This window comes from Leopardus geoffroyi, chromosome C1 (assembly GCF_018350155.1).
Source record: "Leopardus geoffroyi isolate Oge1 chromosome C1, O.geoffroyi_Oge1_pat1.0, whole genome shotgun sequence".
Lineage (NCBI taxonomy): Eukaryota > Metazoa > Chordata > Mammalia > Carnivora > Felidae > Leopardus > Leopardus geoffroyi.
The window spans coordinates 67721410-67793498 of record NC_059328.1 but is presented as its reverse complement, the minus strand read 5'-3'; the positions used below and the strand labels follow the sequence as shown (position 1 = coordinate 67793498).

The following is a 72089-nucleotide window of genomic DNA, read 5'->3' as shown; positions in this document are numbered from 1 at the left end:
TCCGAGACCAAAACCACACACATTAACCATCACACAGTTGCCTCTGCTACTGTCATCATCCAAGCAGAAAGGAAAAAGATGGTGAAGCTTTTTCATGACCTTTTTTCCCCTCCCCTTTCTCCTACTCCCACACTTCTCTTCAATTGATTCACACTCATAAAGTAGTTCTGCTTCTTGTTATCAATGTGATGATGTTAGAAACTAAATGCCAGAGTTTAACTTCAGTGTTAATCCCTTTGTATTGTGCTGTTTGCTTTCTTATGCCTTTATTCCACTAGAAGGAAAACGTTGGCCGATTCTAAAATTTAACAGGTTTACAATCTTCCAGAGTTCCTTTTGATGTGCTATAACCAACTAGTATTTTGAAAAGAAGAAAAAAAATTATCCCATGTATACATTTGGATATTCTTAGTTGTACAGTGTATTTTGCTGATCTTTTTCTGTGCAAAGCATTCCCGACTTTTTATAATCAAACCAAATTGACTCAATTAATTCTTCTGATTTTTTATTCTCCTGTCTAGAGCAACATATCTTTTTGAATTCTCTGCTTCCCAGATTTCAGCAAAAGCTCATTAATTTTTTGGTCTCTTGAATAAGAAATTAATAATAACTTGGAAATTAAATAGACTCAAATGATCTATATTTTAAAGTTAGGGCATGTGTCATGGGTGCAACTTGGTTCTCCTAAATCCACTGAGTTTTTCCTTATCTTCTCTTTTTTTCATCCACTTGCTTCTGTGAAAGAGAATAAGGACATCTTTTGAGAGAGTTTGCCCAAAGTAGCTCCTTCTGTAGCTAAGGAGAATTCAACTTCTGAGGAACAAACCAAGCCTAGACAGATAGAAGAGCTGAAACTCTACCTTGGGAATCTCAAGGCACACATCTGTTTTATGTTTGTCAATAGTCAGTCTTACTTTGGGGCACCTGGGGGGCTCAGTCGGTTAAGCAGCTAACTTTGGCTCAGGTCATGATCTCTCTGTTTGTGAGTTCAAGCCCCGCTTTGGGCTCTGTGTTGACAGCTCAGAGCCTGGAGCCTGCTTCAGACTCTGTGTCTCCCTCTCTTTCTCTCTGCCCCTCTGCTGCTCACACTCTGTCTCTCTCACTCTCTTTCTCTCTCAAAAATAAGCATTAAAAAAATAGACTTGCTCATTTTTTTTTTTTGTTTGGTTTTGTTTTTTGTAAGAAGAATCCTCTTTTCTTTTGGCATTGAGTTTTGCCAGCTCCCAAAGCAAAACAATGTGTATAAATTATTAGGACATTGTAATTAATGAAATTACTTTCACTTAAAAATTCATTTGGAAAAAAACAATTTTTGAATAATGAGCTCCTAATTGAAACTTTTGTATCTCCAGTGATTGATTCATATTCCAAACAATACCTTTTTTTATTCTTACTAATTTTGGGGTTGTTATTAATAGACTATGGGAAAATTCAAGAATGAAATGCTATGGGCAAAATTTTAATCAAACAACAGAAGTCAAGCATTAATATCTATTGCTGTCATAACATTAAATTTAATGATGAAATAAACCATGGTTTTCCTTATTTGCATTTAGATTCTTATTATTCTTGACTGCCTAAATTTTATTTACAGTGACTGCTTTCACTGCTATTTCATCAATATCTGAGTATTATTTCATTCAGTGCTCTTGGTATGATATATAAACATAGGATGTTATATGAATACTTTAAAAATATGAAGTTTTAATAGTAGCAGTACAATTATTAAGTCCTCACACTCAAGATATTTACTTCTGTATCAAGTTCCATTGGCTAGATATCTTAATAAAATTACCTTGTTTTGTGAGAAAGATTTATAGAAAATAAGTCTCAGAAGACTTTCATGTGTAAAGGATGCCAAAATTTGATTCACATTTATTAATTTTATATGGCATAATAATATCTAATGGTACAGGAAACCGAAAATATGCAATATTGCCATGGAGTTAAAGAATCTTCCAGTTGTGACAGCAACCGACTTAACGAGCCGATTCCAGCAATAATTGAGTTTCTGTGCTTTTCTTTTAATTTCACTACCTGATGATACCTGAGAGCAGTAGACTTTATTTCAGAATCCCATTAGGTACCATTATGAGATCCTATTTCCTGGGGTTTTAAAATCTAATTGTCAGTCAATGTGTTACAGTAAGCCTAGCTTCCTTTGATTCTCATGGCTCTACGCGGTGGGAAAAAAACAAAAGAAGTATGTTCCATCATCCTGTCAAGGAGGTTTCTTAACAAATTACCTTTCCCCTCAAAAGAAAACACAGAGAGACTTTTTTGTTGCCTTAACAATTCTCATAGTTCATATCTTCTTTTCTGAGCTATTAAAGGGAACAAAAACTGGAAACCCATAGAGCACAGACATCCTGACAACTGATGTCCTTAAGATTTATGGAGAAATTTAAGTATTTAATAACTGTATAAGAGTAAGTTGTACTTCTTAAGGATATTTCAGATCTGATCATAAAGCTCTGCCTTGTATAAGGAAAAAAAATACTATCCAACATGTATTTCATTTGACCTACAAGAACATTTGACTTAATTTGAAAATTATTTCCTTTCCTTTAGCTGTTTTGTAATGAAAGATGTCCTCTACATCGAATTTCCTTTTTTACCGTAAGACTTCGTAACAAGTTTTTAGTTTTAACCTATTGCTGGATTTTCTTTTATATTTTTAAACCTCGCTTTTTCAGCACACTCAAATTAATACTGGATGTCCTTGAATCTCACCATTGCTACCACTCCAGAGTGAACCACCCAAAGCCAGAGAAAGATTAAGTTACATATTGAATTAGCTAGATATTTTGGAAACTCTAGATAGATGTACTTAGGCTGGAATGACTTCACATCAAAATCATTTTGACAAAAATTTATCTGTGGGCTGGTTCAATTCCTAGATTTCTTACTATTTTTTCATTACTTTTAGGAACACTTACCCATTTTTTTTTTTTAACACTTAACAAGGATCACAGAAAAAACATACTCCTGCTTAAACATTATGACAAGATTGCTTATATGTCATATTTCCTGTTGGACTAAGGAAGAAGAAACAAAGGCATGGCCATCTGTTTTTCAAAATTGTAAAGATCTTGGTCATTTGCTTTCATTTTGAATTAGGAGAGTAAATGTACAACTGACCTCTATTTCATTTGTCAAAACACCCTAAAGAAGCGCTGTTCCTGGTCTAGGACAGGGGGGCATGTCTATTTCTGCCTGCCATGTATGCAGCAGGCTTGCTGGGATTTTTCTAGGTTTCACTAAATGCATTAGGTTATATAACTATGAGCTCAGCACTCAATTCCCCTCAGACAGTCTGTCATAGACTATCCTGATCTACAGTTACATCCTTCCCCTCTAGCAACAATATAGCAAGAGCAGCACATAAAATCAAGATATGATGTGCATTCTGGTCAAGAGCTAGCCATAACAGAGGATCTTTGCTCCCTCCCTTTTTGTGCTTCCCATTTATCCATACAGACTTCTAAAAACCATTGAACCGCTTAGATCAATGATTTTTGTTTTCCTAATGAAAATAAAAATGTGAATGCAAAGCTAAAAAAAAGGAAAAATAAATAAAAAGGTACATCATCAGTAGAACAGCCCGTTGGAAGGGGGAAGTCTGGTGTGAAATCTCCACCAGAGAAATCCTTAAATTAACTCTACATCCTTTCAATAATTCTTACAAATGGGGGATGAGATTTAGTCACTGAAAAACGTGTTGATTCATACCAATAATATATTTTTGAACAATCATTTCTGTCAAGCACTGTGTTTGGTATTGTGCATTTTTTTCATTAAGTACTCACAGTAGTCTAATAAAGAGGACACGACCTACTGCACTTTACAAATTAAAAAAACGACATTGCCAGAGATTTTCAAGGTCACCTAGTTAGTAAATAGCAAAAGTGGCTTTTTTTCCTCAAGTCTTTATGAGTCCAAAGTCGATTCTATAGTTCACTGAAACCATACTCTTATGTCAATGAAAAAGCATAAGTAAAATAAATTCTAGGAAAAGAAAATCACAAATTTTGGTTTTGTTATATGGTTTCTTTGGATTTTAAGACATCATTGCTTAAAGTATCTTTCATTGACTTGTTTGACTCCAAAGGCATTGATAAGTGCCTAACCACAAGCATTTTATTTTGTATACTTTGCCGAGCTGATTCCACTTTGGGCTGATGCCTTTGAAATATGAATAAAGTATAAATAGAATCAAAATATGCCATGAGTTCCTACTATACAAACAAAGATTTAGAACATCAGCATAGTATGTTACAGGGGAAAAACAGACACAAATATCAGATCAGACACTCTCCTTTGAAAGGCAGAAGGCAAATTGGTTTAGCCACACTTTAGTCATTAGCCCAAATATAAGAAGTCATGGTAAGATGGTACATTGTCATTAACTCTTGTTGGTTTATGTCTACAAATTTAATTTTATTTTGATGGTAGGGAGTATACACATAAAGCGGCAGTTTTGTCATTCAGCAATTATTTATTAATAGCTTGGTCAGAAAATTCATTGTTTGAGCTGGGTGGGATACCTTGGTTTGCCTGGGTGGCTCAGTCAGTTAAGTGTCCGTGTCGGGTTCGGCTCAGATCATGATCTCACAGTTCATGGGTTATAGCCCCAAATTGGGCTCTGTGCTCACAGCACAGAGCCTGCTTGGGATTTTCTGTGTTTCTCTTTCTCTGCTCCTTCCCTACTTGTGCGCTCTCTCTCTCTCTGTCTCTCTCTCTCTCTCACACACACACGCACACAAAATAAATAATAAATTTTTAAAAAGTAATAGGTAAATTAATAGTATTCTGGAACAAGAAACATAAAAGGGAATGTGCTGGGAAAATTGTGGTATATATTTAACTCCAATTGTGAAATGTCTATTTTGTGCTTAGGATTGTTTTAGGTACTAGAAAAGACATAATGAAATTGGAAGATGACCTCAAAAGTTGACAATATAGTTAAAGGAATAATGTTTACCCATGGTGTCACTGGAAGATAAGAGGACATATGATTACTAAACATGAAGTACTTTCTAAATGTGCTATTGTAATTTTAATGAAGGAAATTTCCTTGTGGGAAGCCTTTGTGCAGAAGAAATAAATTTTGCTGAGTATAGGAATCTGGATTAATATTGAAGAGGAAAAGCTAAAATCTAAGTAACATTGGTTGGTGACTTTCAACCTCTTTTTTTACCCCACACTACCCGATTAATAATTCCTCTAATAAACACAAGGGTGATGAACAGATTAAAAAAAGGTGAAAGGTTTTTGGAGAAGTCTGGATTATTACCCATGGTTGAAAATACCTTGTACTTAAATTAGAGAACAGATTGATGTCTTTCAACATTGTATCATGATGACTCTGAGTAAATACGAAAAGAAACATGTTGATGAATTTATTTAATTTCCCCTAGCATAATCATATCAAAACCTATCGCCACACCATACTGCTACAAGTTGCCCCCAAAATCAGTTCTTGCAACAAGAATATATTCTCATATATATAGGCACAAGCCTATTGGGTGACAGTGTTTCAGCCGATCTCGATGAGGCTTGGCTGGGAATGCCTGCTTTGGGCTGTATATTGGCTATACTTGTATCTAGGCTGTGGTTCGGTTCAGTTTTCTTCCACTTTGCTTGTTCTGGAACAAGCTACCTCAGGCATACTATTTGCAAAGTCAAGTGTTGTAACAGAAGCATGAAGAGAACACATATGCATATTTAAAGCTTTTATATGTGTTATGTCCACTAAAATCACACTGGGAAAAACCAGTTATATAGTCGAATCCAGCATCACTAGGATAGAGAAATACATCCGACCTACATGGGAGTGTGGATATTGTTTTGAACAGTAATGTAAGCTGTCGAAGAAATTATCCACAAAGCAATCTTTTCCATTTAGGTTGCCTTTAAATGGATTTTCCACATTGCCGTTTCTGATTCCGCTGTTCTTTAGAATTATTCTACCTACCTCATGGTTATATGAAGGTAAGAAGGGTATCAGTTTGCTGTTAAATCTTTAAAGACGTTTTACATTTGGAGAAAAGAAAAGTAAAACAATAACACGCTATATTCATCATAGTACAGCTTCAAATTAAAATCTGCAGAAATAAATTTCCCTCCAGTTAAGTAAAAAATATTATTTATTCATTCAAAAGGTTTTCTTTGAGCATCTACTCTACTACTCTATGCTGGGCCCTGTTACTACAAGCTGTAAGAACAAAGACTCAAATCTTCCCCTGGAGAAGCCCACAGTTTATGTTAGGAGACCATGTGCAAACAAGTACATTGTGATGCAAGTTTAGCTTAGCTCTGGTGCTACTGATAACTTTAAGCATAACTGCAGATCTGCAGGCAGATGACTGGAGAACCTGATAATTCCTGGAACTGAAGGGAAGGAGTTGGGTACCAGTGACTTTGGCCACACATTGGTATTAGGCAGTCTCCTTAACAGTATCTCAAGACCCTCCTCTTTCCTGCTTGCTTTTCAGGCACAGTGTCCACTTGAAAGAACTGTAGAATTGTTTAATAATATAATTCAATCTGGAGAGCTACCTTCCAAATACATTTTTCTTCTTGTTTAAATGATTTGTTCAGCATCCAGTGGTTTTGGATAGAGGTGATCGCTTTCACATCAATATTTTTACATAAAGGGGTTGAATAATTTAGGACAGTGGTTGTCAATGTTGAGCGTGCTTACAAATCATTCAGGTAGCTCATGAAAGGAAATCTCCAGGTCTATGTGGCAAATGTTCTACATTCCAAGTATTATGGGATGAGGCCTGGGAGATAGCATTATTAACAATCAACCTCACTGTACTCAATCCCCGGGTAATTCTGAGGGGAAAAAATTTGTTTAGAATGTGAATACATTACTTTATTTCAAATTATCATTGTTAATACTGGCAATGGGCTTTGCAAAAGTCTGGCTTATGATTATCCCACTTAATGATTCAGAAGCAGATATTTGGTTTTGTTAATGGAGATTTGGTTTCATGGGGCCAGGAGTGCCCATTAAAGGTTGAATGAAAGGGGAAAAAAAAAAAAACTGTTTTCTCAAAGCAAGTAGTCTTCTCAACAGCATATGTCTAACCTCTGCTGTTGAAATATATTTGAAAGTAATTAAAAGAAACGAAAATATATAAACACAAGGTAAGGAAATTTGACATATTTTAAACATAAATGTTAAAAAAAAAAGTAAAGGCAAATAGTATAAATTTTAATAAAAGATAAAATAAGAAAGAGAGGATCTAAATCAACTAAAAATAAAACTAAACACCATAAGACTTAAACTGGTAAAATTTTTAGGAAGATAACTGACACAAGTTATGTGTGAATAGGGGGCACCTGGTGGCTCAGTCAGTTAAGCTTCTGACTCTGGATTTCGGTGCAGGGCATGATTTTGCAGTTTGTGAGATGGAGCTCCACACTGGGCTCTGTGCTCATGGTGCAGAGCCTGCTTGGGATTCTCTCTCTGCACCTCTTTCTCTTTCTCAAAATAAATAAACTTAAAGTTATGTATGAACCTAAGAATAAAGAAAGAAAAGACAACAGGAAGATATTACCGAGAAAAGACAAGCTAAGCAAAGAATTTTTTTGATACAGTGAAACAGATAAAACCATCAAATAAGTAAAAAGCAAAACAAAAACTACACAAAAAACCCCAAAGCAGAATTACTGAGGAACTAAAGGACATAAGAAGAAAAGGAACTAAAATAATAAAAGGGAATATAAAATACAATTGAATGCAAAAGAGAACAAAGCTTAAGGAGGAAGAAGTGAAAGCTAAGAAAATGCTGGTACTAAGTCTAACACCTAACATTTCTATGAAGCAGCAACAGGGCCTTGCTACCAGCTGAAGCTCCGTTTTTGATCCAGTATGTGGAATCTGTACAAATATGTCTTCAGGGTCATGGGGTACACAAGAAAAATTCCTGGCTCTTCATATTTTCCCTCACACCGCTCTCAACTAGTCAACTAGTTGACTAGGGATGAGGACAAAACTAAACATTGGCCACGGTTTTTTAACTCCCTAAAACAACACCACACGTGCCCTTCCCCAGCAAGCAGCGTGCTTACTTGACAAACTCATTTTGCTTTGTGTGCAAAATGGCCCCAATCCCTACCTACCTTTGTTGAGAAAAATGGGAGAATAGTACTTTACTCTGCTAAATGGGTAACATACTCTACTTAGTACTACATAGGGTTTGTTTGCCTCTGGAAAAAGAAGTGCCTTTTTGAATATCAGGAAATAGTCGTAAACTTTTGGGCAAAGATTCTAAATGATAATTGATAATGCAATATTTACTAAGAGCCCATGTGTATCTCAGATAATCTCTGATAAGAATTTAGGTATAGAGGGGGCCTGGGTGGCTTAGTCTGTTAAGCGTCCAACTTCAGCTCAGGTCATGATCTGTCAGTTTGTGAGTGCCAGCCCCACATCGGGTTTTACAATGTCAGTGCAAACCCCGTTTCGAATCCTCTGTCTTCCTCTCTTTTTGCCCCTCCCCCATACTCTCACCCTGTCTCAAAAATAAATAATAATAATAAGGAATATGAGTATAGAGATTTCCTTGTACTTTTGTCACCTGGAGTTATTTAGCTACTTAGACATTGCTACTAATAAATATTAGGGGTTTCATTTCTCCTTCTGTTCCCTTTTTGTGTTGATTGGCTTTACAAATACGTACTGAGCACCAGTAATATGTAAGGAGATATACTAGGTGCTGAGATCAGTGCTAACCAGGATGAACCGGGTGATTGTTTTGATGACACTTACGTCTTGACCGAAGATTCAAAGAAGAATAAAATATAGGCAGTCAAAATATCACATGATGATATGTGCTATTATGTTGGTATGCTAGTGTTTAGCTACTCTACTAGAAGTTTCAGGGTAGACTTGTCTGAAGATAAGATTTTGAAGCTAAACTATCAATCTTGCAAGTATGCAAGTATGCTATCCATTCATTTGTTTTGTTTTGTTTTGTTTTGTTTTGTTTTGTTTTGTTTTAAAGGCATTGTGGGAGAAGCCCTAAAAAGCAAATGGGCTTGGCACATTCTGGAAACCAGAGGATAGCCAATGTGTCAGGGGCAGAGTGGAAGAAGAGTAGTATGTGATGAAAGTGGTAAAGTATAAAGAGGCCAGATCCAAGAGGGATGCTTGAATGTGGTGAGAAGGTTGTGTTTTATTCTAGGTACAATAGGAAGTTATTGGAGGGTTTTAAAGAGGAGACTGACATGACCTGATTCACATCTTAAGAAGATCTCTCATGCTGCTATGTGGGAATGGGTCAGATAAGGCAAGAATAGAAGCAGATAAGTTCAGTTCAAAGACAGCAGTTCATCAATGAAGTATGAGGAGAGGTGGAAGGATCTAGATACGGTTTAGACAGCAAAGTCAGTAGAGTTTGCTGACGTAGAGAAAGAGTAACTTAAGTGTGTTTTCAAACAACCAGATGGAGGATTGATGTTCTTGACTGGGGAGAACTGGGGAAGAGAGGACTTGGTGGAGGGCACAGTGGAATATACAGGAAACCTCTCTTGGACAGATTACATCTAACATATCTATGTAGTAATTGGAGGCTCTAGGAATGGAGACATCAGACCTTGATTTAAAGATTTGGGACTCCTCATGTACTGATTCTGTAAAAGCTGTAGTTACTTGTCCAGCAACTTTGTGGTTATTGTTGTCATTAGTGTTCTCTAAGTCATTTCTTTGTGGTGGTCTTTACAAAGAGGCCAGACCTATATATCTACACTATAATGATCTAACTTCCTTAGTCATCATCAGGTCTGCTTCTCCCTCTGACCCTCCAGTATATATCCAACTGCTCTATGTGACTTGTGATCCCAGAAGACTGGTTCTTTTATTATTTAATGAATACTCTCTGCCTTGCCTATTCATCCCCACTGTTTGCTTCTTCCTTGTCTGGGAAGGCTTTTGGGTCCCTGAAAGCTTCAGTCCTTGGTGATGGGTCCCTTCTCTGGAATCTAAACCCAACGGTAAATTTTCTATCACTGTTTCTCCATTTCTAAAAACGCAATACAATTACTGTTGGTGTCTTAGGATTCCTAAGAAATTGATATTTTATTTTATTTATTTATTTTTTTCAACGTTTATTTATTTTTGGGACAGAGAGAGATAGAGCATGAACGGGGGAGGGGCAGAGAGAGAGGGAGACACAGAATCGGAAACAGGCTCCAGGCTCTGAGCCATCAGCCCAGAGCCCGGCTCGAACTCACGGACCGCGAGATCGTGACCTGGCTGAAGTCGGACGCTCAACCGACTGCGCCACCCAGGCGCCCAGAAATTGATATTTTAAATGAGCCATTGATATACGCAGATTACTATATTCAATATTGTTACTGCCAAAACAGATTTATCTGTCCATTTTTTTCAAAATAGGGCAAATAAAACGTGAATGATATTAAGAGCTTCACTTAGAAGGAAGTAATCATGTGTTTGTATTTACCTTGGTGGGAGATTATTTTGGTTAGCTCACCTTAGCAAGAAGTAATTTAATGACAGAATATTTAGGGCTTTTAAAGAATTGACAGCAGCTTGGGAGACTGGTCTCAGGGATAGAAAAACTCAAGGTGGCTTTTGTGGGAAGAAGACTTGGATAGGAAGCTCAGTAACTATCCTGAAGCAAAGTGAGCCTCTGTCTTAACCGCTGCTCTTGTGCCGAATGAGTACTTCAAGGGTATTTGCTTGTCCTATTTCAGTTAGGTCAACCTCTAAAATTCTGGAAGAGAGTACTTCTTGGCTGAGTTCCTCTGGGGTGTAGGACAGAGAGTTATGACTCCTTTGGTCGCTTTCAACAGTATAGGCAAAGGGTAAGTAATTGCTACTAGGAGAGTGTTATTGAAGAGGGAGGAATTAGATTACTAAAACTAAGTACTATTGCAGCTTTTTACGGGTAAGTGCCTTCTCCCCAAATAAATGATCAGTCCTTTGGAAATTTACATATATATAAATACATACATATGTAACTATATATTTAAATATATACAATATGTTATATATATAGCACACATATGACATTTATATATATTACATATAAATCCTGGACTTTGAATTTTGAAAGAGATGGGTTTGAGTCTTCTTCTTTTAGTTCTTACCAATAAACATTGTTGCATTATTGCAAGATTTTAGTGAAATCACACCAGTAAAATACTAGTACAGTGTTTGGAAGGTGTTCCATAAACATAGATAATGATTATCAATGTTATCATTAACATGAATATAAGACAAGCTGTTTAGCTCCTCAATCTAAGGAAAGTGAAATATATGTAATTTGTTTTAGATCATATAACCGCCTAGCCCCAATGTTAAAAAAAAAAAACAAAAAACAAAAACAGATCTCATGAGCATTGTGAATCTGCTATCCTTCCAATACACGTTTGTTCAAATATGTAGAATTCAGTTTTTAACAATCCATTTGTTTTTAAAGAGCCAAAGATCTGAAATATAATTTGAAACATTGGCTCAAAGTGCAATAGTTCATTTCACTATAGTAACTCCTTCTCCTAGTGATTGCATTTTTATTTTAATACATTGTCCGTATTATACTGTTCTCACAATCTCCCAAGCTAATCAATGTTCAGAAGGATGCACCCACCATTATTAATCAACAAAAGTTTCTGTCAATCTCAGCCCTCAAATGTTAAATTGTATTCTCTCCAGCAAGCCACAAAGCCCTTTTTGATATTAAAATATCTTTAATCTCATCAAGGTCTATTGCCCAGTCCATTCCTTTAAGCTATTAATCTCATTATATAACCTCCCTGGCCAAGTCACTCACTTTAAAAGGACTTCCCTTTTACCATCATTGTAAAGACCAAAGGAAAAGAAGATTGCTCTTTCCAAGCCTCAAAAGGGAAGGAAGTGATCTATTCTTTATTACACTTTATTATGTCCTTTTGAAAATCTTATCATGTATTAGCAGTAATATTCATGACACTGGAGTACACTTACAATAGTCAGCTCTCACGGTTATCAAAAAGCTTCACTTTAGCATTTAATCAACTCTAAAAGCCATTCATTGCCTTGGATATTCCCAGTGCAACGAATATTATCCATAAGCAATTTTTTTTTTCATAGAGAAGCAAGATGGCACAGAGGATGGAATATAGCTTTAGTAGGGATTTATCCGATTTTTAAAAGGGCATTTTAATTTCCATAATATCTTCTCCAAGGAGTCTGCTGAGTGGTCGTGTAATCTACCAAGTATAGAAAAAAACTTGAAAGCATTGTCTTGCTTTCTGATGAGGACTCCTTTCAGGAAATGAGTGGGTATCCTGTTGTAGCTTCAAGAAAAGCAGCCCATGAAGGAGGGAAGATGTAGTTGTAGTGGAAGCTTCTTCCTTGTGTGGTGGATACTGGGACATGAAAAGTTCTCTTTCTACCTCTTTCTGTGGTGATAGTGCCACTGTTCTTTCTAATGGGATGACTTCTTAGAAGTCTTAGAAGCATTCCCATTAAATACAGGCTAAGAGATGTGAATTTCTGAAAGTGAAGGAAGCCCTTGAACTCCTTCCATTACTCTTATCTTGAAAAATATTATCTCCGAGGACCTTGAGGAGCAGTTAAGCTATTACTATCATCTCATTATTATTACTATATTATTATGAGCCTGACATAAGTAGGGGCTCAATCAGCCTGGAGCTAACAATGCTGAAGGAAAAGGATTCTCTGATCTCTAAGTAACTCAACCAATATCCAAAGATTGGTATTTTTTATTTTATTTTATTTTTTTTTATATTTAGCCTGTATGATACCTAGGATGAATTTGACACTTGATCAAATCTATCCTTAACTCTTTTATTTCCTATGTTCTTCTACGTTTGCGACCACTCATTACCTACTTTACCAATTCCTTTTAGTCCTTCTGAGATTTGTTTTATGGGATGTTCACTACCCTCACAGCCTCAAAAACAACAAAAATGAGAAAAACTGTTCTTTCTCTCCATACTTCAAATACCGCTTTTATGCCTGAAAAAGAGGGGCTTCCCCAACATGTTGGCGTTGGACATGGTCCAAGTGCCTGCCTCCACTGGAGGATAGGCACATTAAAAGTGGCTAAGGCTGACAGGGTGCCTGGTGGCTCAGTCAATTAAGTGTCTGACTTTGGCTCAGGTCACGATCTCACAGTTTGTTGGTTTGAGCCCCACGTCGGGCTCTGTGTTGACAGCCTCTTCAGATGATTCCATCTGTGCTCTGTCTCTCAAAAGTAAACATTATTTTTTTTTTTTTTTTTTTACATCCCACAGTGCTGATTTCTCCAGCACTGTGGGATGTATGTTCAGAGTCAAAATTAATATTTACAGAAAATCAAGGCGTGCATTATTTTTACATATCTGGTTAAATTTGGCAGGATGAAGTTTCTATATTTTCCCCTTTACTGTAGTTTTAAATTATAAAAGTTAACTTTTACATGTCTCTAAATTTGCGGCAAATTATTGCAAAATGAATTTTCTTTTGTATTAAAATTTGCAAATTCAAAGCTTTAATTTAAAATAAAAGATTAGGGGTGCCTGGGTGGCTCAGTCGGTTGGGCATCCGACTTTGGCTCAGGTCATGATCTCCCAGTTTGTCGGTTTGATCCCTGCATCCGGCTCTTTGCTGACAGCTCAGAGCCTGGAAACTGCTTCGGATTCTGTGTCTCATTCTCTCTCTGCCCCTTCCCCACTTGTGCTCTGTTTCTCTCTGTCTCTCAAAAATAAATAAATGTAAAAAAATTTTTTTTAAATAAAAGATTAAAAATTTTCTTCTCCTTAACACTTTGTTTTTCTGGGATAGGGGCTGACAAGCAAAAATGAGAAGCTGTGTTCTCTAAAGAAGGTAGACATGCAAGCATTTAACTTCATTTAAATTTCTGAGTGATTTGATGCTTGAATTTCCCAACAGTAAAGTTGCACCTAAAATTGATCATCTTCAGTGTCACCAACAAATGTCCCTAAAACTTTTAGCAACTAATGGATTGTTTAAAGAACCTTAATAGCTCATTTGTCTACTCAAAACCCCATCAACTCAACCTCTGAAAACCATACTTGCCTGTCATTAGAAAATTGAGTCCATTGTCCTTTAATTTTGAAATGACACATATTTCAAATCAATTAAGGCACAAAGACCAATTATCTGGTGAATCTCTGACAACCAGAGTGTTTTTGAATGGCTGATGAGAAAGGTAGCGACAGTACAGCAGGCTGTGTACTGATGAATCAGGTAGAGGCCCCCCCCCCCAAAAAGATGTATGCAATCTTAATATAAGTATGTTAGTTCCCAAAGGCTATTAAGTAAGATGTGTGTCTTCTTCCAATGGCTCCCAGTGGTTTTTAATAATGAAAGCTTATATTTAAAGGCTTCTATCTTTTCTATACCTCTTTGAGGTGTTTGGAAATATTCATGGCTTAAAAGTTCTCAGTTGTATCTTATTAATAAACACTTTTATCTCTTTTTTCTCATCTTCTATAGCCATGGTTATAATCTACAATTTGTTCTATAATTGAAACATAACCAATTCCATTTGTAAAAATGGTTCTTAGAGAAAAAATGAGGTGTTTTCTCCTCATGTTTCTATATTATGTATAATGGTAGCATCTGATCCAAATTATGGTCAGATAAATGCACACAGCTATGCAAATGTTCAGTTTGCAATTTTTCAAAAGGCTATAGTCATGGGATGTTAATGCATTTTTAATTGTCCTAGCATTGCTGAAAACGTAGCCAAAATTAGCAAGTTACAAATAATAGCTTTGCTGTAACTCATGAAAACAGTTACATAAATAAAAAAAAAAAGTGGTGAGGAAGCATATCTGGACATGTACAAAATATTCCAATGATAATATAGTATTGATTTTTACTCTATAATAAACATTCCTTTATTTTTGCTCATATTGACTTCATTGAACGTATTCAATGAGGGCAAAAAAAACCCACGAACTTGGAACTTGGAACTTTTTTTTTTTTTTTAATATATGAAATTTATTGTCAAATTGGTTTCCATACAACACCCAGTGCTCATCCCAAAAGGTGCCCTCCTCAATACCCATCACCCACCCTCCCCTCCCTCCCACCCCCCATCAATCCTCAGTTCTCAGTTTTTAAGAGTCTCTTATGCTTTGGCTCTCTCCCACTCTAACCTCTTTTTTTTTTTTTTTCCTTCCCCTCCCCCATGGGTTTCTGTTAAGTTTCTCAGGATCCACATAAGAGTGAAAGCATATGGTATCTGTCTTTTTCTGTATGGCTTATTTCACTTAGCATCACACTCTCCAGTTCCATCCACGTTGCTACAAAAGGCCATATTTCATTTTTTCTCATTGCCACGTAGTATTCCATTGTGTATATAAACCACAATTTCTTTATCCATTCATCACTTGATGGACATTTAGGCTCTTTCCATAATTTGGCTATTGTTGAGAGTGCTGCTATAAGCATTGGGATACAAGTGCCCCTATGCATCAGTACTCCTGTATCCCTTGGATACATTCCTAGCAGTGCTATTGCTGGGTCATAGGGTAGGTCTATTTTTAATTTTCTGAGGAACCTCCACACTGCTTTCCAGAGCGGCTGCACCAGTTTGCATTCCCACCAACAGTGCAAGAGGGTTCCCGTTTCTCCACATCCTCTCCAGCATCTATAGTCTCCTGATTTGTTCATTTTGGCCACGCTGACTGGCGTGAGGTGATATGTGAGTGTGGTTTTGATTTGTATTTCCCTGATGAGGAGCGCCATTGAGCATCTTTTCATGTGCCTGTTGGCCACCTGGATGTCTTCTTTAGAGAAGTGTCTATTCATGTTTTCTGCCCATTTCTTCACTGGGTTATTTGTTTTTCGGGTGTGGAGTTTGGTGAGCTCTTTATAGATTTTGGATACTAGCCCTTTGTCCGATATGTCATTTGCAAATATCTTTTCCCATTCTGTTGGTTGCCTTTTAGTTTTGTTGGTTGTTTCCTTTGCTGTGCAGAAGCTTTTTATCTTCATAAGGTCCCAGTAATTCACTTTTGCTTTTAATTCCCTTGCCTTTGGGGATGTGTCGAGTAAGAGATTGCTACGGCTGAGGTCAGAGAGGTCTTTTCCTGCTTTCTCCTCTAGGGTTTTGATGGTTTCCTGTCTCACATTCAGGTCCTTTATCCATTTTGAGTTTATTTTTGTGAATGGTGTGAGAAAGTGGTCTAGTTTCAACCTTCTGCATGTTGCTGTCCAGTTCTCCCAGCACCATTTGTTAGAGACTGTCTTTTTTCCATTGAATATTCTTTCCTGCTTTGTCAAAGATGAGTTGGCCATACGTTTGTGGGTCTAGTTCTGGGGTTTCTATTCTATTCCATTGGTCTATGTGTCTGTTTTTGTGCCAATACCATGCTGTCTTGATGATTATAGCTTTGTAGTAGAGGCTAAAGTCTGGGATTGTGATGCCTCCTGTTTTTGTCTTCTTCTTCAAAATTACTTTGGCTATTCGGGGCCTTTTGTGGTTCCATATGAATTTTAGGATTGCTTGTTCTAGTTTCGAGAAGAATGCTGGTGCAATTTTGATTGGGATTGCATTGAATGTGTAGATAGCTTTGGGTAGTATTGACATTTTGACAATATTTATTCTTCCAATCCATGAGCAGGGAATGTCTTTCCATTTCTTTAAATCTTCTTCAATTACCTTCATAAGCTTTCTATAGTTTTCAGCATACAGATCTTTTACATCTTTGGTTAGATTTATTCCTAGGTATTTTATGCTTCTTGGTGCAATTGTGAATGGGATCAGTCTCTTTATTTGTCTTTCTGTTGCTTCATTGTTAGGGTATAAGAATGCAACTGATTTCTGTACATTGATTTTGTATCCTGCAACTTTGCTGAATTCATGTATCAGTTCTAGCAGACTTCTGGTGGAGTCTATCGGATTTTCCATGTATAATATCATGTCATCTGCAAAAAGTGAAAGCTTGACTTCATCTTTGCCAATTTTGATGCCTTTGATTTCCTTTTGTTGTCTGATTGCTGATGCTAGAACTTCCAGCACTATGTTAAACAACAGCGGTGAGAGTGGGCATCCCTGTCGGGTTCCTGATCTCAGGGAAAAAGCTCTCAGTTTTTCCCCGTTGAGGATGATGTTAGCTGTGGGCTTTTCATAAATGGCTTTTATGATGTTTAAGTATGTTCCTTCTATCCCGACTTTCTCAAGGGTTTTTATTAAGAAAGGGTGCTGGATTTTGTCAAAGGCCTTTTCTGCATCGATTGACAGGATCGTATAGTTCTTATCTTTTCTTTTATTAATGTGATGTATCACGTTGATTGATTTGTGAATGTTGAACCAGCCCTGCATCCCAGGAATGAATCCCACTTGATGATGGTGAATAATTCTTTTTATATGCTGTAGAATTCGATTTGCTAGTATCTTATTGAGAATTTTTGCATCCATATTCATCAGGGATATTGGCCTGTAGTTCTCTTTTTTTACTGGGTCTCTGTCTGGTTTAGGAGTCAAAGTAATACTGGCTTCATAGAATGAGTCTGGAAGTTTTCCTTCCCTTTCTATTTCTTGGAATAGCTTGAGAAGGATAGGTGTTATCTCTGCTTTAAACGTCTGGTAGAACTCCCCTGGAAAGCCATCTGGTCCTGGACTCTTATTTGTTGGGAGATTTTTGATAACCGATTCAATTTCTTCGCTGGTTATGGGTCTGTTCAAGCTTTCTATTTCCTCCTGATTGAGTTTTGGAAGAGTGTGGGTGTTTAGGAATTTCTCCATTTCTTCCAGGTTGCCCAATTTGTTGGCATATAATTTTTCATAGTATTCCCTGATAATTGTTTGTATCTCTGAGGGATTGGTTGTAATAATTCCATTTTCATTCATGATTTTAACTATTTGGGTCATCTCCCTTTTCTTTTTGAGAAGCCTGGCTAGAGGTTTGTCAATTTTGTTTATTTTTTCAAAAAACCTACTCTTGGTTTCATTGATCTGCTCTACAGTTTTTTTAGATTCTACATTGTTTATTTCTGCTCTGATCTTTATTATTTCTCTTCTTCTGCTGGGTTTAGGCTGCCTTTGCTGTTCTGCTTCTATTTCCTTTAGGTGTGCTGTTAGATTTTGTATTTGGGATTTTTCTTGTTTCTTGAGATAGGCCTGAATTGCAATGTATTTTCCTCTCAGGACTGCCTTCGCTGCGTCCCAAAGCGTTTGGATTGTTGTATTTTCATTTTCGTTTGTTTCCATATATTTTTTAATTTCTTCTCTAATTGCCTGGTTGACCCACTCATTCGTTAGTAGGGTGTTCTTTAACCTCCATGCTTTTGGAGGTTTTCCAGACTTTTTCCTGTGGTTGATTTCAAGCTTCATAGCATTGTGGTCTGAAAGTATGCATGGTATAATTTCAATTCTTGTAAACTTATGCAGGGCTGTTTTGTGACCCAATATATGATCTATCTTGGAGAATGTTCCATGTGCACTTGAGAAGAAAGTACATTCTGTTGCTTTGGGATGCAGAGTTCTAAATATATCTGTCAAGTCCATCTGATCCAATGTATCATTCAGGGCCCTTGTTTCTTTATTGACCGTGTGTCTAGATGATCTATCCATTTCTGTAAGTGGGGTGTTAAAGTCCCCTGCAATTACCACATTCTTATCAATAAGGTTGCTTATGTTTGTGAGTAATTGTTTTATATATTTGGGGGCTCCGGTATTCGGCGCATAGACATTTATAATTGTTAGCTCTTCTTGATGGATAAACCCTGTAATTATTATATAATGACCTTCTTCATCTCTTGTTACAGCCTTTAATTTAGAGTCTAGTTTGTCTGATATAAGTATGGCTACTCCAGCTTTCTTTTGGCTTCCAGTAGCATGATAAATAGTTCTCCATCCCCTCACTCTCAATCTAAAGGTGTCCTCAGGTCTAAAATGAGTCTCTTATAGACAGCAAATAGATGGGTCTTGTTTTTTTTATCCATTCTGATACCCTATGTCTTTTGGTTGACGCATTTAATCCATTTACATTCAGTGTTATTATAGAAAGATACGGGTTTAGAGTCATTGTGATATCTGTATGTTTTATGCTTGTAGTGATGTCTCTGGTACTTTGTCTCACAGGATCCCCCTTGGGATCTCTTGTAGGGCTGGTTTAGTGGTGACAAATTCCTTCAGTTTTTTTTTTGTTTGGGAAGACCTTTATCTCTCCTTCTATTCTAAATGACAGACTTGCTGGATAAAGGATTCTCGGCTGCATATTTTTCCTGTTTAGCACACTGAAAATATCGTGCCAATTCTTTCTGGCCTGCCAAGTTTCAAAAGAGAGATCAGTCATGAGTCTTATAGGTCTCCCTTTATATGTGAGGGCACATTTATCCCTTGCTGCTTTCAGAATTTTCTCTTTATCCTTGTATTTTGCCAGTTTCACTATGATATGTCGTGCAGAAGATCGATTCAAGTTACATCTGAAGGGAGTTCTCTGTGCCTCTTGGATTTCAATGCCTTTTTCCTTCCCCAGTTCAGGGAAGTTCTCAGCTATAATTTCTTCAAGTACCCCTTCAGCACCTTTCCCTCTCTCTTCCTCCTCTGGGATACCAATTATGCATATATTATTTCCTTTTAGTGTATCACTTAGTTCTCTAATTTTCCCCTCATACTCCTGGATTTTTTTTATCTCTCTTTCTCTCAGCTTCCTCTTTTTCCATAACTTTATCTTCTAGTTCACCTATTCTCTCCTCTGCCTCTTCAATCCGAGCCATGGTGGTTTCCATTTTGTTTTGCATTTCGTTTAAAGCGCTTTTCAGCTCCTCGTGACTGTTCCTTAGTCCCTTGATCTCTGTAGCAAGAGATTCTCTGCTGTCCTCTATACTGTTTTCAAGCCCAGCGATTAATTTTATGACTATTATTCTAAATTCACTTTCTGTTATATTATTTAAATCCTTTTTGATCAGTTCATTAGCTGTTGTTGTTTCCTGGAGATTCTTCTGAGGGGAATTCTTCCGTTTGGTCATTTTGGATAGTCCCTGGAGTGGTGAGGACCTGCAGGGCACTTCCCCTGTGCTGTGGTGTATAACTGGAGTTGGTGGGCGGGGCCGCAGTCAGTCCTGATGTTTGCCCCCTGCCCACCGCTGGGGCCACAGCCAGACTGGTGTGTGCCTTCTCTTCCCCTCTCCTAGGGGCGGGATTCACTGTGCGGTGGCGTGGCCAGTCTGGGCTACTTGCACACTGCCAGGCTTGTGGTGCTGGGGATCTGGCGTATTAGCTGGGGTGGGTAGGCAAGGTGCACGGGGGCAGGAGGGGCAGGCTTAGCTCGCTTCTCCTTAGGTGATCCACTTCAGGAGGGGCCCTGTGGCAGCGGGAGGGAGTCAGATCCGCTGCCGGAGGTTTGGCTCCGCAGAAGCATAGAGTTGGGTGTTTGCGCGGAGCGAGCAAGTTCCCTGGCAGGAACTGGTTCCCTTTGGGATTTTGGCTGGGGGATGGGCGGGGGAGATGGCGCTGGCGAGCGCCTTTGTTCCCCGCCAAGCTGAGCTCTGTCGTCTGGGGGCTCAGGAGCTCTCCCTCCCTTTGTCCTCCAGCCTTCCCGCTTTCTGAGCAGAGCTGTTAACTTATGACCTCCCAGACGCTAAGTCGCGCTTGCTGTCGGATCACAGTCCATCAGGCCCCTCCGCTTTTGCCAGCCAGACTCGGGGGCTCTGCTTGGCCGGTGAGCCGCCCCTCCGCCCCGGCTCCCTCCCGCCAGTCGGTGGAGTGCGCACAGCCTCGCTGCCCTTCCTACCCTCTTCCGTGGGCCTCTCGTCTGTGCTTGGCTCCGGCGACTCCGTTCTGCTAATCCTCTGGCGGTTTTCTGGGTTATTTAGGCAGGTGTAGGTGGAATCTAAGTGATCAGCAGGACGCGGGGTGAGCCCAGCGTCCTCCTACGCCGCCATCTTCCCCAGGCATCCGGAACTTGGAACTTTTTACCTGGAAATTAATTGCCTTGCACTATCATAGAGATAAGTGAAGAATGTTCTAGATTTGATTCAATACAGCCAAGTTATTAAACTTTTAATGTAATTGGGCTGTTATTTAGAAGGGACTAATTTAAATGTCAGTCTCTAAGGGAAGGCCTTACCAAATACAAGGGTTTTCCCCCATTTTTAAAAATTAATTTTTAATTTTTTTAAAAGTTAAAGTATGATTTATGTAAGTGGTAGTGGTAAACTTTTTATTGTACAGTTATGCAAGTTTCAGCAAATGCGTATGGGTGTGTAACATCGTTAAGATGACAGATCTGGAACACTTTCATCACACCACAAATTTTCTTCAAGTCACTTTGTAGTTACCCACTACTCTTACTCTCAGCCCCAAGAGACACTAATTTGGGATCTGTCAGTTTAGTTTTTCTAGCTGGCATTATAAATGGAATTATTGGGGCGTCTGGGTGGCCCACTCGGTAAAGCGTCCGACTTCGGCTCAGGTCATGATCTCACAGTTCATGAGTTGGAGCCCCGCCTCAGGCTCTGTGCTGACAGCTCGGAGACTGGAGCCTGCTTCAGATTGTGTGTCTCCCTCTCTCTCTCTCTCTCTGTCTGCCCTTTCCCTGCTCACAGTTTGCCTCTCCTCTCAAAAATAAAAATGAACATTTAAAAAAAATAGAAAAATAAATGGATTTACTATGGTATTATATAGCATTTGGAGTCTTACTTCTTTCATAATGCATCATGCATTTTTTATTATCATCGCTGTTGTGTGTACCAGTAGTTCATTCCTCTTTATTGCTGAGTAGCATTCCATTTGATGGATGTTTGTTCAACCATTCCCCAGTGGAGGGACTGTTAGGTTGTTTCCCAGTAGGGACAGTTATGAATAAAGCTGCTCTAAATATTCAAATAGAGGTCTTTGTGGGAACATAGGTTTGAATTTTTCTATTTATATACGTAGGAGAAAGGTTGTAGGGTCATATGGTAAGTGTATGTTTAATTTAAGAGACAGCCAAGCTGTTTGCAAAGTGGCTGTGCAGTCTGTCATTTTATACAAGTGATGTGTGGAAATTCCAGTTGCTCTGCCTCTTTGCCAGTTCTTGGTATTGTCAGAGAGGTCTGTTGTGGTGTCTGGCTGTAGTTTTAATTTATAATTCCCTAATGGCTAATGGTGTTGGACATCTTTTCATATGATGATTTGTCATGCCTTTGTGGAATGTGCTTACATCTTTTATCTTTTTTCCTTCTTCCTTTTTCTGTTTTGGTTGTTAGTTTTCTTATTGAATTTTAGACTTTATATATATATACACACATATGTATGTGTATGTATATATATATATGTATATGTATGTATATATACTCTGGATATACATGCTTTATGTTATGTATTTTGAATATATTTTCTCCCAGTCTGTCACTTTTAATTTTCTTAACCGTGTATTTCAAAGAGCAAATATGTCCTTAATATTCATGAAGTCCAAGTTATTACTTTTCTTTTTCTTTTACAATTCATCCTTTGGTGTAGTGCCCAATAAATTTCACCCAACCCAGGCTCACAATGATTTTCTCTTGTGTTTTCTTCCAGATGTTTTATATTTTACGTATTGCATTTAGGTCTGTGATGGATTCTGAATTAATTCTTTTGCGTGGTGAGATAAGAATAACAATTCACTCTTGTACCTGTGGACATATACTTGTTCTATCATCATTTATTGAAAATACCGTTCCTTCCTCATTGAATTGCCATTGTACCTTTGTAAAACATCAGTTGACCATTTTTGTGTGGGTTTATTTATAGATTCCCAGTTTTGTTCCATGATTTGTGTGTCCATCATTGGTTCAAAAACATACGGTCTTGTTTCCCACAGTTTTATAATAAGGCCTGAATTTAGGCAGTGTGAGTCCTTCAACTTTGCTCTTCACTTTTGGTTATTCTAGATCCTTTGCATGTTCATATACATTTTAGAATCAGCGTATTAATTTCTACACACAAAAACCTGTTTGAATTTGGATCAGAATTTTGTTGAGTCTATAGAACGGTTTAGAAAGAATTGACAATAATATGGAGTCTTCTAATCCATGAGCATAGTAAATTTTTCCATTAGTTGAGGTCTTTTTTATTTGTTTAATCCATATTGTATAGTTTCCAGCAGGTAGGTCTTACATATATTTTATGAGATTTATGCACAAGTATGTCTTGTATTTTGTTTCTATTATAAATCCTTTAAAATTTTGAATTCATAATTTTCTTTTATATAGATATATAATTTATTTTTTTATATTGACCTTGTATGATGTGACCCTGCTACACTTACTATTCTACTATATTCCTTTTGTTTTTTTTTTTTTGTAGATTCCTTAGGATTTTCTACATAGACAGTCTTGCTTTCCAATCTGTATACATCCTATTTCTTGTTGCTTTCTTGAACTAAATGCAGCCTCTGATAAAATGTTGAAAAAGAATGGTAAAGTGAAACTCCTTGCTTTATTTCTGATCTTATATCATTCAGCAGTAAGTATGAAGCCAGCTGTAGGTGTTTTGTAGATCAGTTTCATTGACTTGGAATGTTTCCTTCTCTTCCTAGTTTACTACTAAGACTTTTTATCATGACTGGATGCTGAGATTTGTGAAGTGCTTTTTTTATTATTGCATATATTGAAATGAATGTATAATTTACTTTCTTCTTTTGTCAATATGGTGAATTATACTGATTGCTTTACTATATTAAATGAATCTTGCGTTCCTAAACTGTATTTTGTAAGGATATATTATCCTTTTTATGTATTGTTGAATTCATTTTGCTAGTATTTTGTTGACAATATACCTTCCTAAGTTTATGAGGGATATAGGACCTTAGGGTTTTGTTTGTTTGTTTGTTTTTAATGTATTTAATCCTTAATGTCCTTGGTTTTTGTATCAATAGTGCTGACCCATGCAATGACTTAGAAAGTATTACGTTTTCTTTAATAATCTGGAAGAATTGGTATGAAATCAAATTATTTCATCCTGAAATGTCTGATAGAATTCACCTGCAAAGTTACATGCCCCTGGGTTTTAATTTTTTTGTAATATTTTTAATTGTAAATACAATTTCTTTAATACATATAGAAATATTCAGATTTTATATTTCTTCTAAAGTGAGCTTTACCAGCTTCTGTCTTGCAAGGAATTTGCCTATTCATCTATCAACTTTATGAGTATACAACTAGTGTGGAATTTTACCGCTATCTTTTTTATGTTTGTAGGGTCTGTACTAGAGTGATATCTGCTCTTTCTAAAATTGGTAGCCTCTCTTTCTCTCTTTCCTTTCTCTCTTTCCTTTCTCTCGCTGTTTCTCCTCTCTCACACACCCAAACACACATGCACACTTTTTATCTTTTTGATAAGTCTGGCCAGAAGCTTATCAACTGTATTAATCTTCACCAAAAGCCAGCTTTTCATTTTTTTAATTTTACTGATTATTTTTCTGTTAATCTTAATTTTACTAATTTTTGGTTGTTTTTTCTTTCTGCTTTCTTTGGGTTTAACTTACTCTCTTTTTCCTAATTCTATAAGCTTAGATAATTCACTTTCAATCTATCTTCTTTTTTAATATAAGCATATAATCCTATAAATTTCCTTCTTAATACTGCTTTAGCAGCAGCCCCCAATTTTTCATATATATTTATTCAGTTAAACATATTCTCTGATTTCACTTTTAATTTTCTCTCCAACCATGGGTTGTTCAGAAATGTGTTGTTTAATTTCCAAGAATGTGGAGACTCTGCAGATACCTTTTTCATATTGATATCTAGTTTATTTTGTCATGGGCTAAGAACACATAGGGTATAATTCTTTCAAATTTATTAAAGTTTGTTTTATGTTCCAAATATGCCCTATTTTGGTAAAAGTTACATGCATGATTGAAAAAATGTTTTGTAGTTTGGTGGAATGTTTCATAAATCACAATTAGGTCAAATTATATTATTTTCAGGTCCACAGTGATTTCTATCCACAGTTTTATCATTTACTGAAATAAGCATGAAAAATTCTCCAACTGTAATTATAGATTTGCCTGTTTCCTCTTTTAGCTCTACCAATGTTCATTCATCTAATTGGAAGTTCTGTTGGTAGGTACATACTTCTTTAGGATTGTTATCAAGTCCTTGTGAACTGATGCCTTTGTCATTATTCAGTTTCCCTATGTATCATTTGCAATATTCCTGATTCTGAAGTCTACATTTTCTTCTGTCTTTTTTAATGTGTATTTATTGAGGGGAGGGGAGAGAGAGAGAAAGAGAGAGAGAGAGAGAGAGAAGGGGGGTTGGCGGCGGGGGAGGGGGCAGAGTGAAAGAGAATCCCTAGCAGTCTCCATACTTAGCAAGGAGCCCAAAGCGGGGCTCAATCTCACAACCCTGAGATCATGACTTGAGCTGAAATCAAGAGTCAGATGGTTAACCCATGAGCCACCCAGGTACCCCTGAAGTCTACATTATAGCCACTTGAGCTTAATTTTAGAAATAATACCTTTTTCCTCTTCTTTCCTCTAAACTATCAATGTTTTTTTCTTTTGCATGTTTTGCATTGTTTTGGCTTTTAGGACAGCTTATGGGTGGGCCTTGCTTTGTTTTGCACTTGGACCATCTGTCTTTTAAAATGTGTATTTAGACCACTTACATTTATTAATGCTGATATGATTAAAGTCTATATCTTGGTTATTTCTAATTGTTCCATATATTTTTGCTTCTTTTTAAATCTTTTCTTGCCATTAAGTGAATAATTTTGGATTATGTATTTTTTACAAATCCATTTTATTTCCACTCTTGGCTCATTATGTATACCCGATATTTAAAAAAAAAAAAAAAATTGATTATTGTCCCAGACTTCACCATTTGTGTCTTTTTGTTTGTTTGTTTGTTTGTTTTTCCCTTAGTAATCTCTACACCCAATTTGGGCTCAAACTCTCGACCTTGAGATCAAGACTAACATGTTCTTCTGACAGAGCCAGGCAGGCACCCCCGCCATATGCCTCTTTAATCACAATTTGCCCTAAGATAATATCGTACCACTTCCTGTATATTCAACATATCATATGACAGTTTCTCTCTGCCATCCATTGTGCTACTTTGTCACACATTTTACTTTTATGTATGCTGTAAACATGTAGTACATTACAACTATTTTTGTTTTAAGTAGTCAATTATCTGCTAAGCAATTACATGACAAATTATATATTTATCTTTATTTTCAACATTCTTGAACTTGTGTAGATACCAGTTTTTGCCTGGTATTTTTTATAGATGAAAAGCTTTCTTTACAATTTGTTGTATTTAGGTCTTTAAGTAAAGTACTCTCTGCTTTTCTGTGTCTGAAAAAAAAGTATTTCTCCTTTATTTTTGAAAGTATCTTCACTGAGTATAGAATTATGGGTTAAGTTTTTTTTAAAGCATTATCCAGATGTCATTTTATTGTCTTGTCAGTGACAAGAATTCTGATGCAAATTTTACTTTTGTTTCCTCTGTATAATTTGTTATGTTTTCTGGTTGCCTTCAAGATTTTCTCTTTATCTTAGATTTTTAACTGTTTGAATAATATATGTGATTTTTAAAAATCATCCTGCTTGTTGTTCTCTGAGCTTCTAGAGACAGTGTTTTTATTTTAAACCTCTTCTACATTATCATCTTTGAATATTTTTTCTGCCCCATTGTTTCACTCTCCTTTTTATATGGATTTATTTGTGTGTATGTTAGATTTATATTTTCCCACTGTCCTTAGCTGCTGTCTACTCTGTTCTTATTATTACTATTATTATTCATTGGCGTATCAGTTTAGGTAACTTCACTCGATGTATCTTCAGTTCACTGATTCTTCCCTCACCTATATCACCTACAATGAGACCATTGGAAACATTCTTCACCTCTGTACTGTGAATTTCGTCTCTAGCATTTTTATTTTTATTTTTTTTTATAGAATGCCATATGATCATGCATGTTGTCCACTGTTTCCACTGTAACCTTCAACTTATTAACTATATTTAAAATTCCATGTCTGAATCTGGTTTTATTGAGTGCTTTGTCTCTTGACCACGTATTATTTGTCTTCCTTCCTATAGTATCTTGTAATTTGAGGATGAAATCCAGTATCTTCTGTAGCATGGTAAAAATTTAGGTAAATAATAGTGATGCTTGTGAAAGCACACATCCTCTTTTTTCTGAATTGTTCGTGTCAGAGGCTGAATCAGTCTAGTCAGGAGTTGGGCTAGGTTTGATTTGTTGTTGCTGTGGCTTCCCTCAGTGCACCACAGGCTACAAATGCCTCTTAGTTATCTTGTGTTTAGGCTGGAGACTGATCTCCCAGAGAGTTTTCCCATTTTGTTTTTCCTACCCTTATCTTTAGGTGTGAACATTGCACCTAACTTCAGGGAAGGTTTCTCTTTCTGGATGACTTTAAGCAGGATTAGACTGCCATTACCTCTTATATAACACTTACTAGGCTGGTAGAGGTGAGTAGTGGAGGGAATCTCTACCATTCTGGTCCAAACCCAATCTTAAAGAAGTGCAATGTCCCTGCTTTTTAGGAAGGAAGACTTTTCCATGATCCTACTCGTCTTCCAGGTAGGGAGATTCATGGTCTGGGTTCATGGTGTATTTCTGTCCCTACTTCAGGAGTAGAGGTTGTTACATTTTTTTTTAATTTTTAAATTTTATTTTTTATTCCTCTTTCCTCAGCTGTACTGGATTTTCACATATATCCTGAGGGTGATGGTGTTTTCTTATGGCTCCCTTAGAAGCTTTAGGCTTTTGGTCTATGGGAGATATAAGAGAGAAGGGTCCCAGTGGGAATTTGCAATAGCTATTTTTCCCCTCCTCCAGGCTTGCATTGGAAATGAGGTTTTCTCTCTATTCTTGTCCACTAACCAGTTTTTCTTGTGAGCATATAGTGAAGTCTGTGGAAAAGAACCTTCAAGTGGGTGTGAATTCCTCTTGTATCTGTTGCATCCCAAGTTTCTACACGTTCTTGTAAATTATCACACCCAGCCTTTAGCTGAGTCTTAAAGTTTCAGCTGAATTCTTATTATTGGCACCTATGGCAGTATGGTGTTTGACATCTGCCACAGGTAAGCAGGCGCTCCCATCCAGTTTCTCCTTAGGGATTCCTGTCCTTCAAGTTTTAGGCTGAGTGTCATGTAGCCTCACGTATCTGGTGAATCCAATAAAAGACATAGTCTTTAAAACTTAACTAGCATTTCTGGGTTAATATTGCGGGAGAAGTGATGCCTTTTCCAGCTTTCTACAACCAAGCCAAAGCCAGTAGTGACAATTGAATGAATTTTGTAACTATGAGTAATACCTAAGTTAGAAATATGAGTGAAGTAACATAAATATGTCAAGACAATTGAAAGAATTGGGTGAATGTAATTAGTTATTTTATTTTGGGTTGTTATGTGTGTGTTATGTGTTTCTGTGTGTACATGTGAATAAGTACATGAGTATCCATGTTTAAATGTAGGAAGTATTTGGAGTTAGGAAATCAGAAAATAATGATATCTTTTTATTATAAAAGAGAGGCAACCAAATTACCTTTCATCTGGCCCACAACGCTCCAGTTTACATACCAGGACAACAATTTCCTTAAAATACAAAAACAGGGGATTTCAGCGTATTAAACAGTAAACATTTGTAGTTGATGGGAACATGAGCTTTTGGGAAATTTTAAGTGAAAATCACTATGGAAATCCTAATCTTGATAACCATAACGCATCATATACTGATAAGTTGAGATGGTTTCTGTGTGTGGACTATTATGTTTTTCCCCATAATTTTTACAAAAGAAGGTCCACTTGGTGGTTCTGAGAAATTCAGTATAAAATTTCCATTAGAGAATATGCATAACATTTTCCAAGATGGGTCTTTGCTTTAAATATTTAACAATATTTTTAAAGGCTGCGAGACTGGAAAAATTAATGCATTTCTATCATAATAATGAAAGATTATATGTTCTGATTATGTTGAAAAGACCGATGACAGGAATGATTTGAGGCACACGTGTTGGGCCTGCTTTCTTGACATGGGTGGTTCTAATAAAAAATATTTAAATCTGAACCTTCTGGTTTTTATACCAGAAATGGAAATATCAGAATTAAATAGCTTGTACTCCCTCCCTCTGTTATATAATACAAGATGTATATAATGGGACACAGCTTGGATTGGAATTTTTGTCTATTAATAAAAACACAACCTCATTATTCAAAGAGAAAATATATGCAATAGCATAAAAGAGAGCTATATTATACAATGAATATATGGACGCTGTGATAAAAAAATAAAACCTTTTTTTCTCCACTCTTTTAAAAAACTTACTATTGAAGTGCAATCAACAGTTAGAAAGGATCATCTATCATGAATGTACAGCTTGATGAATTTTCACAGCTAAATGGCCTAGTCTAAACAGCTCTGAGATAAAATCCAAAGACAAAGTAAACAAACATATACCCCAGATCATTACCAACACTACAGATGCTTCTTTCCCTTCCTTGCAGCCTCTATCTCTGTGAGAGTAACTGTTACCCTGTGTTCTGCATAAATTAGCTTTGTATGCTTTTGTACTTCACATGAATGGAATCTTGGTGTATGTATTCCTTCTGAATTCTTTTGCTCAACGTTACGTATCAGATGTATCCAGAGTCTTCTGTGTAGTTGAAAATCGTCCATTCTCCTTGTAGTATGGCATTTCATTTTGGGAATATAGCATACTTTAATCAACAATAAGAATTTGGGTCATCACAAGTTTGGGGAGATTATGAATGTGGCTATGAGTATTATAATACATATATTTGGCAAACGTACAATGTATTAGGTAGAAATCTAGGAGTATAATTATTGAGTTATCAGGCAGGCATGTTTTTGCTCTGATATCAAGCTCTGATTTCAATTTACATTTTCCTGATACACAGTGAAGATAAATATTTTGACATATATTTATTGGTAATTTAGATATCCTCTCATTAAATGTCCTCTTAAATCTTTTGTCCATCTATTGGATAAGCTGTAAATTTTGTTACTGATTTATTAGAGAACTTGATATATTCCAGAAACTAGTCCTTTTTCAGTTGTGTATAACAAATATCCTCTCTCATACTGTGAATTTCTTTCCATACTAGAAGGGGTGAATTCTGATAAACAGAAGTTCTTAAGTTTAAGATCATCTAATATTTTTTTCTTTTATAATTAGCACTTTTTGTGCCCCTTTTGAGACTATTTGCCTACCTCATATATTTGTTTCTATTTATTTTCCTAATGGTTTTATTGATTTACTTTCACATTTAGATGTGCTATTGATCTGTAGCTGATTTTTGGTTAATTGTAGGGTAGAAATCCAGGTACTTTTTTTCATATAAAGGAACTAGCACCATTTATTGAAATGACCCTTCCTATCTTCAAGCACTGGGGTTACCTTTGTCATAGCTAGTTGAGTATTTATGCGCGGGTCTATTTTTTAACTCTCTGTTCTATTCAAATGGTAGACATGTCTAATGTTGCATCAGTATTGCATTGGACTTTACAGTGTCACCATGGAGATGGCATCCTTCAAAAGAATTCCTTTTTTTTAGCTTGTGGAGCTTTAGATTGATAATTCTGCCATTTTCATTTCATTTCCCGAAAGTCAGGATCGGCTTGTGAAAAGTTATTAAACAACATACTAAATGTGAAATGTCAACCCTCACTCTAAACTTTCCCTGTTCAGAGCATCAAATGAAGACTTCATTGGGTTTTATAGTGGCTTTCTGATCTTGGTAGTCCATTGAAGAAGGGAGTTTGAAAGTTGTTGTATACTGTTAATGATTGTCTCCCCATGTCCTGCCTGAAATACCATGATTGTTTATGAAAAGTATCTTTAATAAAGCTGGAGACAGTTTGGCTTGGGGAAAAAAAAACAAGACAACTTTGTCTTAGCTATTGATAAATGGAGTAAGTTTGTTAGTTATGTCTGACTTCTTCAAGATTGCCTTGTCTTATGCTTAGCAATTTTTATTTCTATCTGGCTCTTGGAATCTAGTTGTCCATTTGCACACATGTATATACACACATCCTTGCTGGTATTTTAATTGTAAATGCATGAAATCTATAGATTAATTTGGGCAGGGTAGACATGTTTATAAATTTGAATTCCCAACCCATAGACCTATATACCTATTCACGTATATTTTCTTTAATTTCTTTTATGCTCTTTGGAGTTTCTAGTGTAGAGCTATTTCATTTACAGTTTTTGTTAGGTTAACTTAAACACTGGATACATTTTGTTGCTAAGGTTATTAACATTTTAAATTTCAATTTTATCTATGTTGATAACCTTTAGAAATACAGTTTATTTTTGTGCTCTCTACACAGCCTTCTTGCTAAAATCATTTATTCTAAAAATGTGTCGATTCTTCTGAATTTTCAATATAAACAATTGTCTTCAGATGATGCCAGTATCATTTCTTTTATCTAAAAATGCCATTTCTTTGTCCACTTTTCTCCTTGCCATATTGTTCTGGTTGGTTACAGAATAAATAAAACGTTGAATAGAAGCGAGGATACTTGCATCTTTGTCTCATACCCAAGTCTAGGGAGTTTACAGGAATTGAGTGTGATAATTGCAGTTATACTTTCTGTAACCTCCCTTTCTTTTGCTACATATTTTTATTTAATCAGGAGACATTTAAATGTTGAGTGCATCCATTAGTTCAAAGGTGAAAAGAAGAAAGTGGATCAGGAGAAAATGGACAAAGGGATGATAAGGGTTTATGTCACTAGTTTTTATCCTGCCTGTCTAGAGAATAGGAATGTTTAAAGAAAACTGGAAAGCAGAAAAAGTATTCAAAGAGGAGCAGAATTCTGAGTAGTCATTGACATCCTCTCAGAACTGCAGCATTGAGTGTGAAAGCAGGTAACAAAGAAGACTTGATTCTGTGACTCCCCCATATCCAAAACACTTCACTTTTGAAGCAGCATCTATAATTGTTGTTAAAAATTACAATCAAGAAGTTCAATATGCTATACAGAGATGCCATACTTTAAATGGTCTGTGTCTATTATGATGTGAGATCATTCTCTAAATCCCATAATTATATTTATAACCTTACTTTGTTTGATACATATCACCATTGAAACTGTTAAGGCATGTATTACTATCTTGAGATTTTTGTTTCTCAAGGTTTAATTAATCCAAAATTGGGATTCCATACATTCATTAGAAAAAGTGCAATAGTTTTTGGTTGTTGTGGTATGATCCATGGATTAGATTATGGTGTAACCAAAAGATGAGTATTGATTCTTTAATAGAAATTATTTACTGATGTATGTTAGGTCCATAAAAACTGTGACGGTAGATACAAACACAAAGATAAAGCACCTCAGGGAATTATTTATCTGGAGGTTACTTTGTGGCATAGGCATCATAAGGTAATTTCATCATGTTATCAAGGAGTTGTCACAAAGGAGTCAAGCAATGTTGTACTAGTCAATATTTAACAATTGGTTTCCTGGAGACAAAAACCCAAATATGTAGCATCTACTAATTACCATAGTGTAAATACTCGTTTCATAGTCAGCTAAAAGATGCCAATGGTTTAACAGCTTGCTCACAAAATTCCTAAAAATTTAAAAGTTGGCTCCTTCAAGTCATATGAATTGGCTTCAGTACATTACTTGATTTAAGGAATAACAAAACGCCACAAAAGAAGAAGCACTAACTTAGGGTAAGGCCCAAGAATGGTACACAGGCTTTTGTCCCTGGATCTTGTTGTACATTGTATTTTAGAAATACTATGTGATGTAGTAGGAAGTGCTATGGCAGATCTTACAGAAAGAAGCTACATTAGATTTTAAGTAGTTAATATATCCTTACCCAAACTAGGTCTTTTCTTCATGGATTAGATTATATTGAAGATATTTGGGGTATAAAGTTTTAGACTGGAGCTCTTTCCATTATGTCAACTTTATTCATTTTTTAATAAAAGTCCTTTGGGCACGATTTACATACTAATTCTAGGCTTCTGAGCTGTAAAAACTATAAAGTATAACCTGTCCACAGACTTTGCTGAAACAGGTGTATAGTGAGAAATATTTGCTGGCCTAATGGAGAAGTGTTGAAACAAACAAAAACTTTCATTTAATAACTACCTGCTCTGGGTGTGTTATATACAGAATGGCAGGCAAAATGACAAGATTTTCCACTCACATAGGAAATCAGATATGTTGTTTTTTTCATGTCATATATATATATATATATATATATATATATATATATATAGTGTGTATATATAGGCAATTGCCATAAAGTACAATGCCAATTAATAGGAAAATAGAGTAATAAGGGAAATCATAACCCAGAAGCCTAACACAGGAGGTGGGGTTTAGGAATCTAGTTAATAAACTTTATTCATTCTTTTTTCTAATCTACATTATGGGTTTAGCATATGCTGGGCAAAATGAAAACAGTAATAAAAAAAAAACAAATATAGTTCTTGTGGTCATAAATTTAGAGTCCAGTCTTTTGAGGGAGGGAAAACTGAGGCAAAAAATTAAACAAATAAATGTATACATTCAAAATGTATAAAATATTGTAAAAGAAATATGAAATATGCTTTAGTTGAATGTAAGTAATAGAGTACCTTATCTAATCTGTGGGTCAGAAAAGACTTTTCTAAGAAAGGGTCTTTTGAGTTAATATCAGAAGAATGTGTATGAATTAACTAACTAAAGAATGGTGGTGGGAGCATCCCCAGCATAGATACAAGCACTTGAAGGCTGTGAAGGCAAAAACAAAAACAAAAACATGTTATTTTAGATGGTCATTTTGGCAGAAACAAAAGAAACAAGGGAGAAGGAAGGATGAGATGAGACTTGGAAAGGTGGACAAGGGTTTCTGAGACATATCAACAAACCTAAACTTTACCCCAACAGCTATGAGTAGTTCTTGAAGGATTTGGGAAGGGAAATGATGGGGAAAAATATTAATCTATGTTCCAGATTTCTAACACAACCTACTGATACCTTTAGGAAAAGAAAGTTTTTTACGTTAGTCAATGGTTGAGTCTGCTCCACTGGAATTTGCTATTTAATGCAGATTTTTGTAGGTTGAGTTTTAAGAGAATCACTGTACCTTACTCTATCATTTCTAAATGGTTCACACTGGGGTGCCTGGGTGGTCAGTCAGTTAAGCATCCGACTTCTGCGCAGGTCATGATCTCACGGCTCCTGAGTGTGAGCCCCGCGTCGTGTTCTGTGCTGACAGTTCAGATCCTTGAATCTGCTTCAGATTCTGTGTCTCCTTCTCTCTCTGCCCCTCCCCGGCTCGTGCTCTGTCTCTCTCCTTCAAATATACATAAATATTAAATTAAAAAACTAAAACTAAAAATGTTTCACACTAATATACGTGGTCAAAAAACAGATAAAAAAAATGATCTGTTCACCTGAAGTTTGGTTTTACCTTCAAGGCCAGTTTGTAAACACATCTACCACTCTGTTTTTTTGTCTCGTTTGTTGGTTTTCCTCTCTAAGAGCTCATGGCTAAGTCAAACAAGAATTACGGCTGCAGATTGAATCACAGCATCTTTGAGTCAAATAAGAGGTTTAAGAGGATTTTGAATGGAGAGAACGTTCTTTGGCCTTATTAGGTGCTTCCTTTAAGCAGATGCAGTCTGCCAGACAGATGGGAAGAGGTGGGAGAAAAGAATCTGTGTCTAGTGCTGATATCTACTGATATTCAAACTGGTATTTTCTGTATTCTTGAGTTCTACATCTTATAAAGTAGTCATTTGTTCTTTCAGTACTTAGTGCTTACTATATGCTAGATGCTTTATCAGTGAACATATCAGACAAACACCTCAGTCCTCACTGACTTCAATGATCAAGAGAGGGAAACGTATGATAAACAAGAGGCATTATAAGGAAATAGAGACATATTAAAAAATGATAACTTAGTGTGATGAAAGATAGTAATGGAATACAAAGAAAAAAGAACAGAGTAAGGTGACTTGAAAGTGTTAGGAGGGAAGGGTGTGAGGAAGGATAGGAGTGTTAAGTAAGTGGTTAGGATATACCTTTTTGAAAAGATGAGATATGATCCAGGACTTGAGTGAGGTAAGGGAATGAGCAAAAACAGTGTCTGGAGAAAGAATATTCCGGGAAGAGGGAGCAACTAAAGCAAATGTCCTAAAGCAGAAGCATACTTGGTATTTTCTAGGGCCTTTTAGGTTATTGTAAGGAATCTTGCCTTTACTTTCAGTGTAAGGTGGATCCATTGAAGGGAGGTTTTTTTTGTTTGGTTTGGTTTGGTTTTTTCTTTTTTGTTTTTGTTTGTTGGTTGGTTTTTTCAGTGTTTGTTTCTTAAATGCAATATTCTGGCTATCCTGTTCAGAAGACGTTAGAAAAGTAAGGATAAAGTCAAGGAGAACACTGCAGTAACCCAGTTAAGAGAGGAGAAGAGATGGTAGCCTAGGACAAATGGTTATGATAACTGCTGAAGAAAGAGAGTCTGGATACATTTTGAAAGGAGACCCGGAAGTATTTGTGTTATGGATGTGGCACAAAAACAGGGGTCAAGGATGACTTTTTGCTGCCCCCCCCCACACCCAAGCAACTGGAAAGTTGCCATTAACTCAGATGAGGATGGCTACTAGTAGAGCAGATTTTGAGAAAAGATTATCAAGACATTAAACATATCAGCAGAGGTATCTCGAAGGGCAGTTGAATATATAAGTTTGGAATTTAGAAGGGTCTAATTGGTGGTATTATTTTGGAAGTAATTAACATAAATATTATTTAAAGCCATTAAGCTAAATAATACAGTCACTAAGGGAGGGAGCATAGACAGAAGAGGACAAAATACTGAACTTGGGTCAGTTCAATATTAAGAAGCTGGGGAGAAAATGAGAAAGCAGTAAAGGATGTTGAGAAAGAGTGACCTTAGAGGAAGTTGGAAATCAACAACGTACAGTATCCTGGTATTAAAGTAAATTATTTAAGAAGGTGAGTAATGGGGGCACCTGAGTGACTCAGTTGGTTAAGCAACTGACTCTTGATTTCAGCTCAGGTCATAATCTCACAGTCGTGGGATCAATCCCCGCATTGGTCTCGACGCTGACAGTGCCGAGCTGCTTGGGATTCTGTCTGTCTGTCTGTCTGTCTGTCTCTCTCTCTCTGCCCCTCTCCTGCTTGCGTGCGCTCACACTCTCTCTCTCTCTCAAAATAAATAACATAAAAAGAAGTGAGCAACAAACTATGTCAACTATTGCTGATGGGCCAATTAAATGACTAAAATGTAACCCCTGGATTTAACAATGCGGGTCATTATTGGCCATAACAAGAGGAGCTTCAGGGTAAAAGCCACTTCAGTGGGTTTCAGGGTTAATAGTAGGAGAGTTTCTGGAAAGAGTATTAGAATCACATGGTGTTTTTATATAACAAGAAAAAAAATGAGGTGCCTGGGTGGCTCAGTGGGTTTAGTGTCTGGGTCTTGATTTTGGTTCAGGGTATGATCTCAGACTTTGTGAGTTTCAAGCCCCGCATTGGGCTCTGCACTGACAGTGTAAAGTCTGTTTGGGATTCTCTCTCTCCGCCTCTCTTCCCTTCCCTGCTGTCTGTCTCTGTCTCTCTCTGTCTCTCTCTCTCTCTCTCTCTCTCTAAATAAATAAATAAATAAATAAATAAATAAATAAACAAACACTAAAAAAATAACTGTGGTAGTAGCTAGAAGGGGAAGGGAGAGCAAAAAAAAAAAAAAAAAAAACATTTTATGACAGGGAAAATAATAGTATATTGATGTGTTGAGAGCAGCAGTACAATAAAAAAGGAAACATTGATGATTTGGAAGAAATGGTAGAGAAGAGCTAGAGAGAAATGCTTGAGCAGGTGAATTGCATAAATGCAGGATTTGGGGAAAGACTGGTTTATATGGAAAAATGGAAATTGATATATGGGTAACAGAAATGGGGGCATATGCTATAGGTACAAGTGCTGCAAATAGTGTTGGCAATCTGTGAACATTCTCTTATGATTGCCATGGTTTTCTTGGTAAGATCAAAGGCAATCAGCTGAAAGGAAAAGGGAGAGAATGTGTGTGGAGTACGAGGAGAGAAGGTTACAAGATAATCCTCAAGAACAGTGAGAAAAGATATAGACTGTGTTCTTTTTTTTTTTAATTTTTTTATGTTTATTCATTTTTGAGAGACTGAGAGAGACACAGCATGAGAGGGGAAGGGGCAGAGAGAGAGGGAAACACAGCATCCAAAGCAGGCTCCAGGCTCTGAGCTGTCAGCACAGAGCCCAACACGGGCTCACGAACTGTGAGATCATGACCTGAGCTGAAGTTGGATGCCCAACCAACTGAACCACCCAGGCGCCCCTGATAGACTGTGTTCTTATAATGTGCTTGGTCTCAGCCAATGAGAGTCACTGGTAGAAGATCAATGGAAGGATAGAGAGGTCAGAAATTTTAGTCTCCCAGCTTCCTGCTGCTGGGCTGAAGGTTGACAGATATCATGCTCCCATTGGGAAGCCTTTCCTATAGATACAGGTCTCCCCAGAATTCAGTAATTGCTTCTTTATCTTACCACTTCCAGCCTAAAGATGGTGGTGACTTACTACTGCCTGCTAGCTCTGGAGTGCTTCATAATTCCCTGTTGATTTACTTAAAGCAAAAAAAAAAAAAAAAAAAAAAGTCTCTACATTTTTTCTTTTTTTTTTTTAAATATGAAATTTATTGTCAAATTGGTTTCCATACAACACCTAGTGCTCAACCCAACAGGTGCCCTCCTCAATGCCCATCACCCACTTTCCCCTCCCTCCCACCCCCCACAAACCTTCAATTTGTTCTTAGTATTTAAGAGTCTCTTATGGTTTGCCTCCTTCCCTCTCTGTAACTTTTTTTTTCCCTCTTCCCCTCCCCCATGGTCTTCTGTTAAGTTTCTCAGGATCCACATAAGAGTAAAGACCTATGGTATCTGTCTTTCTCTGTATGACTTATTTCACTTAGCATAACACTCTCTAGTTCCATATACGTTGCTACAAAAGGCCATATTTCATTCTTTCATATTGACAAGTAGTATTCCATTGTATATATAAACCACAACTTCTTTATCCATTCATCAATTGATGGACATTTAGGCTCTTTCCATAATTTGGCTATTGTTGAAAGTGCTGCTATAAACATTGGGGTACAAGTGCCCCTATACATCAGCACTCCTGTATCCCTTGGGTAATTTCCTAGCAGTGCTATTGCTGGGTCATAGGGTAGATCTATTTTTAATTTTTTGAGGAACCTCCACACTGTTTTCCAGAGTGGCTGCACCAGTTTGCATTCCCACCAATAGTGCAAGAGGGTTCCCGTGTCTCCACATCCTCGCCAGCATCTATAGTCTCCTGATTTGTTCATTTTAGCCACGCTGACTGGCGTGAGGTGATATCTCAGTGTGGTTTTGATTTGTATTTCCCTGGTGAGGAGTGACGTTGAGCATCTTTTCATGTGTCTTTTGGCCATCTGGATGTCTTCTTTAGAGAAGTGTCTATTCGTGTCTTCTGCCCATTTCTTCACTGGATTCTTTGTTTTTTGGTGTGGAGTTTGGTGAGTTCTTTATAGATTTTGGATACTAGCCCTTCGTCTGATATGTCATTTGCAAATATCTTTTCCCATTCCGTTGGTTGCCTTTTAGTTTTGTTGATTGTTTCCTTTCAGTGCAAAGAGAAGAAGCTTCATGAGGTCCCAATAGTTCATTTTTGCTTTTAATTCCCTTGCCTTTGGAGATGTGTCAAGTAAGAAATTGCTGTGGCTGAGGTCAGAGAGGTTTTTCCCTGCTTTCTCCTCCAGGGTTTTGATGGTTTCCTGTCTCGCATTCAGGTCCTTTATCCATTTTGAGTTTATTTTTGTGAATGGTGTAAGAAAGTGGTCTAGTTTCATTCTTCTGCATGTTGCTGTCCAGTTCTCCCAGTACCATTTACCCCAGTAGGGGATGTCATCTGTTTTCTGACTAAAAAAATAACTGGTCCCAGGAGTAGCCCCAGGAAGGAATCCTTAAAGTTAAGATTCTGAGATTTGGTTGTTTACATATTTTTGAAGCACATGTATACTCTTCTTATAGAGTGGGGATGATAATGGGCAGGTATTGGCATCTCACTTCCAAAAAATGATCATGAGCAAAGAAATGGGAAGAAAGTACCAATGGACAGTGATGCTTGATGATCAAGTGTCTGTGCCACTTAGCTATGGTGAAAATAGGTGTTACAAAGATTATAACATAGGGTAACTCCTCTGAAGGTCCCAGAGACCCAACCAAGAGAAAATGAAAAGCTGATGGCCTCGGATGCTAATCACAGTGTTCAGATGGAAATTTTTTAAAAAGCTGAGAAGTTTGAATTCCCAAACATCCCTACAATGGTCTTGTTAATGGAAGCAGTACCTCTCTACATAAGCTGGAACAATTGCCTCTCAATGGAATGCTGGTTATGTCAGCTCTAATTCCCAGTCCTCTCGTGGCCTGCAGGTGTAGGAACTAGGTGCCAACATAATTGAAATGGAGAAGTACAAGTGCTAATCTGAAAGGAAGTAGCCAGTTCACTGAAAGAGTTGTAGGACCGTGCCAATTTATATCATAAGGAGTCCGATAAGCATGAGTGAAATACATTCTAGGTTGTGAGACCAAGTAGCATGAAATGCAAGACTAGTATGGGTTGAATATTTTGAAATGAATGTACTTAGCATTCATGATTTGTGTTGGTTTAAGAATGGAAGTAAACATTACTAGTAGGCTAGAATGATGAATTAGAGGCAGGCCTATAATCAGTGAACTTGAGATGCCAGCGTTAGCAGGGCACACTCAACAGAAAAGGTGCTCAAAGAGTGCATGTGTAATCCTCATAACCAATTTCTAGCTTCAACCTAGGAGGGCCTAGGGTTGAAAAGTGGGGACATGCTTTTCTCCACACCTTAGAAACTCTGGTGAGTGAAGATGGTGGTGAGAGGTGATGTAATGGTATCGGGCTCTCCAGTATCCAGGGGACTCAGGAAGTCCTGACATCCTGGAGTAACAGAGGCTTACCTCATAGCAGAAAGACAGGGACAGAGTGCTGTCCATGCAGAAATATGTAGCTAATTGATCACAGGATCTTTAGGAATAAAATAAGTGGGGAGACTATTAAGATGCTGTCATAAGTGGGAAAATCCTAGATTAGAAAAGTAGAAGCCAGTTTCAAACTGCTGTAGGGAATCTATGGTTTCCTAAGTTCTAGATCTAAGCCATCTCGCAGAATTCAAGCTACTTGTTTATGGAGGAAGCCAGGTCTGTGGGAGCAAACATTCTTCAGTTCAGCCACAAGTAAATGTTTCTCCACAGTTTCTCCCAGAGAGACACACAGCAATTTATGAAAGTATGTACAGGGAAAGAGTAAAACCCAATCCTTGGGTTTTGTGGATACTGGCTCTAGATCCATGTTAACCCTTGGTGACTTGAAATACAGTAGACAGCTTTGGAACCTATAGAGATTATAAAACAAGTAGAGTCTTAGTCCAAGTCTAACTTGTGCTGATTGTGTTCCTGGGCCCAAAATAAATAGTGAAAATAGGTATGTTTAATACATAACAAAATACCCATGTTCCTTCATTGGTGAAATGTGTACTATCATGATAGAAACTGCTTATCAGAAGCTACTGGAACATCCCACCTCCTCATAATATACTTAATGCAATACTGTGTTCCTAGGAAATTTTCGGAGATTAGTGCCACTATAAAAGTTGAAAAAAGCAGAAGTAACAGTTCCTATTACATTCTCATTTACCTCTTGTTTTTGACTGGTGCAAAAACCAGACAGATAGGTCTTAAAACATGACTGGATTTTGCAAATTTAAGAAGGAGTCTTGCCAAAAAGAGCTGCAGTTCAGATGTTGTATCCAGTAGCTGGCCCTAGCATGCAACCTTAGATAAAGCTTTTCTTCCCCCTCTGTCTAATTTCTACCAGTAAATGTAATCACAAGTCATTTGCCTTTACTTGAAAAGACACTTTCACTGTCTTATCTGAAGATTATTTCTGATCTCTTGCTCTCTATCATTAGAGACCAGAGATACTTTGATTTTCTCACTATCCTACGTGCCAACACCTTTGGCTATTAATGATATAATATGTGATAACTGAACATACCAGACAGGAAGTAGCAAGAACCTTAATTGTCTTACTACGATACATGAGGATGGAACACAACCCCCCCCAAACCACCTGCTGAATCCAGTGTCCATTATATCTCAATAAAACTGGGGAAAAAATAAAATGAAAAAATAAGGCACCAATTAATACTCAAAAAAAAGCCTCTGTGAGGAGGCAGATAAATTGCTGAGCCATTTAGAGCTCACAAGGAAAGCGATGCTTGATGAAACTGTGGATGTTGGAGACCACACACATCACATCCAGATGTGCAGCTCCAACTCGTTTGCTAAGTAATTCAGAAGGTAGGTTTAAATTGGGAGCAAAGAAACAAAGGTTCTGTACCACCTCAAGGCTGTAGTGTATGCAGTCCTATACATACACCTCATACCCAGAAAATCCAAGTATAAAAAAAGTGTCTGTGGCAGAGAGAAATACTTGGTAGAGCTCCTGGCAAGCTTCAATGGAAGATTCTATTGCAACTGTTCTCCATTAGAAAAGGAGATTTTAGATTTCTACTAGGCCCTGATAGTCTTTAAACACTTGAACATGGGGCACCAAATACTTATGTGACTTGAAAGTTTCATTATGAAAATTTAGTGAAAAGAATCCATAAAGCTGATCTGCACCACAGCATCCCATGTTGTTTCAAGCATGTCTGAAATATAATTGCATAACCAATGGCTCAGATTCCCATGATCTGTGCTTCTAGCAAGTGCGATAGCCTTACTCAGGGGTGACCTAAAAGTCAATGGTAAAAAAAATTCTTCCCCTTGAGAAGGGACAGAATATCTGGTTATCCAAAACAAACTGGAGGAGACAAGTCCAAAGTACACTGAGTTACGTGCAGGGGCCCATGGGTCGGCTAGAAAGAACAAGACTGGAAGCATAATGACAAGAAGGTCTCATGATGAACATGTGAATGAAACTTTCCAAAATGGGCAGAGTGTGAGGATATTCCCATGGAAATCTCCTCATTGAGTGTCAACTGTGGGGCAACTTCTCAATAATTTTGATAGACAGTATGACTCTTCCTCTAGATGCCAATCAGCTTTCTTTTCCCACTCCCCTTACTTGTTCACTAGGTCCATATTCAAAGTGACAAATATTGATATTATACACTATTTCAACAATATAAACAGTATAGACTTCTTCTTACAATGGCTGGTAACCAATTCTATTGCCCAGTCTGCCAACAGCACAGGCTGATGCTGAGCCTCTGATACAACATCTTTTCTCTGGCATGTCAGCCAGCTACCTGGTGGAAGTGTGGAGGCTTTGTATCATGGAGGAGACAGTAATTTCTCATCATAAAAACAGATATATTTTCACATGTGATATGCTGTCCCTTAACAGAATATTTGTCTATGCCACCTTATGTGACCCTAGAGAATGATTTTGCTATTGCCATGGTTTTTACACATCATTGTTTCTAACAAAACAAAACAAAAACACACCTCATTTTGTAACACACTAAGTACAGCAGTAGCTCGTGCCTGCAAATTTATAGATTCTACCACAGGTCCTAAGACAATTGGCATTTAGTGTATACAACACTGGAATGGTCTGCTGAAAGGTCAGTTAAGGTACCAGTTGAAAGAGTGTTCTGCAAAGCTATGGAGCTTTTCCATAGGATGTATCGTATGTATGAAACCAGAGGCCAGGAGATGGGGCTGCCTTCTTCACAGTCGGCAGTCACTCGTCTAGGAATCAATGGGTAGAGGTAAAATGGGACTTTTTGCTATTATACCTAGTAACTGGATCAAGGGGTGCTATGTACTGAATTGTGTCCCTTCCCCAAGTTAACACATTGAAACCCAACCCCTGAATGATTATATTTGGAGAGAGGACTTTTAGGAGATAATTAAAGTGAAATTAAATCATAATGGTGGGATTCTAATCTGATAGGATTGGTGGCCTTCTGAGAGGAGGAAGGGTCTCTTGTCCCTCCCTTTCATCTCGCTCACTTTCCCTCTCTTACTATGCACATGTTTCAAGGTCATGTGTGTCCTCAGCACGAAGGCAGCCATCTGCACAGCAGGATGAGAGTCCTCACTGGAAACTGATTATGCTAGCACCATGATCTCAGATTTCCAGCCTTCATAACTGAGAAAATAAATTTCTGTTAAGACACCCAGTCTGGTATTGTGTTGGCAGTAGCACAAGCAAATTAATACCGGGATATTTTGCTCCCATCCATAATCTTAGGCTATGTGCACTTAGAAGTATTAGTGCTTATGTTAGAACACAGTCCCTAGGGAAGCTGAAACTCCCCTTTTACCATTTTGAATGCCACAGTCTTCTGAACAACAGGCAGAGAAAAGGTTCATTCTAAGGATTGTTGAAAATGGGGTTGATTCTACAAGATGCGAGCCAGGAGAGTACTGAACCCAAAAGATACCCTGGGGTGGTTCTTAGTACATTTTCTATGATCAAGTCTGTGGGGAAAAGAAGAAAAATAGTTATGACCACATAAATACTTGGATTCTTCATGAATCAAAAGTTGGGTCATCTCACCAGGTAAAGAACCCTTGAAAGTGAGGTGTCGGCAGAGAGCAAAATGGATATAGAATTCGAGGGGGACAAAAGCATCAATGATACCTACTTGGGTTTGCTTAATGGCCAGCTACTAATGCCAGGACTAAATTAAATATGTTATTTAATTATTTCTTTTCATCTTTTTCCTTGCTGTCTTAAAGAAGAAAGAATAAAAATAATAGCTAATGTCTTAGGTTTCAGGTGTTAGTGTGACTAAATTGATAACCTGTCATGCCAACCAGATAAGACAGTGCATTCTTTATTTGTGGGACATGAGGAAGAAAGAGAAGGGTAGGGTCTGAGGGACAAAGAGGTAGATTTTGTTATTTGTCTTTAATTTTAACTTCTCTGTCCATTATGCACCCCCTCCTCACTTAGTGTTTAACCTGGAAGGCTCACCCATATGGACTGGGCTTCCATGACCTTTGGTTACTGATTGGGATTGATCAATCAGGAACCTTAGCAGAACATCAGAGGAGAGAGAAAAGTGATGTCAGGGATGCCTGGGTGGCTCAGTTGGTTAAGTATCCAACTTGGGCTCAGGTCATGATCTCATGGTTTGTGAGTTCGAGCCCTGTGTTGGGCTCTCTGCTGTCCATCAGGAGCCCACTTCAGACCCTCTGTCCATGCCCTCTCTCTACATGTCCCCTGTTCAAGCATGCGTGCATTCGTCCTTGCTCAAGTATGAGCATGCATATTCATTCTCTCTCTCTCTCTCTCTCTGTCTCTGTCTCTGTCTCTCTCTCTCTCAAAAATAAACATTTAGAACAAAAGGTATGGGGATCCTGGGTGGCTCCAGTGGTTACGCATCCAACTCTTGATTTTGGCTCAGGTCGTGATCTTATGGTTCGTGGGATCAGATCCCCACATCAGACTCTGCCAACAGCACAGAGCCTGCTTGGGATACTTCCTCCCTCTCTGCCCCTCTCTGGTTCATTCTGTCTCCCTCCCTCTCTCTGTCTCCCTCCCTCCCTCCCTCTCTCTCTCCCTCTCAATCAATGGATCAATTAATAAATCTAAAAAAATTATGTCAGAAACTTCAAGTTTTGGCTCCCCCCACCTCCTTTTTGCACTTTTGTAAGTGCCTGGCATGCTGAATGCCCTGCCATGTGATATCTGTGCCTATTCATGTAATATCCCCTGAACTTCCCTCCCCCACCTTTTTTTCCCTTGGGAAATGGTTATTATTCAGAATATATTCAAGTATAGCCCTTTCTATATAGCCCTCCCTGATTCTTCAGGTTAGTCTTGCTACTCCTCCTTGGCACTTCTGTTTTATGATCACTGTCCTAAACATGTAACATTATAACCGCCAGTCTATAAAGCTTTCTCTTCCCTGAGACTGCTGACTATTTTATTCATATTTGTATTCTAAGATATAAAAACAGTACCTGCCATTTAGTAGGTTCTCAATAATACTTGTTAAATTGAAGTGGCAATACTAGGCAGAAGAAAAAGGGGCGAAGCATGGTATTGGGAGTTACAGCTGCTGGAAGGCAGGGACAATTGAGATTCCTGGTCTCAGGGGTTCTCAGGGTCCTGGTATGATGGTGGTAGGAGCAAGGACAGCCATGCAATAAAAATGGTGAAAGCAGGTCTCACGAGTTCTGCTTTCTCTGTAAAGGAGTTCTAATGCAAAGCTTTGATGCAATGGTGGATTCAGTACATTCAGCAATAGAGGGTTAGCAGAATGGAGAGAATGAGACTATGTTTACAAGAAACAACATCCCAGAAACGCCAATATAGATTCAACACACGTTTCCCAGCTGTGCCTGTTCCTAGGTATTTCTAAGCCTAGAGCAAAACTGTTTTTCAAGGCCTACTCCCAGTTTTAACTGCCCCAGCTGAATGCTGAAGGCAGTTTAAAATTGAGCAATTAAGGACTCCAGAGAAATCCTCATAAACACTTTAAGACACTTACTGGCTGAACTGTCCCTGTTTCTGTTAAACTCCTAATCTGGTCTGTTCCTATGTGTAGCTATGAGTGTAACTCTTAGTCCACTACATCTTTTGGGGGAAGCAGGCACAACTAGTTATCCTGACTTGTCATTACGTAACAATTTAAATTCCGTTATATAAATTTGTCTCTGAAAAATTAAGAGACATTTGTAGGGAAGCCTTTTTTCCCCCTCAAAATGGTTTGACTGTGATCATCTAATTTTCAAAAAAAAATTTTTAATGTTCATTTCTGAGAGAGAGAGACAGAGTGTGATGGGGGGGGGTAGAGAGAGAGGGAGACCCAGAATCCGAAGCAGGCTTCAGGCTCTGAGCTCTCAGCACAGAGCTCCACTTGGGGCTGGAACTCCTGAATGGCGAGTTTATGACCTGAACTGAAGTCAAAAGCTTAACTGACGGAGCCACCCAAGAGCTCCTGTGGTAATGTAATTCAATAAAATCTCACAAAATAGTAGAATTCAGAGAAAAACATCTGAAATAGAACATATGCATTCTAAAAAAAAATGCATCAGAGAACAAACTCAGGGTTGCTGGAGGGGATGGGCTAAATGGGTGATGGGCATTAAGGAAGGCACTTGTTGGGGTGAGTACTGGGTGTTACACATAAGTGATGAACCACGAGATTCTACTATTGAAACCATTATTACACTATGTATTAACCAGCTTGGATTTAAATAAAATTAAAAAATAAGGGTGCCGGGGTGGCTCAGTTGGTTAAGCATCCACTTCAGCTCATGTCTTGATTTCATAGTTTGTGGGTTTGAGCCCTGCGATGGGCTCTGTGCTGATAGCTCAGAGCCTGGAACCTGCTTCAGATTCTGTGTCTCCTTCTCTCTCTGCCCCTCCCCCATTCCCTCCCTCCCTCCCTCCCTCTCTCCCTCCCTCTCTCTCTCTCTCTCTCTCTCAAAAATCAATTAAAAAAGTAAAAAAAAAATTAAATAATCATAGTATAAAAAATAAAAATAAATGCTTATCTTAACACCTAGCATATAGGAGACATTCGGTAAATATTGAGTGTATAAATCTTGGTTTAAATTCAGTGAAATTGGAAACTAACGGAACTGTCACTACTAACAGAAATCAGAGGCTTTGCTCGTTCCCTGCTTTCTTCAGGTGTCCACAGCAGTGCATGGTGACATTCATGCACTGCAGCTAAATATGCAGTTGGAGGCACTGCCTGCAATCAGCTGTGAATAGATCATTTGTGTGCACCCTTCAGGTGTTTTTAGACACTCCCTCTCTAGATTTGTGTACAGACCTGGCAGGCTTTTTAGCTAACGTGCTGAATTGGCTGTGCCCTTGGATTGGTATCTTCTCGAGAGTTTTTCTTCTGCTCTGCTTTAAAGTAAACATACCGTTATGAGAAATATGGTGAGAAATGTTTCTTGGGAAACATTATCCACTTATCTTATTCCAAAGGATAATGAGTCATTCATGGCCTTTAATTTTGACAACATCTATAACTGGGTAAGCAAAATTGTACCTGCAGACAAATTCAGTATGTACATAAATATATATATATATATATATATATATATATATATATACATACATATATATATTTTAAAACATAGGGTGGCTCAGTCGGTTAAGCATCCAACTCTTGGTTTCGGCTCAGGTCGTGATCTCATAGTTGATGAGTTCGATCCCTGTTTCGGGCTCTGTGCTGACAGCATGGAGCCTGCTTGAGATTCTCTGTCTCCCTCTCTGCCCCTCACCCACTATCTCTTTCTCTCAAAACTAATATATAAAAAAGATTAAAAAAGATATGTAATTGATATGTGGGTCAGCAAAAGATGTGCGTTTTTATTCACATTTTCAGTGACTTCTTGAAAATCATGATGTCAGGTAAAAATATGTTTTATTTCCATATAAAGAAGGTATATGGAAATACCTTTCTAACCTTTTCTCCATCAAAACCAGATTTTAAAATTGTCAGGCCATAGCAGGTGTGATGAGGAGATGGAATAAATAAGATGAAAAGCGAAGTGGAAGTTTAAATGTATCCATTTATCTCATTAACCTTTTCTTCTCTATAGTCTTGTTTATTCCCACAGAGACTGTGAAATTTTCAAAGTAGCTGTTTGAAATTGTTGAAATTTCAATTTCAAAAAGTGTTTATAAATTGCCTGGTAATATTTACTGTATACTAGGGAGCAAAAGGAATGCAGAAAAAAATAGAAGGAACAAGGGAAACAATATATTTGCTAGTTTTATATAAAATGTTCAGTTTTTGAATAGGAAAGTGGCCCTTTTGAAAACTTTTATAAATTAGGAAATATGTGCAGAGTCCCTTTTAAATGTTCAGGTCAAGGGGTGCATGGGTGGCTCAGTTGGTTAAACACCCAACTCTTGATTTCGGTTCAAGTCATGATCTCAGGGTCGTGAGATCCAGTCCCCTGTAAGGGTCAGGGTGTAGCCTGCTTAGGATTCTCTTTCTCTCTCTCTCTCTCTCTCTCTCCCTTTCTCCCTCTCCTCCTAGCCCCCCAAATAAATAAGCTTAAAAAAATAAATGTTCTGATCAACATGAAGTAAAAATGTTCTGACCAAAGTGATGAATTACTTACAGAAATAATTATTAACACTAACCGATACCTTCGGGTGTATACTTCTTCTGAGTTTATAGAGCACTCAGAGTTCACAAAGGCCCATCAAATCAACCTTCACTTTAACTCCTAGACATACATGGCAACTCATAGCCTTATTTTACAAATGGCAAAGCTGAAACTGGCAGAGGACAAATGACCTTACCACAGCCACCCCATTAAAAAGTGGCAAGGTGAGGTCATAACTCTGATTATGTTCAGTCTTGGTCTGGTTTTAGGACTATATCATGCACTTCTTAATTAGCACATGCTCTAGTTAAAGCGTTCAAATGATAGTTTGTACACTTATAAATCCATGTTTGTTTCTCTCCATCTCATTAAAAAATCATCTAAGTGAAATTTGATAATATTTAACACATTATTTTAGCAGAAAGGGAGAATTCTTTTCTTAGAACATTAAATCTGTGGACTCATTTATAGGTTTTCCAGGAAAAAAAAAAGATGTTAACCCCATATTACTAAAAACATAAGCCCCTTATGTGGTAAAGTTTCAAATAGTTTTAACATCACCATGATACTAATAAAAATTATAGTATTTTGGAGCAACTCTATTTCAGGAAAATTTCCTGAAGGGAATCCTGGTAGCATTGGACAAATACAAACCAAAGATTAGAGATACAAATGGGAGAAGATGGAAGGGTAATGAGAAGGCCTGGAAGAAGCTTCTTTGACTTATTAGTTCAAGGGAATGCAGGCTTCAAATTGGGTTCTTGGCAGGGAGGACAAGGCATAAGTACCCGTTAATTTCCATGATGCTATTGTGACACTGGCTAATGTATCTGTATTACAACGAAATGCAATATGTCAAAGGTACGTGGTACATTGTTTGAAGTCGATGGAAGAATTGTCTAATATGGAAAAGAAATCTGTTTAAAAATTCTTAACACAAAAAGAATTTTTTTTATCACTACTTTCTCCCTTCCCCCATCATATCTTCACACAGTGACAGGTGCTGAGTTACACAGTAGCTATAATTTCATCTGAGGTCAGATGATCATTCTGGGGCACTAGTTACAAGTAAGAGCCATGGTGGAGATGGCATGAAGCAAACACAGTCTGGCACTTTATCAATATCAGCCCAAATGGAAGTTTCCACTGTCTCCTTGATCAGGACCTGGTTGAAACAGTGGCACATGGTTAACACTGAACAAATGGTAGCAGTTATGGCTATTACACACTCTTCCTAAATGAGAGGTTTGTCAGTTTGGCACTTCACATGGTTTCTTTAACTCGTCTGTAGTCCCCTACTTTGTGACACCTTCAGTTTCATATACCCTGGAAAAGAATCCTTTCAGAACTGGACCAAGCACATGGCAAATAGAAAAATGCCATGCTAGCAGTTAAAGAGAAAGATTTGTGACATAGTTCACCTTATAAAGCTTAGGGACAATTGACAGAAGATTTGCTAGCTTAGAAAGGATTACTAGCCAAATCTTAAATCTCTAACATTATTTCTCTAAATACCTTAGAGATTTTATTATTTAACTTTAGTTACTATTTAGCACAGGCCTTTATATCACAACATTATAGAGTATTTAAAACTACACATTTTCTGCTAAAAACATAATATTCTTTAAAATAATTTCTCTAAAAATAAGCTCTCCCTAGTTCATATGGCATTCATGCAGGAAATGAGGGATCTAGGTTCTCAGTGCCTTATGTTCGATGGCTTGTTTGTTCAGCATTTCCCATATTTGCCTACTACAGTATTAAAAACGGTGATCCATTTTCAAATTATTTTGAGAATGGTTTCTTAAGCAAAACACATTTCCTTTTTTTAAAGTTTTTAAAAAAATTTTAATGTTTATATATATATGTGTGTATATATATATGTACATATACATATATATAATACATTCAAAAGAAATGAAATCTTTCTATGTCAGGTGCTACTTTAAAAATTTTTAGGGGTCTGCACAAGTGAGGGTGTTCATTAATCTTATAAACAATGCAACCAACCCAAGTTTTAAATGGTCAGTTTAACAGTGGAACATTTGGTGAAGCAGATAGGGGAAGAATTATGATAAAGAGGAACAACAATAGCAGTGATCACCTTTAATGTGTGTTTTGCAGTATAGGGCAATGAACACACAGTTTTAGCATCATACAGATTTGATTTCTAATCCTGCTTTATTCACTTATAGTCATTTTATTTTTATTTAATTTTCTTTTTTAGCTTTCTATTTAAATTCCAGTCAATTACCTTACAGTGTGATATTAATTTCAGGAGGAGAATTCAGTGATTCATCCCCTACATACAATACCCAGTGTTCTTCACAAATGCCCTTCTTAATATCCATCACCCATCTAGCCCATCTTCTACCTACCTCCTCAGTTTGCTCTCTATAGTTAAGAGTTTATGGTTTGTCTCTCTCTATTTCTTTCCCCATGTTCATCTGTTTAGTTTCTTAAATTCCACATATGAGTGAAGTCATATGGTATTTGTCTTTCTCTGACTGACTTGTTTTGCTTAGCACAATATACTCTGGCTCCATTCACATCATAGTAAATGGCAAGATTTCATTCTTTTTCTTGGCTGGGTAATATTCCATTGTGTGTGTGTGTGTATACACACACATAAACATACAGATAACACATTTTCTTTAAACATACAGATAACGCATTTCATCAGTTGATGGGCATATGAGCTCTTTCCATAATTTGCCTATTGTTGATAGCACTGCTATAACCATTGTGCATGTGTCCCTTCAAATCAGTATTTTTGTATCCTTTGGGTAAATACCTACTGGTATAATTGCTGGTACTGTTTTCCAGAGTGGCTATACCAGTTTGCATTCCCACCAACAGTGTTAAGGGGAGTCCCCTTTCTCCGCATCTCTGCCAACATCTTGTGTTGTTAATTTTAGCCATTCTGACAGGTGTGAGGTGGTATCTCATTATGGTTTGATTTTAATTTCTCTGATAAAGAGTGATGGTAAGCATTTTTTCATGTGTCTATTAGCCATCTTTAGGTATTCTTTGGAAAAATACCTATTCATGTCTTCTGTCCATTTCTTGACTGGATTATTTGGGGTGTTTTGGGGTGTTGAGTTTCATGAGTTATTTTTTTAAAGTTTATTTTGGGAGAGAGAGAGCACGAACGATGGAGGAACAGAAAGAGAGGGAGAGAGAGAGAATATCAAACAGGCTCCATGTCACCAGCACAGAGGTGGATATGGGGCTCCATTTCAGGAACCGTAAGATCATGACCTGAGCTGAAATAAAAAGGAGGATGTTAACTGACTGAGCCACCAGGGGATCCTGATGAGTTCTTTATAGGTTTTGAATACTAACCTTTTATCAGGCATGTCATTTGCAAATATCTTCTCTCTCTGAATGTTACCTTTTAGTTTTGTTGATTGTCTCCTTTGTTTTGCAGAAGATTTTATCCTTATGAAGTCCCAGTAGTTCCTTTCTGCTTCTGTTTCCCTTGCCTCCGGAGAAATACCTAGTAAGAAGTTTGCTCCACCCATGTTAAAGAGGTTGCTGCCTGTATTCTCCTCTAGGATTTTAATGGTTTCCTTTCTCACATTTAGGTCTTTCATCCCTTTTGAATTTGTGTATGGTGTAAGAAAGTCATCTAGTTTTATTCTTTGGCATGTTACTGGTGAGTCTTCCCAGCACCATTGTTGAAGAGATTGTCTTTTTTCCCATTGGATATTCTTTCCTGCTTTGTCAAAGATTGTTTGACTGTATTCACTTACTCATACTTATGTTAGAAGGATACATTATCACTGTGAGCTACTACTTCTTCATATACAAAATGTGGGTAGTGTATACTTTTCATAGGGTTATTGGAAGAATTAAATATACAGTAGGTGAAATTCTGGCGACTAATAGTACTGTTTATTGATAGTCTATGTTTTAAAACTAATTTTGGAGATAAGTTAATGGAGACTTAGAAAAAAAAACAAGATGTACAAATAGAAAAGAAACCTGAGATCTGAATCCAGCTCTCCTGACTTACCACTCGGTCCCTAACTACTACTCCAGAGTAACTTCTCCCCATCTTTTACAGTTCATTACAATTTCACATTTCTTTTGTTGAGAATTTATTATGCTTTAACCTGTCGTCTTATATTTTTATGTATTACCTTTACTTATAAATTATAAGCTTTTTAAAAGCTCATGCATATTTATCTCATTTTATTGCAAAAATGATTTAAATATCATAGATGTTCCAAAATGCCTATTGAATGAATAAATTAATGAATTAGAAAAGAATGGCTGCAATAATTAGATTCCCTTTCAATGGCTCCAAGAACTCAGCTAATTCTAAATTCTTCTTTGGTGAATGCTACATTGATATGAGGTTGCAGTGTTTAAAAATTAGTATAAATATCCCAACTTTACCTTCTGGCAAACCCTACTGAGTATGTAATCATAATGCTGATTTGAACTTTATATTTAATGCTTCCCAATAATTTTATTGCCATTGATACTAGCACTAATTTTCTACAATACTTGAAAGTTTAAAACTATTGTGATTAGAGAATAACAGAAAAAATTCAGTTCCATATATTAAGGAACAGGTCATACAGTGAGTTAATAAAATGCTGAAAAGTACACTAAATGCCATTTTGAAGCAAAAATAAAAGGAATTCCTCTGTGGACACATATTGTACATTTTAAGGTCTACTTGAGGTATGTAAAGTTTATCATTAAATTGCAGTAGGAAGAAAAAGTCCTCCCTGGTTAATAAATAGATTACTTTTCTAAGGGAGTTGGAAATCATAATGTGGTCTTATGCTAGGACAGAGAGATTATATGATTCAAATAACAGTGTTGAGAAACAAACATTAGAATCTTGGAGAACTATTTTAAATAAAGGAAAGAAAACAAAAAGTTTTCTCCTGATTTTTTCAAAGCTGCAAAATCCAAGGGAAGGAATAAGGCTCCATCATTTCTCTAACCTACAATCTAAGACTGATGGGCAGCAGCTGAGTGATGATTACTGTGAAGAGATGACACCAAATGAAATGGAGACATCTGAAAGTACTCAAGCTCACACCATAAAATGGTGGCATATGTAAATTCTACTGGAGTCTTTGAAAGCTTATGATTAAGTGCTCAAACAGCACAGTAGCAAATGTTTTCCTCTCATACAGTCCACGTTGAAATCTTCACGTTAATTAGTGTTAGGGGCAAATGTCACATATGGATTTAACTGGAAATTTCTAAAGGATATAAAATACAGATCCTGTATTTCATTGAAAATAGTTGGAGAAGCACAGGGGGAGAAATCACCCTGTATGGAGATTGTTAAGACAAAATCAATAGCTCTTTGGGGGGACCTTATTAATTTAATTTTATCCAGGTTCATGTATAACACCTGGCATTTTTGTGAAACTGCAGTCCTAACAACATAGAACCAATCAGAATATGTGAGTGGATACATCCTGTTGGGGAGATCAAGGAAGGTTAACAGACTTGGTCATAACCAAACTCTCACTAAGGGAATCAGTGTACATATGATTGTTTTTTGTTTTTTTTTTTTAGTTGCCTTCATTATCCTTACATATCCCTATGTGTGTTTAAGTTCCTTCAATTACAGAAAGTATTCAGTAATTGGTCTGTTTTTAACTAGTACTTTTCATTTTTGGCAGAAATAACTTATAGGTGTTCATGAAAGGTATTGACAATAACCCATGAATATCAGAATCAATGATATTTATTTAATCCATGTACAAGTATTGTATATTCAACAAAATGCTCTATATTAGAAATTGTGTGAATCTGAAAGACATTTAATGTGAGGTTTGTGAGCATAAAGTGCTTGCAATTTAGTTGGGTGTATAAGATAAAATGAGTCTTCCGTCTACCAGCTCTAGTCAATTATCTTATATACTTATGCCTTTCATTCATTCTATTAGGAAGTGCTCTTGGCATGACCTCCAAAATCTATTTCAATCTTTTCATATCTTTGCAAACACTCCACTCTAAGTTTCCATCATTCTCTCCAGGAATAATGCCAAAGCTTTCTAAAAGATATCTATGTCAACCGACTCTCTCTTTGTTGCACCCCTCCTCCACCTAATCCAGCCTCTGAAAAGAGGATGGGTAAATTTTTCAAGCTAAAATCTTCCTCTGCTGAAAATCAATCAGTGATTTTTCTACCAAACTTGGAATAAACCCAAACTCATAGCCATGATCTTTATAGCTTTAAATAAATTGACCTCTTCTTATCTATTCAACCTCACTTCATACCATTTTGACTTTCTTTCAGTGTATGAACTATATAAACCTTCTTTCTCGTTCTGAATCCGATGTATTTGCAATTCCTCTAGGATCTTTATATTAGTTATATGCTTTATCTAGAAGGCTCTTGATGTCTCCTTCACATATATCTCACCTTAAACATTTTCTCCTTAGGTAAATTGCACTATTTAAATGTTGCTGTGTAACAATTTATATAATAACTTAGTCACTTAAAGCAAACGCTTATTATATCACAGTTTCTATGGGTCAGAAATGGCTCAGGGTGGCTTAGTTGAGTGCCTCTGGCTCGGGGTCTCTCACAAAGGATCACCCAGGGCTACAATTCAATTCAAAGCCTGACTAGGGGAGGATTCACTTCCACTCTCTCATGTGGCTATTGGCAGGCTTCAGGTACTCATTAGATACTGGCAAGAGACATTAGTTTTTTCATTACATGGGCTGCTTCACAGGGCTTTTTAAAACATGGCAGCTGGTTTCCATCAGAGTGAGTCAACGGAGAGGGAGATCTTCTCTTCCAGCTCAAGAAGGAAGCCATCTTTTTTTTTTTAACTTAATTTTGGAGAAATGACATCTTATTTCTTCTTCTGTATTCTAGTCATTAGAATCTAGTCAATAAGTCTAACCCACAAACAAGGAGAAGGTTTTATAGAAGAGTGGAACACTGGAAAATGATGTTCGTTTTGGGCCACTTCGAAGCTGCCTACATCATTCTGTTTTAAGGCCCTCAAGGATTCATATCTCACCCACATACAAAACACACCCCATCCCAAGGGTTCCAAAAGTATCACAGCAAGAGATCAAAAATCCAAAATCCCATCATTTAAGTCTGGGTAGTTGTGGATGAAAGTCCCTAAGAATAACTATTTGAGTTTGGTACCTCTTGATCTGTGGAACCATGAAACTAAAGGGACAGTATATACTCTCTCTGCGCGCGCGCGCGCGCACACACACACACACACACACACATACAATACAACACAATAACATACAATACAATATAATAGTGGGACAAAAACAGGATATCTGCTATAGATATTCATTTTCAAAATGAGGCTCAAGTCACTGGTTCATAGTGTTTCTGGAATCCAGTCAGGTAAATGGTGAAAATTCTTTGATTAATTTTCAAAGACAGAAAATAATTCTTTAGCTTCTCAGCACCACAGTCTGAGCTCCTGGTTCTACCATCTGAGTATGTGTTCTTTTTCATAAAAGGTAGAAATGGGTTTTTTTTTTTTTTGCAGTTTAGTAGGTTTCTCAGCCTACCTCCTGCTAGTAGATTTGCCTCTTTATATTGTATCTTTCTCTGTCTCCTTCACTCCACTAATAGTATTTCTGCTGACTTAATTCTTTTGTGTATGGGGAGGGAAGGTTTCATCTTTAAAAAATTAATTATAGAGTAATTAACATACTGTAACATAATGTTTTATTAGTTTCAGGTTTACAATATAGTGATTCAAGAATACTATACATTACCCAGTGTTCATCATGATAAGTGTACTCTTAATCCCCTTCACCTATTTCACCCATCCCCCCATCTACCTCCCCTCTGGTAACCATCTGTTTGTTGTCTATAATTAAGAGTCTGTTTTTTTGGTTTGTCTCTTTTTTTATTTGTTCATGTGTTTCTTAAATTCTACATATAAGTGAAATTATATGGTATTTGTCTTTCTCTGACTGACATTTCACTTTGCATTATCTAGAGCCATCCATGTTGCTGCAAATGGCAAGAGTTCATTCTTTTTTTATGACTCAGTAATATTCCAAGTATATGCATACCACATCTTTTTTTTATCCATTCATCTATTGATGGACACTTGGGTAGCATCCTTATTTTGGCTATTGTAAATAATGCTACAAGAAACATATGGGTGTGCACATCTTTTCAAATTAGTGGTTTTGTATTCTTTGAATGAATACCAAGTAGCAGAACTACTGGATCATATGGTAATTCTATTTTTAACATTTTGAAGAAGTTCCATACTGTTTTCCACAGTAGCTGCACCATTTACATTCCTGTCAACAGTGCATCTGATTCCATTTTCTCTATGTCCTTGCTGACACTTGTTGTTTCTTGTGTTTTTTATTTTAGCTGTTCTGGCAGGTGTGAGGTGATATCTCATTGTGGTTTTGATTTGCATTTGCCTGATGATAAGTGATGTGGAGTATCTTTTCATGTGTCTTTTGGCCATCTGTATGTCATTGGAGAAATGTCTGTTCATGTCTTCTGCCCATTTTTAAATGGATTATTTGGACTCTTTTGAGTTGCATAAGCTCTTTATCTTTGAAACTAACCATTTATCAGATATGTCATTTGCAAATATATTCTCTCATTCACTAGGTTGCCTTTTGTTTTCCTTGTATTTGCAGATCTTATTTTGATGTTGTCCCAATAGTTTATGTTTGCTTTTGTGTCTCTTGCCTCAGGAGACATATCTGGAAAAATGTTGCTACAGTTGATGTCAGAGAAATTTCTATCTGTGCTCTCTTCTAGGATTTTTATGGTTTCAGGTCTCATGTTTAGGTCTTTAATTCATTTTGAGTTTATTTTTGTGTACGGTATAAGAAAGTGGTCCATTTTTATTCTTTTGCATTCTCAACACCATTTGTTGAAGAGACTGTCTTTTTTCTCATTGCATAGTCTTGCCTTTTTTGCCAAAGATTAATTGATCATATAATTGTGAGTTCATTTCTGGGTTTTCTATTCTGTTCTGTTGGTCTATGTATATATTTTTGTGCCAGTACCATACTGTTTTGATAATTACAGTTTTGAAGTATATCTTGAAATCTGGGATTTTGATACCTCCAGTTTGTTTTTCTATTTCAAGGTTTCTTTGGCTGGTTGGGGTCTTTTGTGGTTGCATACAAATTTTAGAATTATTTGAGTACTGTAAAAAATGTTGCTATTTTGATAGGGATTGTGTTAAATCTGTAGATTGCTTTTGCATAGTACAGACATTTTAACAATATTAATTCTTCCAGCAGATGAGCATGGAATGTCTTTCCATTTGTGTCATCTTCAATTTCTTTTATCGGTGTTGTATGGTTTTCAAAGTATGGGTATTTTACCTCCTTGGTTAAGTTCATTCCTAGGTATTTTATTATTTTTGGTATAATTGTAAATGAGACAGTTTTCTTAATTTCTCTTTCTGCTACTTCATTATTAGTGTATGGAAATGGAACATATTTCTGTATATTGATTTTGTGTTCTGTGACCTTGCGGAGTTCATTTATCAGTTCTAGTAGTTTTTGGTGGTCTTTAGAGTTTTCTATATATACTATCATGTCACCTGCAAATAATGTAGGTTTTACTTCTTACCAATTTGGATGCCTTACCCTGTCTGACTGCTGTGGCTATGTTGAATACAAGTGATGAGAGTGGATATCCTTGTCTTATTTCTGACCTTAGAATTACTCACCATTGAGTATGCTGTTAGCTCTAAGGTTTTCATATATGCCTTGACTCTGTAGTGGTATTACCTCTAAACCTACTTTGATGATTTTTTTTTCATCATAAATGAATGTTGTACTTTGTCAAGTGTTTTTTCTTCATCTGTTGAAATTATCATATGACTTTTATTCTTTATCTTGTTGATGTAACGTGTCATGTTGATTTGTGAATATTGAACCACCATTGCTTCACAGGGATAGATCTACTTGTTCACTGTGAATGATTTTTTTTAAATATATTATTGGATTCAGTGCTAATATTGTGTTGAGAATTTTTTTATTTAAAGAATGTTTTTTAATGTTTATTTATTTTTGAGAGAAAGAGAGAAACAGAGTGCAAGCAGGAGAGGAACAGATAGAGAGGGAGACATAGAATCTGAAGTAGGCTCCAAGCTCTGAGCTGTCAGCATGGAGCCTGATGTGGGGCTCAAACTCATGAACTGTGAGATCATGACCTGAGCCAAAGTCAGATGCTTAACTGATTGAGCCACCCAGGCACCCCTTTTGTTGAGGAATTTTGTGTCTGTGTTCATCAGAGATAGTGGTCTGTAGTTTTTGTTTGTTTGTTTTGTTTGTTTTTATTTCTGTATTATCCTTATCTGGTTTTGTATAAGGGTAATACTGGCCTCATAGTATAAATTTGGAAGGTTTCCTTTGTCTTTTGGAATAGTTTCAGAAGAACAGGTATTAACCTTTCTTTACATATTTGGTAGAATTCACCTGTGAAGCCATCTGGTCCTGGACTTTTGTTTGCTGGAAGTTTTTTAAATTACTGATTCAATTTCATTGCTGGTAATCATTCGGTTCAAATTTTCTGTTTCTTCCTGATTCACTTTTGGGAGGTTATAATTTTTTATAGTATTCTCTTCTAATACTTTGTATTTCTGTGGTGTCAGTTATTATACCTTCTCTTTTGTTTCTTTTTTTTTTAAATTTTTATTCTCAAGTTAGTTAATATACAGTGTAGTTTTGAATTTAGGAGTAGAACCCAGTGATTCATCATTTATGTATAACACCCAGTGCTCATCCCAAGTGCCCTCCTTAATGCCTATCACCCATTTATCCCACCCCCAACCCCATCAACCCTTAGTTCATTCTCTGAATTAAAGAGTCTCTTATTGTTTGCCTCCCTCTCTGTTTTGCACAACATGGATGGAACTGGAGGGTATTATGCTAAGGGAAATAAGTCAGTCAGAGAAAGGTATCATATGATTTCATTCATATGTGGAATTTGAGAAACTTAACAGATGAACATAGGGGAAGGGAAGGAAAAATGAGATAAAAAACAGACAGACAAATCCTATTTCATTTCTGATTTTCTTCATTTGAGCCTTTTTTGTCTCTCTTATTTTTTATAACTCTGACTAAAGGTTTCTCAATTTTGTTGACTTTTTTTTTTTTTCAGAGACTGAACCAGCTCCTGGTTTCATTGATCTCTTTTATTTTTTAGTTTCTATTTCATTTGTTTCTGCTCTAATCTGTACTGTTTCCTCCCTTGTACTGGTTTTGGGTTTTGTTTGTTCTTTTTCTAAAAAGCTCCTTTAGGTGAAAGGTTAGGTTATTTATTTGAAATATTTCTTCCTTCTTGAGGTAAGTCTGTACTGCTATAAACTTCCTTTTTAGTACAGCTTTAGATATGTCCCAAAGAGTTTGGATTATTGCATTTCCATTTTCTTTTATCTCCATGTATCGTTGTATTTCCTCTTTGATTTCTTGGTTGACCCATTCATCGTTTTGTAGTATGTTATTTCCAGATTTTTTTCTTGTGGTTGATTTCTAGTTTCATATTGTTTTGGTTGGACAAGATATAGGGTAGGACTTTGATCTGTTTGAATTTATTGAGATTTGTTTGGGCTAATATATGATCTGTTCTGGAGTATGTTCCATGTGCAATGTAAAGGAATGTAAATTTTACTATTTTAGGATGGAATGTTCTGAATATATCTGTAAATCCATCTAGTCCAATGTGTCATTCAAAGCCATTCTTTTATTGTTAAATATCTATTTGGGTGATTTATCCATTGCAAGTGGAGAGTTAAAGTCCTTTACTATTATTATATTACTATTGATTACTTTATGTTTGTTATAAGCTGCTTTATGTATTTGGGTGCTCCAATGTTGGGTAGATAATATTTACAATTGTAAATTGTTTATTTTTGTTTTTGCAGTGTGATTACGTAGTATCTTTCTTTGTCTCTTGTTATAGTCTTTGTTTAAAGTCTATTTTGTCTAATAAAAGTATTACTACCTCAGCTTTCATTTCACTTTCATTTCCATGGTAAATGCTTTTTCATCCCTTCACTTTCAATCTGCATGTGTCTTTTAAGTCTGAAATGAATCTCTTGCAGACGGCAGATGGTCTAGCTCTTTGCCCATTCTGTCACCCTCTATCTTTTGAGTGGAACATTTAGTCCATTTGCATTCAAAGTAATTACTGATAGGTAAGTGGTGTACTTGTTGCCATTTTGTTATTTGTATCATGGTTGTTTTTGTAGTTCTTCTCTGTACCTTTCTTCTCTCGCTCTCTTCTCTCACAGTTTGCTTTCTTGAGTGATATACTTGGATTTCTTTCTCTTTATTTCTTGCATATTTATTGCTGGTTTTTGATTTGTGGTTACCAGTAGATTTATAAATAACATCTTCTGCATATAGCAGTCTATATTAAGTTGATGGTCACTTAAGTTTGAGCCCATTCTAAAAGCACTAAATTTTCACTCCTCTCCCCACCATGTTTTAAGTATATGGTATCATGCTTACATCCTTCTTATTTTGCGAATCCTTTGACTGATTTTTATAGTTGTACTTAATTTTAATGCTTTTGTGCTTTCTGCTATTCTTACTTCTGCTTATGGTCTTTTCTTTCCACTCTAGGAGTCCCCTTTACCATTTCTTGTAGGACTGGTTTGGTGGTGATGACTTCCTTTAACTTTTGTTTGTCTGGGAAACTCTTTATCTCTCCTATTCTGAATGGTAACCTTGCTATATGGAGTATTCTTGGTTGCAGATTTTTTGTTTTTCTTTTAGTACTTTGCTGATTCAATTCTTTCAAAAACTGTGGGCTACCTGTGAATCTCATTGGAGTTTACTCTGAAGCCACATATGCAGAACTCTTCTGGACATCCCTTCCCTACCTCCAAGTCTTCCTGAAATGACTGCTGGACAACACTCTTCAATTTCTTAAAGATTCTTTTGCTTAATTGATTCTGTGAGGCACATCTTGAATCTCCTGTGACTGACTCGGGTGCTGTGACAAAATCTTTGATTTTGCACAGTTATTAACAATACCACCACCAAGTTTCATAGTCACACCACCACCACCTTTTCTAGACCACGTTTTTCAGGCACTACCCTGGATTTGTTCTTTCCCTAGGCATGCATTTATTTGTGTTATTATTTGCCGTGTGGAGAGGCCAAGAATTCTCAAACCATCAAGCCCTGATTCTTTTTGTTTACCAGTCCTTCCGTTTATCTCTCTTACTTTTCATTTTACTATAAGCAGCAAGAAGAAACATCTTACGTAGCATCTTAGAACAAGAAACAATGATCACCTCTAGTTTCTGTGGATCAGGAATCCAGGGGCAGCTAACTAGGTGACTGTCTCAGTGTCTCTCATGACTACAATCAAACTGTCAGCCAAGACTGTAGTCAGTCACTCAGTGTTTGACTAGAACAGCTCTCTCTTCAAGCTCTCTTATGTGGTTGTTGTCAGGTGTTAAGTTCTCACAGGTTGTTGGCCAGAAACGTGACTTCCTTGGCATGTGCACTCCCGAGAGTGAGCCCTAGACAGAACTATAGTCTTTTTGTAACCTAGTCTGAGAGGTCGTACCTCATCACTTTTGCTTTATTCTTTATTAGATGTGAATCAATAAGTCCAGTCCTCATTTCAGGACGGTTGTTTATATACGAAGGGTATGAAGACCAGGATGTGGTGGTCACTGGAGGACATCTGAGTGGCTACTCACTACAGGGGTAAGCTGTGACAACCTTATGTGAAGAAACCACTCATTCCTTGTATTATTTTATGTTAATTCTCTCCATTTTATGTTTTTTTCCGATCTCTTTGATTTTTAAAAAATTATATCTGCACTCATTGTCACACATTAGAGTTGTAGCACAGGCTAAGACTACAAAAATAGACAAAAGCAAGATAATGCCAAACTTTAGAAAGGATGTCAAGGGGAATAATACAATGAGATCTGCATTTTAGGCTCAGAAGTAGGGCTAATAACAAACCGAATGTAGCTTAGAGCCAACACCCATTAAAGGTGAGGTTTGGCCTAAAAGATAAGAATTAATTCATCCTTCATGAATGTGGCTATCTAGATTTTGGAAGGCATAGAGGTAGAAGAACATTTTAGATGGAGCAAATAAAATGACAGAAGTTAGGAGAAGAAAATGTCTATTCTAGGAATTGTAAAGAGTTCGACAGAAGCAGGGAGAATATTGAGAGACAAGATGCTTAAATACAAAATTGATGCAGTAAGTCTTAATAGAGAGGTAGGATGAGTTTTTGACAAAAATGATTAGCCCACTTGTTCTCTTTAAAGCTACTCTAATGCGTTGACTCCAATTATGAACTGGGACTTTATTATCTTGGATTAGAGATTCTTCTTAATATTCTCAAGGGCAAAGGCCTAAGACAGGTCCTGGAAATGAAGCATCCTGTGGGGTTTATCCAGTGTGGTCTACCTTTGGGAAGTGTATCCTAGAGAGTTTGGAGGTATTAGGACAAGACTCTCAAACACAATAAAAGAAGAAAGCCTGTTATTTCAAGTAACTGTAGAGTACCTTATGAATTTTGGAAAATATGGACAGGTAATCACGTTTAAAACCATGGGAAGGGAGCAAACCTTCATCCAGAGCTCCATTTCCCACCCAAGAGGACATGTATACAACATGTTCTCAACAATACCACATTCTCTTAATTTGTTAATACTAAGATATCAGCACACATTTGTCAAACGTAATTGTGTTATGCCTCTAGCTTTGTAACTAACTCCTCAGTGTGACTGTAACAATCCTGTTTGGTGCTTATGAGTTAGTCTGACATGTGCCATGGCATGCAGGGTTAATGGTAGCCTTTGTGCTCAGTGTTGGGGGAGAGCAGGACATTGTAAATTACCCTATAGCTTTCTGTGTACTCATACCGCTTGGACTAAATGATAGCTCTTCCTTTTTTCTATGGCCCACAACACTTTGTCATTATAATAATTTTGCATGAGATATTGAGATTATAAAGTTCATGCTTTTTTAATCTCTTAAATCGCTTTAAATTTAACATTTTTAATCTGTAGAGTAAAAAAAATCAAAATACTGCTTTGGCAGTACTTGTCACCCCATGTTTATTACCACATATCATTTATAACATGTTAAAAATCAAAATCCATTCAAAGCACCTATGCTGAGTGAAGAATATGTGCAATAAATAAATGAAGCATGTATCTATTTTTAGTGGTGTTTTTTTGAGACAGGAAATAAAATTAATATTTCATTCAGGCCTTAAAGGTATCGGTATTTTAAGTACTGATTAAAATTTATATGTATACATTTATAACAAGTATTCCATTGAGGAAGCATATTTTACCTTCCAAGTCTAGTACTTTTTAGGAAATTAAAATCATATATATTGTATTTTAAACATGTTCTGTAAGTTGACTAAAATAAGCTTACAAATGATTTCAAATTAAGACTCCATGGGAAGTGTAGTTAACTAAGATAAAATCAAAGGAAATAATACCCTAAGACATATGTGTTAAAAATATGAATAAGCAAAAGCCTATCATAAAAATAGATGTTTTTCAGACCCTAGGTATTTTGTAGAGATGAGAGGGTTTTTTTTTAAGTAAAATTGTATAAAATCATTTGATATCTTTTTTCTAAAATTATAAAAATTAAGAACTTTTAATGTGACAGTTATTTATTAGTTCAAAATAGTTTTTCCAAGCAGAACAGAAGATAGATATATACATTAGTACGTTTCAATTTAGCAGATATGATTATAATTATATCCACATTGATAGATATTAGGTAACTGGGTTGCCAATACGCTGTTTATTACTGTGTCTTTGCTAAAAGTAAAAACACTTATTTTTTAAACCACAGTATATTGGACAAGGACATGTCATATTGACTCATACGCTTACTTTCTCCACACTGTGATCTGAGTTGTGTTAACATCATCTTGCTTACAGAAAATTCTCTTATTATATATAAGCTTCAAACTCAGAGTTATAATAAATCTAAAGAAATAACATAAACCCAAAGCATTTTGTGCTGCTTTTTTATGCAATTCATTTTTTTGAGTTTCAAATACAACTGGAGCAGTGTAAAATATCACTCACAAGATTTGGGCAAAGACCCCAATGGGTCCTATTGTCTCACAGCCAAAGGAATCATGAGCGATCTTTGCTGACACTTCACTACTCTGGCTTTTTCCTCTCCAAACTACCTGTAAATCTCACTCCATCTGAAGCACCCCCACCCCCCACCCCCTTCTGAACCTTTAGCTGGCAGGCTCTGTCCATGTTTACGATGAATTTATAAGTGATGTGTTGGCATGATCCTAACAAAAACTCTGTTGTAGCAAAGGACACACTAGGAAGGAAAAAAAAAAAGGAGTTTCTTTGTTCAAAACAGAACAAATCTGATGGTGTTACAAACTACAGAAGGTAAATAATATGTCATTGATTTCAATGTGAATAACAAAGGTGTTCAGGGACTGCTCTCATGTATGAGGTTTCAGTTTCCATATCTAGCAATCTGGATACTTGCCACGGTAATAATTATTTCATGTAGGTCACAAACCGCTTCAAAGTAAAGAAACAGTATAATGGAAAATACTTTCAAGAACAGTTCACGAAACTGAATAAATGGAGCATAAATTCATATTTTATTACATCAAATATCATGTTTGTTCTTAACATCACAATTGTAGTGGATTGCACACTTCTGGTTTAAACATGTCTTCTCAAATTTCTAGTGAATATTAGTCTCCACCATAATCATTTGTTGGATTGTCACTCAAGTAAAGTGCAAGTGTTTGAAATTACCCATGAAGCACATTTTAATAGTTTATATAACAATGAATCATACTCTTTATTGCAGATATTTTTTTTAAGTTTATTTACTTATTTACAGAGAGAGAGAGAGAGGTGGGGGGAGAGAGGGAGAGAGAGAAAGTAAAGTAGGGGAGGCCAGAGAAGGAGGGAGAGAGAATCCTAAGCAGGCTCCGCACTGATAGCATGGATCCCGATGTGGGGCTCAAACTCACAAACCATGAGATCATGACCTGAACCGAGACCAAGAGTCAGTAGCTTAACTGAGCCACCCAGGCACCTCTATCTTAAGCCAAAAGTGTTAAAGCATTATTATTTTCTTCCTTCTGGAAACAATTCAGAGTCCATCCTTAGTTGAAATACCCCAGAGAAAACAATGCTATCATTTTTTTTATAGAATTCTTTCAGTGCTTGTACTATCCACATAATTAAACCCTTGCCGATATCCAACTGGGTAGCATTTCATTAGTTTGATTACATATCCTGTTCTTAACAAAGTGTGATCATATAGGTTACTTAAATGAGCAGAGCAGGCTAAGCATGTTGGAATATAGAAATTCTAACAACACATGTCTTACCTAAAGGAAATTCTATTTAATATCAAACAAAAAAACAAAAATCCTGGGTAGTGAAATGGAATCAATCCAGAAATTGAGTTGGGGGAGGAGAGTGGTCATCAAATTTTAACTCCTTATTTACATGAAAACCATTTATTATGGATTTGACAGCAGAGGACATCATGAATAACTATTCCTTATTTATCATACACTTGAAGAAATGATATATTTTCCAATAGTTTTTTTTTCCTAATGTTTTAGTTGAAATATGGGCTGCTATTATTTCTCTACAATATTCTCAGCTGTCTTGTTTCTCAACTCTCTGCCTGGAATTTATTATAATACTTATGACCACAAATTGGAGAGTTGTGAAGATCACCTCTATTCTGTTTTTTATTATAGTCGGGAGGTTAAATGCCAGTTAGACAAGATTCAAAGTTTCTTAATTCAGGCATAGTACATGAATATAGGTCAAGAATAAACACAAAACTGGTACATGTTATATGTTCATGTATCACAATCAGAATATATCTCTCACTTGTGATTGTGCCTTTTTGTTTTAACTGCATTCTACATTAAGTCTGGGTGATATTTATTAGGCGTTGGCATAAATGAATTCTATGAGGTCAAGATTGTGCTAACCTGAGATATATAGTGATTTCTACAATCTAGCTTTGACCATACAGTTACCTCACTTTTTCTTTTTACTTTTTACTATCAAACTGTTTAAATATTCAGAACATAAAAGATGTTTTCAAACAAAACAAAAAATCCAAATAGGTGCTATGAAAAAGGAATTATTCATTTTTTATAGAATTAGTCCTGCATAAAGTAGGTACAGCCGGAGAGAGGCATAGTAATGGGGCATGTCTCTTTTAAAAGCACTTCAGAGACTCTGAAAGTGAAAAAGAAAGGGAGTTATGAATGTTTGTAGTCCCATTGGACAAACAAGATGGTCTGAGAGTTGATACTATCTCTTGGTGTTCAGAACAGCAGAAAGGTGTTAAGGTGGAAAATAACACATTTAGCTGAGATAACAGGCTGTTCACTCCAACAGATGCTCCAGAAATCCTGAAAATTACCTATGGAAGCTTGTATGTGTCAGGGAATATAAGCCAATATTTATAGAAGTAGGACTTAAACACGTAAATCAAATCATGATGTAATTGAAAAACCATGAAACATTAAGTACTCAAGTTCTGACTTTGCCTTGGGCCTCTGATTCCTCATCTGAAAAATGGCAACAATAGCAGAAGTTATGTGTGTTAGGGAGAACTCTGAGAATGACCCCTGAAGACTTTCATCCTTCTCAAATGGCTTCTCCTTTGAGAGTGGGTGGAACCAATAGATAGGATGCGATTTGTGATTATGTTAAATTATATGGAAAAAGGGAGATTAGCTGGGTAGGCCTAATCTAATTGTGTGAGACCCTTATAAAAACTAATAGCTTTCTTCCGTTTGTGGTAGAAGAGGAAATGAGAGATTCTTGGCATGAGGGGGATTTGAGGTACCATTGCTGGTTTTGGAGACGGAGAAAGACATATGCCAGGGATTATTGACCTTTAGGAGCTAAGGGTGGCCACAGCTGATAGCCGGCAAGAAAAGGGGAACCTCAGTGCTACAAGCCCCAGAACAAAATCTGTCAAACCTGATGGAGCTGGGAAGTGAATTCCTATTACAGAGTCTCCAGATAAGAGCCAACCCTTGATTTTTGTCTCTGAAACACTGAGCAGAGAATCTACATCAACCATCCTCCCCTCCTGCTATTCAGGACAGTGAGATAATCATTTTTTTTTTAATTTATTTATTTTGAGAAAGAGACAACATGAGTGGGGGAGGGGAAGAGAGCGTGGGAGAGAGAAAATCCCAAGTACACTCTGTGTTGTCAGCACAGAGCCCAATGCGGGGCTTGCACTCACGAAACCGTGAGATCATGACCTCAGCCGAAACCGAGAGTTGGACACTTAATGGACTGAGCCACTCAGGTGTCCCAGGACAGTGAGACAATAAGTGAATATTGTTTTAAGCTGTTAAATTTGTGGTAATTTGTTATGCAGCAATAGGAAAATAATGTACTATATCATAGGGTTGATGTGTGGGTTAAGTGTGATCTTATCTTTAGAATTATTAGAAAATGTCAGATTATAACCACTCAATACATATTTTATTTTTTATTGTTAGATATGTTATTCTGAGTAAACCATAGACTCCAGGAATCTCAGGCTTCTATCTATAAGAGAACAATAGACTACCCATACAGTTCTTATGAACACTAAATGATAGTGCACAATTATTCATGTGCTAGCACAAATTCATGTGGTAGTCTAGTCCCCAAAGAATGTTATCTCCCTAATTTTAGAATAATTATCAGTTATAATAGTGTACAAAGGGAAGTTTTGCCTGAAGAACCAAGACCTGGACCTGGCAGTTTGGGTTTAAAGAAAATCACTTGGCGGAGAATACGTGGGGAACCGGATGAATCAAGGCCTAAAAACAATATGGGCATCTCATTTTTCCTCATGTCAGTGAGGAGAATGGCTGCATTGAACCAAAGCTTTCTTTATCATTGCTATTATTTACCCTAGGACTTCTCATATTGATTGTAACGTGCTGATCAGCATTGTTAATCTCCAACTGGAAGTGGAGGCAGTTTGTGAAACTTATTTGATTATGGTACTCGTGCGCTCTCTCTCTCTGTCCCTCCCTCCCTTCCTCCCTCCCTCTCCCCCTCCCCCCCCCCCTTTAAATGCATCTCTCCTGGTTTCTGCATGAAAGAAGCATGGTAGTCACTACTCCATCCTAACAATAAGTAAAAAGCTGAACAAGTTTAATGACCTGAAAAATCAACATTTTACATTCATAAGAGAAGTGAAATCACAGGGCAAATCACTGCTCCAAAATTGGAGACAGGCAGACACACGTTCAAAATATTGCAGGAAGAGAAACCTCCATGACAATCAGTGCTGGAGTAGGAAAACCTGAACTCGAATTGATGGATTGCTGGAGGATTGATGTGGACCAGTCGGAGTGAAAACCTCCAAGGGGACCCAGTCATTGGGGTGGGGGGGCACCTTTGTGAGGTTTGCCTGCAGGAACTTGACTATGTTCTCGCAGTAAATAGCAGATAAAATCCCTTTACACATCTGGCAAACGTAGGAGAAAAGCAAAGATTTCGAATGTGGAGGAGCACTAGGTTTTCCTGAACAAGGTCTGCCTTTAGGAGAAGATAGTTAACCAGAGTCTAACATATTAGGTTTCAGTAGAGCCTAACTGGCCTCTGGGAAAGGAAATCCCCAACTGTAGCCTGCTCTGCCTTTCCCTGTGAGGTAAGGTATATACCCAGCTACAGGTCACTCTGGCCATCCTATCCCACCTAAGTGGGCAGGTCCAGAGAAACATTTGTGAAGTTCACAGTCCAGAGGCAGACGTTCCCTACTCAAAGGAACTTTAGACTACTTCTCCGGTCCCCACACTTCACCACACATTACGAAAGCCCTATTTAGAGCAGTTTCTTCCACTAAGTACATCATATCTGGCTATTAGAAAAAAAAATCGTAAGGCACACCAATATGCAAACAAACAGAACAAAACAAAACACAAAAACCCAATCTTTGAAGAGACAGTGTAAGCATCAGTCCCAGACATGACAGACATGTTGCAATTATCAGGCTGGGAATTTACAAATACTATGAGTAATAATGCTAAGAATGATGGATAAAGTGGACAGCGTACAAGGTCAAATGGGCACTGTAAGTCGATGACAATCCTAAGAATCCAGAAGAAATGCTAGAGATCACGAATACTGTAATAAAAATGAAAAATGCCTTATTAGTGGACTGGACTCAGCTGAGGAAAGAATATCTGAGCTAGACTGTATTTCATAGAAACCTCCAAAACTGCAAAGAGAACAAAGGCTGAAAACAAATATCCAAAGAAAGTGGGGGTACCTACAAGAAGTTTAGCATACATACATGCAATGGGAACCACAAGAAAAAGAGAGAAAGGAAGAAGGAAAATATTTGAAACAATAACAGCTGAGAATTCTTCCAAATTATGTCAGACACAAAACCACAGATACAGGAAGCTAAGAGAACACAAAGCAGGATAAATGCCAAAAACAAGCAAACAAACAAAAACAACACCTATATCATTTTCAAAATACAAAATGAAAGATAAAGAATGAAAATATCAAAGAAGCCAGAGGACAAAAATACCTCACTTATAGAGGAATAAATATAAGAATTACATCTGACTTTTCAGAAAACATGCAAGCAAATAGCAGGAGGATTTAAAGTGTTGAGGAAAAAAATAAGCACACTCCAACCTAGAACTGTTAACCTGTGAAATTCTCCTTGAAAAATGAAAAAGAAATCCCTTCTCAGACAAACAGAAATGGGGATAATTTGTTATGGATAGACTTGCCTTGCCAAAAAATGTTAAAGGAAGTTCTTTAGAGAGAAGGGAAATAATTTGTCAGATATAAAGACTTTTTTTCATATTTGAATCTAACGGATAACCGTGTATTCAAAATAATGGTTGTAACAGTGTATTAGATTATATATGCTTATATATAAGTGAAATGAAAGCATTTATACACGGGACAGGAGAGAGCAATTAGGATTATTTTGTTATTATAAGGTACTCACGCTGCCTGTAAAATGGCACGGTGTTATTTGAAAGTGTACTTGGATTAGTGTAAACGTGTATTGCAAACTCTAGGGCAATCATTGAAAAAGGTAAAAAAAAAAATCTATATAGATATAGATATTTATATCTGATGTGCTAAGAAAGAAGAAAAATAGAATCATAAAATGCTCAATGACAGCCATGAAAGAAAAAGAATGCAAGACAAAAATAGGAACAAAGGAAAAGCAACAAATAGAATAGTAACAAGTATGTTATATATATTAATGTAACGATATCAGTAGTCGTGTTGAATATCAGTTGTCTAAGTGCACTGGTTAAAAGACAGAGATTGATAGATAAAGTGACCCAAAGACCAGATCCAACTGTATGTTGTCTACAGGAAACTCTTTTTAAAGTAGAACAATGCATACGGATGAAAAGTAAATAGATGAGAAAGATATACCATGATATATTAATCAAAAGAAAGCAGGAGTACCTATATCAATTCTAAACCAAGGAATGTTATCAGGGATAAAGAGGGGTATTACATAATGATAAAGGGGTCAGTCCCCCCAAAAATGATAATTCTGAATGTTTATGTGTCTAATAAGAGAGCGTCAAATACATGAGCCAAAACTGATAGAACTGAGAGGGGAGACAGATGAATCTACTCTCATTTGGAGGCTTCAACACCCCTCTATCAGCTATTGATGGGTCCAACAGGCAGAAAATCAGGGATGACATAGTTTACCTCAACCACACCATCAATCAATTAAATACAATGAATATATATGGAATATACACACTTTCTTGTGAAGCTCACAGGGAACATTCACCAAAATAGACTACATCGTAAGCTGTAAAGCAGGCCTTAACAAATTTAATAAATTGGAAATTGTGCAATGACTGTTCCAATATTACAATGGATTTAAATTAGAAATCAACAACAGAAAGATAATTGGAGGGGTGCCAGAGTGGCTCAGTCGGTTAAGCGTCTGACATTTGGTTTCGGCTCGGATCACGATCTCCTGGTTTGTGAGATCTAGCCCCTCGTCAGGCTCCGCACTAATAGTGCCAAGCCTGCTTGGGATTCTCTCTCCCCCTCTCTCTCTCTGCCCCTCACCAACTCATGTAAGCATGCAAACTCTCTCTCTCTCAAAATAAATAAATGAACGTTAAAAGAAGAGAATGATAGCTGGAAACCCCCCCAAATATTAAACCATGCATTTCAAAAGACACATGAATCAAAGTAGAAATGTTGAGAAAAATTTTGTAAATATATTAAACTAAATGAAAGTGAAAACACAACTTATCAAAATTTGTGAGATTCAGCAAAAGCAATGCATAAGGGGAAATGTATAGCATTAAATGTATTTATTAAAAAAGAAAGACCTAAACTCATTGAACTCTAAGTTTTAACCTTAGGAAACTAGAGAAAGAACAAAAATCAAAATTTGAAGTACTAAGTACAATTTAAATCCAAGTAAGCAAAAGAAAAGAAATAACATATATCAATGAAACTGAAAACAGGAAATCAATAGACAAAAGCTGGTTCTTTGAAAAAATCAATAACATTGACGTGTTCAGACAAAGAAATAAGAGAGAGGACATGAATTACTAATATTAGAAATGAAAGGGACATCACTACATATCCCATGGACACTAAAGGACAATAAAGGAATAATATGAACAACTCTATAACCACAGATTTGATAAGCTATTTGAAATGGACCAATTACTTTAAAGATTATCTGTGAAAGCACACACAAGGAGAAAAAGACAAGTTGAATAGAATTACATCTATTAATTAAAAATTAATAATCTTCCAAAACAGCACCAGGCCCAGATAAGATCACTGACAAATTCTACCAAACATTAAATGAAGATTTTATACCAATTATCTAAAATCTCTGTAACTGAGGGAATACTTTCTAACTCATTTTATGAGCTCACTATCACCTTGTTACCAAAACCAGACAAAGACATTACAAGAAAATAAAACCACGACCAC

At 36.8% G+C, this 72089-nt stretch overlaps 1 long non-coding RNA gene across 1 annotated transcript; it reads right to left on the bottom strand.

Moving 5' to 3' along the window:
• Positions 1-30579: 30579 nt before the first annotated feature.
• Positions 30580-34626, bottom strand: LOC123600011. Its single transcript, XR_006713420.1, has 3 exons — positions 34594-34626; positions 33065-33067; positions 30580-30746 (listed from the first exon to the last, which is right to left on the bottom strand). It is a non-coding gene; the product is annotated as an uncharacterized LOC123600011 (long non-coding RNA).
• Positions 34627-72089: the final 37463 nt, after the last annotated feature.